The sequence below is a fragment of the Budorcas taxicolor genome, chromosome 17 (assembly GCF_023091745.1).
Source record: "Budorcas taxicolor isolate Tak-1 chromosome 17, Takin1.1, whole genome shotgun sequence".
Taxonomy (NCBI): domain Eukaryota; kingdom Metazoa; phylum Chordata; class Mammalia; order Artiodactyla; family Bovidae; genus Budorcas; species Budorcas taxicolor.
In genome coordinates this window covers 43,620,534-43,681,481 of record NC_068926.1, presented here as the reverse complement: position 1 = coordinate 43,681,481, position 60,948 = coordinate 43,620,534, and the positions used below count along the sequence as shown (strand labels likewise).

The 60,948-nt window shown below is 38.7% G+C and overlaps 1 protein-coding gene across 1 annotated transcript; it reads right to left on the bottom strand.

The window, feature by feature from the left end:
- Window positions 1–254: 254 nt before the first annotated feature.
- On the bottom strand, window positions 255–38,063 carry ASIC5 (acid sensing ion channel subunit family member 5). The gene is made up of 10 exons (XM_052655119.1): window positions 38,024–38,063; window positions 35,241–35,547; window positions 23,407–23,644; window positions 22,658–22,783; window positions 20,269–20,418; window positions 18,448–18,595; window positions 15,858–15,914; window positions 13,662–13,830; window positions 3,280–3,371; window positions 255–445 (listed from the first exon to the last, which is right to left on the bottom strand). Exons 1-10 carry the CDS (start codon window positions 38,061–38,063, stop codon window positions 255–257), a joined length of 1,518 nt encoding a protein of 505 aa, XP_052511079.1.
- Between the last annotated feature and the right edge of the window lie 22,885 nt (window positions 38,064–60,948).

The window sequence follows — 60,948 nt, the reverse complement described above, 5'->3', positions numbered from 1 at the left end:
CTCGACTGTTCTGGGTACTGGGAATTAATCAATTAATTCCATGGTGGAAAAAAACCCAAGACAGTGCTTGTTTCTTTTTTTAATATATAAATCAATATGTATGTGTAATTAAAGACACAGACAGAGATGAAGTATGTATAAAAAGATAGATATCTCCAGGACTATAGCATAAAGTAACAGAGCAGTGAATAAGCCGTGAGTAAATCTGAAGGTATCGTGAAGAGAAGAACAAATGCTTTTGTCCTAAGTGGACATCAGCATACCTCGATGCTGTCTTTATTCCCCAGGTGATTCTGAGGTGCAGGAGTGCCCTGGGCCATTTCAGGGATCTTCAGCAAGAACAAAATGCATATCCAGTAGAAATTGGTGAATATATACTCAATAATTTCTATAATTGTAATCACACTGGCCCCGCAAAATAGGCCCAGCTGACCACCAACATCTGCTGTAATAAAGCCAATAAAGAAAGTGAATAAATCATGCTTATTCCATAAAAAGCAAATTAAACATGACTAGATTTTAAATTATTTGAAGCTCAAAAGTTAATAATAGCTGATATATGAATATGAGCTAATGGTATTAAGTTTAGCATAAATAATGCAGTAGCAATAAATAATACCTTAGAGTAACATTCACATAATTATCTCAAAAAAGGGAGTGAAAGAAAACATAAATTCTATTTCCAAAAATACAACTCAAGGACTTTGGAGGGTATTAAATCTCGGCAAATTCATAAAACATCCTAGACAATCACACATTCATTTCTAAGTGGAGAACAGAATGGAGAACAGAAATTGGACACCAGGACAGCCTTACTGGTTAATGATACTTTCCAGAAACATTTCCAAGCAGTTTATGACCTCAAGTGTCCAAACAATTTCTTTGTAAGCATTTGCAGTATTTCATGAACTAAGACATATGAACACAGTACTGCCTTCTTTTTAACAAGTTTTTCAGCATCTATAAGTCTTTATTGTTTGTGCTTTTTTGTGGCAAAATGTATATAGAATAAAATTAGCCATGTTAGTCAGTTTTAAGTGTACAATTCTGTGGCATTAAGTATATTCCCATTGTCATAAAATCATCACCAGCATCTGTCTCCAGAACTTTCTCATCTTCCCCAGCAGAAACTCTGTCCTCATTAAATACTGACTCATCACTGCCCTCTTCCCCAGTCCCTTGCATCCACCACCCTATTTTTTGTCTCTGTGAATCTGACTCCTCAAGCACTGCCTTTGTAAATAGATTACATTACTAATCTTATCCTCTTTGCCCTGAGCCATTCTTAGGACAACGTTATTTTTGTAAGACCTGGCTTCGGATTGAGTATGAACGTGAAAGTTGCTCAGTCCTAGCTGACTCTATTGGAGAAGGCAATGGCACCCCACTCCAGTGTGTGACCCCATAGACTCTATACAGTCCATGGAATTCTCCAGGCCAGAACACTGGAGTAGGTAGCCATGTACTTCTCCAGGGGATCTTCCCAACCCAGGAATCAAACCCAGGTCTCCCACATTGTAGGTGGATTCTTTACCAGCTGAGCTACCAGGAAAGCCCATCCAAGAGCACTGAGGATTCTGCATTGTGTTGAGGAGATTGGCTCAGCCACCAGGGTTTGACCTTGGTCACTCAACCTGACTCTGATTCCTGTTCTGTCTGTTCCACAACCTCCTCTGAGAGACAGTGAGATCTGGAATTCAGTGGTTAAGTTTGCCAAGGACTGAATGATGGAGAAGCATGAACAGGTAGTGTTTGTAACTTAAATGCAGATTTTACTTTTTTAGGTTCTTTGCAGCCCAGTCTGGGTGGAATTTGTTGCAGAGGTCAGTGACGCTGATATTCGACCCAGACATGGGGTTAGTTACATCTGGGTGAAGGCAGATGCTGAGTGACCATGAGACCATGCACTGTACCCTGTACTGCGCACAGTCATGGCTGATTCTTTCAACCCCATGGACTGCAGCCCGTCAGGTTCCTCTGCTGTCCACAGAGTTTTCCAGGCAAGAATATTGGAATGGGTTGCCATTTCCTCCTCCAGGGGATCTTTCGAACCCAGGGATGGAACTCATGTCTCTTGAGTCTCCTACATTGGCAGGTGGTTCTTTACCACTGCGCCACCTGGGAAGTCCATGAGCCCTGCCTTATTTGTGAGCACCCTGCTGCATTTGCTGGAGTCATGTCCAGAGACTGGAAAGGTGTCAGATTTACATGACAAGTGAAAGACAAGCACCATGGATTATTTTTTTCCATTGATAAGCTAAACCTTAAATATGAAAGGAAAATAAACTGATAGAAATTTTTTTAAAATTGAGGAACAGACATTTCTACAAAGAAGACATGCAGATGGCTAACAAACACATGAGACGATGCTCAACATCACTCATTATCAGAGAAATGCAAATCAAAACCACAATGAGGTACCATCTCATGCTGCTTAGAATGGCTGCCATCAAAAAATCTACAAACAATAAATGCTGGAGAGGGTGTGGAAGAAAGGGAAACCATCTTACACTGTAGGTGGGAACGCAAACTAGTACAGCCACTATGGAGAACAGTGTGGAGATTCCTTAAAAAACTGGAAATAGAACTGCCTTATGATGCAGCAACCCCATTACTGGGCAAACACACCAAGGAAACCAGAATTGAAAGAGACACGTGTACCCCAATGTTCATCGGAGTGCTAGGACATGGAAGCAACCTAGATGTCCATCAGCAGATGAATGGATAAGAAAGCTGTGGTGCATATACACAATGGAATATTACTCAGCTATTATAAAGAATGCATTTGAGTCCATTTTAATGAGGTGGATGAAACTGGAGGCGATTATACAGAGTGAAGCCAGTCAGAAAGAAAAACACCAATACAGTATATTAATGCATATATCTGGAATTTAGAAAGATGGTAACGATGACCCTATATGCAAGACAACAAAAGAGGTACAGATATAAAGAACAGACTTTTGGACTCTGTGGGAGACGGTGAGGGTGGGATGATTTGAGAGAATAGCATTGAAACATGCATATTACCATATGTGACGTAGATGACCAGTGCAAGTTCGATGCATGAAGTAGGGCACTCAAAGCCGGTGCTTGGGACAACCCAGAGGGACGGGGAGGGGAGGGAAGGGGGTTGTGGGTTCAGGACGGGGCGACACATGCACACCCATGGCTGATTCAGGTCAATGTGTGTCAGAAACCACCACAAAATCTAAAGTAATTGGCCTTCAATTAAAATAGATAAATTAAAAAAAAATTGAGGAACAGCTAGATAATACTTACCAAGTAACTCAGAGACACTCACTGCTTTTTGCTGCTGGGTTATCTTATAGTTTAAGTCACTATAGTTTATTTCAATATTCACAAGATTCTCCCTGGGGATAAAAAAGAGTTCATTGAGCTCAAGATTGTCAGACCAATTTTATTTTTTCAGCTTTTGAATTACTTTCTCTTTTTTGGTTACTCATATAAACATTGCCCACACTTGAACATGTGGAATATAATTAAATTTATCTGTCTTTGATATTTGCCAACTTTCAATCATATGAAAAGAAATCTATGGTTCTGCTGATATTTCTGACTTTGTCATTTTGACCATGTACTTGAGGTAGGTGGGCAAGCATATTTTATCAAACAGTTAGGTATCTTATTTTGTACCTTTAAAATACTTAGACCTAAGCTATGTTGCCCTCTTTATAGCATCAAACCTTGCTTCTATCACCAGTGACATCTACAACTGGGTGTGGTTTTTGCTTTGGCTCTGTTTCCTCATTATTTCTGGAGTTATTTCTCCACTGATCTCCAGTAACATATTGGGCACCTACCAACCAGGGGAGTTCATCTTTCAGTGTCCCATCTTTTTGCCTTTTCATACTGTTCATGGGATTCTCAAAGCAAGAATCCTGAAGTTGTTTGCCATTTTCTTCTCCAGTGGACCACATTCGAAACAAGATTGATTGTATTCTTTGCACCCAAGGATGGAGAAGCTCTATACAGTCAGCAAAAATAAGACTGGGAGCTGACTGTGGCTCAGATCATGAACTCCTTATTGCCAAATTCAGACTTGCCAAACTGAAGAAAGTAGGGAAAACCACTAGACCATTCAGGTACGACCTATATCATATCCCTTATGATTATACAGTGGAAGTGAGAAGTGGATTTAAGGGACTAGATCTGATAGACAGAGTACCCGAGGAACTATGGATGGAGTTTCGTGACATTGTACAGGAGACAGGGATCAAGACCATCCCAAATAAAAAGAAATGCAAAAAAGCAAAATGGCTGTCTGAGGAGGCCTTACAAATAACTGTGAAAAGAAGAGAAGTGAAAAGCTAAGGAGAAAAGGAAAGATATTCCCATTTGAATGCAGAGTTCCAAAGAACAGCAAGGAGATATAAGAAAGCCTTCCTCAGTGATCAATGCAAAGAAATAGAGGAAAACAATAGAATGGGAAAGACTAGAGATCTCTTCGAGAAAATTAGAGATACCAAGGGACCATTTCATGCAAAGATGGGCTCAATAAAGGACAGAAATGGTATGGACCTAACAGAAGTAAAAGATATTAACAAGAGGTGGCAAGAATATACAGAAGAATTGTACAAAAAGATATTCATGACCCAGTTAATCATGATGGTGTGATCACTCACCTAGAGCCAGACATCTTGGAATGTGAAGTCAAGTTGGCCTTAGGAAGCATCACTACGAACAAAGCTAGTGGAGGTGATGGAATTCCACTTGAGTTATTTCAAATCCTGAAAGATGATGCTGTGAAAGTGCTGCACTCAATATGCCAGCCAATTTGGAAAACTTGGCAGTGGCCACAGGACTGGAAAAGGTCAGTTTCATTCCAATCCCAAAGAAAGGCAATGCCAAAGAATGCTCAAACTATCGCACAATCACACTCATCTCACACGGTAGTAATGTAATACTCAAAATTCTCCAAGCCAGGCTTCAGCAATACGTGGACCATGATCTTGCAGATGTTCAAGCTGGTTTTAGAAAAGACAGAGGAACCAGAGATCAAATTGCCAACATCTGCTGGATCATCGAAAAAGCAAGACAGTTCCAGAAAAACATCTATTTCTGCTTTATTGACTATGCCAAAGCTTTTGACTGTGTGGATCACAATAAACTGTGGACAATTCTGAAAGAGCTGGGAATACCAGACCGCCTGACTTGCCTCTTGAGAAACCTATATGCAGGTCAAGAAGCAACAGTTAGAATTGGACATGGAACAACAGACTGGTTCCGAATAGGAAAAGGAGTACGTCAAGGCTGTGTATTCATTCTCACCCTGCTTATTTAACTTCTATGCAGAGTACATCATGAGAAATGCTGGGCTCGAAGAAGCACAAGCTGGAATCAAGATTGCCAGGAGAAATATCAATAACCTCAGATATGCAGATGATACCACCTTTATGCCAGAAAGTGAAGAACTAAAGAGCCTCTTGAAGAAAGTGAAAGAGGAGAGTGAAAAAGTTGGCATAAAGATCAACATTCAGAAAACTAGTATCATGCCATCCGGTCCTATCATTTCATCGCAAATAGATGGGGAAGCAGTGGAAACAGTGGCTTTATTCTGGGGGGCTCCAAAATCACTGCAGCTGGTGACTGCAGCCATGAAATTAAAAGACGCTTACTCCTTGGAAGGAAAGTTATGACCAACCTAGACAGCATATTAAAAACCAGAGACATTACTTAGCCAGCAAAGGTCGGTCTCATCAAGGCTATAGCTTTTCCAGTAATCATGTATGGATGTGAGAGTTGGACTATAAAGAAAGCTGAGCACTGAAGAACTAATGCTTTTGAACTGTGGTGTTGAAGAAGACCTTTGAGAGTCCCTTGGACTGCAAGGAGTCCAACCAGTCCATCCTAAAGATGATCAGTCCTGAGTATTCATTAGAAGGACTGATGCTGGAGCTGAAACTCCAATACTTTGGCCAGTTAATGCGAAGAGTTGACTCATATGAAAAGACCTTGATGCTGGGAAAGATTGAAGGCAGGAGGAGAAGGTGATGACAGAGGATGAGATGGTTGGATGGCATCACCGAATCAATGGACATGAGCTTGGGTAAACTCTAGGAGCTGGTGATGGACAGGGAGGCCTGGCATGCTGTGGTTCATGGGGTCACAAAGAATTGGACACGACTGAGTGAATGAACTGAACTGAACTGTGTTGCCCTCTGTTGCCCTGGGCTACCCCCCCATTAGGAGAGGTTCTGACCACCTTTTGTGACAGTCTTAGCTGACTTATTCTATTCTCAGCCTTTATTCTAACACGGTAGCCCTCACAGGCACAGACAGAAGGTTTGGCAGATGGCCTTTTAATTCCCATTCGACAAAGGTAGTATTTATTTTTGTCTCAGAGGTTGTTTAGTATTGAATTAGACATGACATTGTGTTCAGTACTAATCACTATAGCTTCATTTTAAATGCATTCATGTCATGTTGGTATTTAGGGAAAATAATTTTTCTCCTGACCTAATAACTTTTCTGTGCTTCATTCCTGAGAAACTGGAAAAAGACATTGAAAGTAAATATCTACTGAGTATATGATTTACAAATGCTTGACTGTGTGTCTAACTTTAATTAAAATCTGGGTCCTGTTCTTTGTGACTTATGTGGTCCTGGAGAAACCACCTTCTTTTCCCGGGTCTTGGTTGCTTCTTCTGTAGTCAGGATTTCAGTTCTGTGGCAAGAAGCAGTTAAATAATATATGCAAAGAACTGACACAGAACCTGCATCTATTGTGCTTTTAATAAGTGGTAGTCATTTACCTTACATCATTAGTATTTTGGGCAGAGACAGTTTTCTCACTGTTTTCTGGAAATCTTTATATGCAGCCAGAGTGGCTAAATAACTTTTTTGAAATAACTCTTCTGTACACTTACCATCTTCAACCCAGACACTACCTTTAAATTCATTAATACATCAAATTGCCTCTTGGTATTCTACTTGATGTTCAACAGACATTTCAAATATTCCAAGTCAAACTTTATATATTTCTTCATTTTTAATGCAATAACACTTCACAGCTAATCCATCAGTAAGTATTTGCTTTACCTTCAAATATACCCAGAATCCAACCTCTCACCCATCCACTGAGACCACCTTTGCCTAAACCTCCATCATCTCTCACCTGGATTTTTCTAGTCGCTTTCTGGTTTCTCCTTCTACTTCTGACCTTAGTATACTCCATCTCAACAGATACCCTCTGCTCTTCACACAGGAACCAAGGCAATACTTTTGCAACTTGTAAATCATATCACTTTCCTGCTGAGAGCTCCCCAGAGACTCGCCCTCTGTGGCATTATGAGATTTCTGTCTACCACTGACGTGTTCATGGTGACTGATGCTTACCCATCCTTGGCTATCATCTACTCTGCCTCCTGCCACACCAATTTCCAGGCTATTCTACCCGTATATAAGATGCGCTTGTCAGCCTAGGACTTTTCTTGGCATGCGGTTTTCCTTCCTGAAGTGCCTTTTCCCCATTAATATTGAGACCAGCTCTGATATCAACTTAAAGCCTAACAATTTTCAAAGTGTGGTCATAGACCCCTATTGTGCATGCCTGCTTAGTCGCTCGGTATCAGATTCTTTGAAACCTCATAAACTGTAGCCTGCCAGGCTCCTCTGTCCATGGGAATCTCCAGGCCAGAATACTGGAGTAGGTTGCCATGCCATCCTCCAGGGGGTCTTCCTGAACCAGGGATGGAACCCACACCTCATGGATTGCAGGTGGATTCTTTACCACTTGAGCCATCAGGGAAGCCCACACAGACCGCTAGGGGTCCCTGTTATCTCTTCTGGAGTTCACAAAGTCAAAATTATTTTCATAAAATACTGACATGTTATCTAACATTTCCACTATGATTGTTATTTCAAGAAAGCTGCAGTAGCCGCTTTTGATGTGGAACATCATTTTCACTTGAAGGAATGGCTGACAAACTATAGTTCTTAAGAATGTGAAATTTGGCAGAGATTTTCAAAATAATAAACAAAATGAGTTTGTTGCATCAAGAATAACTGATAAGACTTGAGGTCAATAATAAATTTTAAGCTTTTAAAATTAAAGCTTAAAAATTAAGCTTTTAAAATTAAAGCTAAAGTTAAAATTCTGGAAAATTTATGTCTGCTATGATGAGCTTGATAACTCAACTTTAAAGACTTTTATGATAGGAAACAGAGAAGGCAATGGCAATCCACTCCAGTACTCTTGCCTGGAAAATCCCATGTATGGAGGAGCCTGGTAGGCTGCAGTCCACGGGGTTGCTGAGTTGGACACGACTGAGCGACTTCACTTTCACTTTTCACTTTCATGCATTGGAGAAGGAAATGGCAATCCACTCCAGTGTTCTTGCCTGGAGAATCCCAGGGACAGCGGAGCCTGGTGGGCGGCCGTCTATGGGGTTGCACAGAGTCGGACATGACTGAAGCAACTTAACAACAGCAGCATGATAGGAAAAGTAATGTTATTACATTGCAATGTGTATTATATAATAAAGTAGATTGATATTTGGAAAATGCTCATAGCTAAAAGAAATTTTCTAATGCCCAATAAACGATGTTCCAAACCATGCACAAATAAAAGACCCATTCAAAGTGCAAGTTTGTATAAAGCGCAAGTGAGTGTAAATAGAATTGCATATGAAAAATTCACTGATATGTTTTGACATTTCAGAGATGACAGCTTTCAAATGCCACCCCACCCCTTTCTTGTCCTCAAAGAGTTAAAGTGATGAGAAAGCCATGCTCTTCCCCCTTTGGCACCTGGGAAAGTTCAACCACACAGACCCTGGCCCTCATCTCAGATTGTTTGTCCAAGTCCTACCTCAAAACCATAAGGCCAGGCAGACCCAGCTGCCTTTTCTTGTTCTCTCACAAACCAGGAAAAGTTCTGCCTGGGAGCCTGCCCTTCTGTTCACAGAAAGTGTCATTATGTGAACAATAAGTACATTTTTTCATACCCTCCTGATGCATGTATGGCAGCATGAATCTCAACAGTGCCATCAAATGTTGAAACTGGAGCCTATTATACAGAGTGAAATAAGCCAGAAAGAAAAACACCAATACAATATACTAACGCATATATATGGAATTTAGAAAGATGGTAATGCTAACCCTGTATGCGAGACAGCAAAAGAGACACAGATGTATAGAACAGACTTTTGGACTCTGTGGGAGAGGGAGAGGGTGGGATGATTTGGGAGAATGGCATTGAAACATGTATAATATCATATATGAAACAAATCGCCAGACCAGGTTTGATGCATGATACTGGATGCTTGGGGCTGGTGCACTGGGACGACCCAGAGGGATGGTACAGGGAGGGAGGGGGTGAGGGGGGTTCAGGATGGGGAACACGTGTATACCTGTGGTGGATACATGTTGATGTATGGCAAAACCAATATAATATTGTGGAGTAATTAACCTCGAATTAAAATAAATAATTTTATATTAAAAAAAATAAGGAGTTGACCTCAGTCCCTCTGGGCAAATCACAAAACACCTACTGATGTTAACATGTAAGAAGCTAGTCTTGTTGATTTTTGATGTATCATCAAAGAAAAATATCACAATTATCTATAAAGGCTTTAAAAATAGGCCTCCCTTTTTGAACTATACATTTGTTTCATGCAAGGTTGTCTTCATGTTCTCCAACCAAACAACATAACCCAACAGATTAAATGCAAAAATGAGAATCCAGCTGTCTTCTGACACTGAAGACCCCTACCACATCCTAAAACAATACTACTCCTCTTCCTAAACATTTTTGAAAATAGTTAATCTTTATAAAAACTTTTACTTGCATTACTGTATAGCACATTCATTATTGTTGTTTTAAGTGAATCAATAAATTTAAGAAGTCACACCTTACTTTCCTAATATGGCAAATATTGATACTTAAAACTCACATGAAGGAGAACTCATTGGACTCCTCAGTGATTCTGAAGACTGTAAAGGGACTTTGACACTGACAAGTTTGAGAAGCACTGGGTCTTTGCTCAGCTATCACCCTGCCAGGACAGTCTTACTTGATCTCAGTCCTTCATGCTGAGACCAGCCCTCCCCGACTCTGACTCCTTCTTTTCTTTCCCTTCCCCTCCCAGGCACTCAGCACCATGGCTGGTTGCCCCATATATTTATTGTCCATCTTCACTCCACAGGGCATGCGTGCAGCATGGCAGGGGTTTATCTTTTATGCACAGAAGTATCTCTAGTTTTTAGAGCACTCTGGAATACTGACACACAATAGGCACTTATTTCCAATTTGTGAAATGGACAAATAAGGGAACAAATCAAAGAAGAAAACAACGAATGAATAAATTTATAAATATTTAACCTCTCTGTCTTTTAAACTGAGGTAAAAATCAACTACCTGATGGTTTTCATATGCAACAATAGTTTCATTAAGAAAGATCCTATTATGTAATGTAATATGTAAATGGGAAAAGATTTTGGAATAGATATATGTATATGTGTAACTGGATCAGCTGTACATCTGAAACTAACACAACATTATAAATCAGCTATCAGTTCAGTTCAGTTCAGTCGCTCAGTCGTGTCTGACTCTTTGCGACACCATGAATCGCAGCATGCCAGGCCTATAGTCCAATATAAAATAAAAAGTAAAAAAGAAAAAAGAATAGGTTCTATTAGCAATGATTCCTGGAATTATGTGGTATCTTTAATAGCTGGGAGGCATGGTTGTAAATCACTCTCCTGATTGTTTACCATTTAGAAATCAATATTCCCAAATAGAATTAATTCAAAATATATCATTAATATGTTTACTTAATTTCCATTGGTTTAACCCTGGGTAACAGGGGAATGTACTGCGTTTAAGTAGCTAAGCAAGGGGTATCATAATATTTGCAAATAATAAAACAGCAGCCAAAGTGAAGGAAATAATAAAGTTGTTTTGGAAGCTGAGAAATTTTAGCAATATTGCAATCTTTTTGTGATCCAAATTTGCGTGTAAACTGATAATACTGTTTAATTTCCCAAGCACAAAAGTTAGAGCCATTTTCCAAAATTATCTATTTGTGTTTTGGAGAGAAGATAAATTCAACCCCTATAAAAATATCACAAGGTTTACTCAGCTCCTCCAAAGTGAGTGACTTGCTAGTAATTTGGGTCTCTTTGAAACTACATTTCATGGTGATAGGAAAATTTTTCAGAATTTAGATCCAAGAATACTTGTTTATGTCAAGAGGTACAATTATAAAATAAAATCTGGATTTTAATGAGGGTAAGAAGATCAAAGAAAAAATAGAGTGTTTATCCCATTTATAAAACACTAAAAAATGCTTCCACATGCTTAAGTTTTAGTGATGGATTAATTGAGGGGAATAATTTTTTTTATAAACCAAATCATTTTATACAAAATTTACTTGAAAATTCATTCAATTAAACAAAAATTTATTTTGCTAATGAAATTGGCCTAAATTGAGCCACAATTCACTTCCATAGGGTCTGCTTCAATCAGGCTAATCTTCTCACCTCCTTCTTGATGGAATCAAGCAACTGCCACTTGGGGCTCCAGACTGGTCATAGTCTTGGGCTGGTTTGTGCCACCACCATCACACTTCATGGTTAAATTAAGAGTGCTTTAAACCCTACTGATGCTAAGCTTTTGTAACTGCTTTCCTAACAAACTGTATGCTCTTTCCTGGTGGCTCGGTGGTAAAGAATCCACCTGCCAATGCAGGAGATGCAAGTTCGATCCCTGGGTCAGGAAGATCCCCTGGAGAAGGAAATGGCAACTCACTCCAGTATTCTTGCCTGGAAAATCCCATAAACAAAGGAGCCTGGTGGGCTAGAGTTCATGGGGTGGTGAAAGAATCAGATACCACTTAGCAACTAAACAACAGCAACAAACTCTTCATGTTTTCTGATTAACCACTCTTCGATTTTTGATCTCTGTACACAAAGCAAATTTTTAATTATATATGTGATTTCTAACCCCTGGCTCTGTCTAGGATTTGGACAGCCCTGAGTCCAGCTGTGTTTGTTTAGCCACTCGTCTTAGCCCTCCCGGCACTGGCCTCTGCTAGTCACAAGCCTGCAAGGTCCCCATGCGTCACTTATAGGATGAGGTTAATGGGTAGCTACTTACAGTAATATAAATTTCAGGAGAAAAAAACAACAATATTCTCTAGAGTCATTTTGTATAACAATGAGTTTTTTTTTCTGACTTCACCAATATGTCTCTAAAATAAAGCCCACATCCTCTGCATGATAAACAGGGAGCCCAGGAGATTTTTTCCAGCCAAAAAATCACATGAAGTGCTCTTCTCAGGCACAGCTAAGTATAATAGGAATAATATTATAAATACATCAGTTTTCCATATTAAAATGAAATAGAGGCATCTATACTAGAGACAGAAGTGCTGACAAAGATATAGCTGCAAATTTTCTAGCTTTCTATCTTTCATCCAAGTGTTTAAAGTGATGCCCTATCAATCCCATCTTAATGAAAACACTTTTTCTTCCTGATTTGAAAGATCATTTTATTGTCTAGGAGTTTATACTGGGAGAATGCTTTTTTGTTTGTTTCATTAAAATACATACCAGCTTAAAACCTGAAATATGCTTTCAAAGTCAGATACTTGGCTGTACAAAAGTAAATCCACATTTAATTAATTAATATATTTTATTATAATAGACTTAAGTGCAAACACCAAATGTATTATATTGATATTTCAGGTCCTCGACTTAAAAAATATGAATAAAGTACAAAGATAAATATTATGATGCTGCCTGATTTTTAAAACATTTTTTATGAAGTTTGATTTATTTCTGATAGGAGAGTGATATAGCAGGAGATCTAATATAATCTTTAGTTCATCAAAATTGTTGTGATGTGTCCCTGTGGAAAATATACAGAGACCAGAGTTTAGGTTTGGGGCATAAATTCTCTGTGTGCCACTAAGGACCTTCACAGGACAGTTCACTTGAAATGCATTAACTTTACTCCTTTCCTCTGTAAAATGAGAATAATTTGTATTCCCTTTAATTAATACAGTTATTAGTATACCCAAACTTTATAAAATATGTGGTTGTGCTTAGCTGCTCAGTCATATCTGACTCTTTATGACTCTGTGGACTGTAGCCCGCCAGGCTCCTCTGTCCATGGGATTCTCCAAGCAAGAATACTGGAATGGGTAGCTGTTTCCTTCTCCAGGGAATCTTCCCAGCCCAGGGATTGAACCCAGGTCTGCTGCATTGCAGGTGGATTCTTTACCATCTGAGCTACAGGGAAGCCCAAGAATATTGGACTGGGTAGCCTATCGCTTCTCCAGGGGAACTTCCCTACCTAGGAATTGAACTGGGGTCTCCTGCATTGCAGGAGGATTCTTTACCAGCTAAGCTGTAAGGGATTTTCATGTTTTCAGTCATGTTAGCATTATTCCCCAGTTGGGCCAAAAATGTAAGATCATAAGCAAATTATTCAGTCCTTATTTCACTTTTCACTCAATTAAGTTAAGGGATTGAAAGACAAGCTCTTTTCTACCTTTAAAATTCTAGGCTTTCATTGATGATTCACTGCTGTCAGCCCTTGCTTCCTGTGATTGATTAGAATTTCATTCCTGGAGTCTTTGAAAGTAAAGAAAATATGTATGTTAATTAGAAATAATATACAAGGCTGAAACAAATACCTGATATATTGCTGGCTTTGATTCAACTTCTTGGAAAGATATTTCAAAGCTTTTTGGCTCGGAAAAGTAGAATAAGAAATGAACGCAGGGTATTCTGTTTCTTCACAAGGTACAGGGCAGCTGGAATTGTGTGTTCCCACCGTACACAATCCCTTAACTTCAATGTGGTCTGAGATGAAAATTAGGACAGGATATTTGGAGAAAAAGATTATTTCACAGTGGGGAGGACAGAGCTTTTCAAAATTTTATCATTTCACTTTCACTGTGCAAGAATACTGGGGTGGGTTGCCATTTCCTTCTCAAGGGGATCTTTCTGACCCAGGGAATGAACCCACATCTCCTGCTTGAACGTGGATTCTTTACAGTCAGAGCCTTTAGGGGGAAATCCCTATGTTTAAAACAGTGGTTAACAAGTTCAATCACTGCTTCCTTAACAAGTGGTATTTATATTCTGTTTACATTTTAGTACAAATAGAGCAAAGAAGACAATATAAATCATAGGGGTTAACCTTGAATTCATGGTGTCACTGGATTCATATCTTTGTTAGAAGTAAGAATTTCTTACCAGAAAGTCTCTGGGCTTGTTTTCATAAGATATTAGACATTTGGATAAAAGATGGAAAGTTTTTGTGACCTTACATCACCTTGAGAGGAACTTAGAAACATCATCTTGAAAGTGAGTGACACAGGTTTAAACCAAATGTACTCTTGGGCTTGTTTCAATAAAGATGGTATGCATCGTGCTATGGGGTGCTGAGGTCCTTGGGTCTGGGGATGCAGTGACTTTCTCACTTAGTTTCCTGTCCTCTGGCTTCTCCTCAGCAACCACAACCCCCATGTGAGTGTGTCTTGGGAAGGGAGTGGTGTTTGCCCACAGGCACTTTTGGACCAGTAACTGGGCCCATCTTGTTGCTCTTTGTTTTCAGTAAATGTTCCAGTTCTTGTTTTCCTTGTGGTTTTGTTACTGAAATTCCAGTGAATCCTTTGTTCACCAAGACCTTGAATAAGAACCAACTTTGGGCTTGTTTTCTAGATTCTCCTATTGATACTCCTCTGAGAATGACTTTTGTAGGCATCCCCTGGTTCTGAAAGATGACTGTCAATAATCTCCACGTTTTCCCTACACACACACACACGCACCCACATATACATGCACAGACACATACATGCACGTGCACGCACACATGCACTCTTCTGATCCCATTTCCCCATAAAACTCCCCCAAGAAGTAACTGCATGTATAATGTTTCCCCAAACTTCACATTCATCCTTTCTCAGGGAAAGGAAATGACAAGAAATTTAACAATGTAATTTTAACTCCTCACTTAGTAATGTGACTTCTGCATATTCAGCTTGTAAAGCTGTTTAAAAATATCAGATCATTTCTACCCGTGCCCATTCCATGAAATATTTTACAGCCATTAAAAGGAGTCTCTGAAATCTGGTCCTGCTTTCCTGGAGATATTTCTGCAACAGGTTAGATAAGCAAGTTACATAGAAGGGTATATATAGTATGATTCCATTTTAATAAAATAACCAATGACTTAAAATCATAAATAGAAAACTATATTTGTGGAGAAAATTATGGTAGAATGTATTGGAGTGTTAACATTGGTTGAGAGTTAAGGTAAGAGATATATAAGTGAAAGAAGCTGTCCCCAGTGTGAGTGTAATGTACATTGTGATTCCATTTATGTAAAAACTATCCATACACACTTATATATAAGTAACATGTAATGAAATGAATGAGGAAAAGAATGATCATCTAAATTGTGACAGTAATTTTCAAACTGATGCTATTTCTATTGATTTTCAAGTGATTCTTTCCTACTCTGTAGTGTTTGAACTAATCACAACAAGTGTGTTTTATGTATGTAATAAGAAAAACCAACAAAGCTACTTTCATTATAAAAATGTTTACAGTTTAAAAAAATTAGAGGTAAAAACCACAGCTCTCTTACTGTCACTTTGACAGTGCATATCTTTGATTCAGACGTATTTTGAAGTAAGAAAGGCTTTTCATTGTGTTTTACTGTGTAAGCTATTGTTATTAAATTTAAAAACATTGAAAAACTACCTCTTATAGTCTCTCTTGTTTCATTTCTGAACGATCTATAGTATGATTTAAAGTCTTGTATGATTCTGAGCAACTTTCATATAAATCTTGAAAGTAGAGAAATAAATTAAGCCACTTACCGAGTATAGGAGACACACAGTTGTAAAACTTTTGTAGGTCACACTCTATCCCATTTCCTTAAAAATAAAAAGGGTAAATATAGAGACTTTACATTTTATGAAATGAGTGAAATAATGACAAAAACACTCTTCATCTATCCTTTTGCAAAAACTAGTATGAAAACACGGTACCCGATGAAAATGCAGACTGGGAGGAAGAAAATAATGTTTTTGTTTTCTTCCATGTTTCTTTCCATTTATCCATTTCATTTAAAGTCTTAAGACCCTGATGCTAGAAAAGATTGAAGGCAGGAGGAGAAGGGGATGACAGAGGATGAGATGGTTGGATGGCATCACTGACTTGATGGACATGAGTTTGAGCAAGCTCCAGGAGTTGATGACGGGCAATGAAGCCTGGCATGCTGCAGTCCATGGGGTTACAAAGAGCTGGACGTGACTGAGAGACTGAACTGAACTGCAAGTAAGAATAATGATTTTCAACTGTTCATATCTTTGGAATTTAAACTCACTTTTATGTTTGTCGTCTCATTCTTTCCTACGGTGATTGTAAGACGTGCAAATCACCATTTTACAAACGAAGAAACCAAGTTTCAGAAAGTGGCTTGCCTAAGCAGTTAGGGGCCTTAGACTCATCTCTTCTCCTTCTATCCAGCTCCCTATATCCGTTGATTTAAATATGCATAGACCCACGCACCTGGTGGGGCTGCCTATCTAGTGGTAGGATGGGGCAGGGAAGTAGCACTCTCTGTGGAGCACCTGCTGTGAACCTTGGGACAGAATCAGAGCTGGGTTTCATCCCAGGCTGATTCTAAAACTTCAGTCTTTGCATGTTCATGCAGCAGTTGTCTCTTGCTATAACCCATGCATCTCTGGGGTGAGCTCAATGTTTATTCAATGGTCCTGAAAACAAACAACAGAGAGTGTCACTTACAGTCTGTGGAGAAGTTCAGCTGACAAGGGGGAAGTGCGCTTTGGGAAGAAGTGAAAATAAAAAAGGAAAACTCTACCTTGAACACTGAGTCTATGAGAAGTCTCTCTTACCACACTGTGGCTTACTTCTTGAATGATATTTCTCTCATTACCAAGAACAATGTGCTTCCCAAGTGGCTCAGTGGTAAAGAGCCTGCCTGCGATGCAGGAGACGCAGGTTCAATCCCTGGGTGGGGAAGATCCCCTGGAGGAAGGCACAGCAACCCACTCCAGTATTCTTGCCTGGAGAATCTCATGGACAGAGGAGCCTGTCATAGGCCAGGCCATGGGGTCGCAAAGAGTCAGACACGACTGAAGTGACTGGGCACATACACATCAAGAACGATGACATTTTGGAAATGATCCACATCTGAAAGGCTGATTTTTAGAACTACCTCTACCATTTGCTAGTGGGAGTTCTTCAGCTAGTTCCTTTAATGTGTATAAATCTCATTCCTCATCTGTTAGCCGACTTGGATAACTAAGTATCAAATCAAATAAGATATATTTCTGTAAGCACCCCAAAGTTTGTGCAAATGTCGTGCTTTGTGTTTTACATTTCATTTTGCCTAGTGTCCGGTTCTTATTAGTTATTTCATTTTTGTTTTTGTTTTTGTTTTTTTTAGAAATAATACATTTTAAAACTGTGACATTATTTTTCATATATCAATTTGGACCCTTTCCTATAACTTTGGAATTTTCAGAGCCAGAATTAGCAGTTTTATAGAATGCCAGTTTTGGAGGAGCCACAAGACCAAAAATAAAAATTTTAGAAAGAAGGAAGTGATGATTCTCAAAATATCTGAGAAGCTGTTTGCCAAGTTGCAACCCTTGTTGTAGGGGCAGCATTATCATGTTCATGTGTGAGTGTGTGTGGTGTGTGTGAGTGTTTGTGTGTGTGTGCATGTGCATGGGGTGTGTGATGGGCCATCACATGGGGAACTGGTAAACTTGTAGGACCAGACTGGTTTCACCCTTTAAATCACTCTACACTTCTTCATAAATACACTGGAGAATAGGGTGAAGGAAATCTGAATAGAAATATCCAGCTGTTACATGGAGTGAGTTCTGTGTCAAGCAGTTGTTTTGAGGCTACCTGCATACTCACTCCATCCCTGTTATGACTTGTCAGGCCATGTAGGTTGGATACATTATGCTGCTCCTCACTTTCCAGGAGCTGCAGAAGTTAAATGCAAGGCCAGCTCCATCCACCCTGCTCCAATGCCCTGTCCAGGGCTCAGCTCAGACATCCGTGGCTCTGAAAGCATTTCAGACTGGATGCAAAGGGGGACTACAGAGTCTTTCTGACAACAACAAAAAGGTCTCAACAAGGAAATATTCAGTATTGGTAAGAAGATCTACTGTTTCTTTCAAACAGAGAAAATCTTGATGAGCAGCTTAAGAGCACCCAATTGAAAATGTTGAAATCAGATTTGGGGACCGGCTCAGACAACACAAGGCTCTTTTCTTTTCCAGATATCTCTGCTAGGAGGTTTATTTGTCAGGTGGATGGTTTTCCAGCATAGAATTTCTTAAGAATGTGCAACAGCTCTCTGATACCTTTATTTCCATGTTTCAGATTAAGTAAAGAGTTATAGAATGGGACACAGCCTCTATTTACCAGGAAGAAGGAAAGGCAGACATCCACACTGCTTCCTGATGTGCCAAGCTTTGCATTCCTGCAAGCAGCCAGAGGTGCTATAGGTCCTGAAGTTCTGCAGTTTCAGGTGGGGATTGCATTCTCCCCAAGGGTATTCCTGATGGACTGTCTTAAGACAAAATAAACATCCAGGTCAGAAGATCTGTCTGACTCAATACACCCCTTTTCTTTTCTCTCAAGCCTTTGATATTCTTTAGTTGACTACATTTGTCCACTATGCCTACTCTATTAACCTGAAAACCCCTAAAGTTAAGTCTACTGTTTGCGCTTTAATATCCACCCTAAATGCTCTGTGTTGTTCAGTTGTTCAGTCACGTCTGACTCTTTGCGACCTCATGAACTGCAGCATGCCAAGCTCCCGTGTCCTTCACCATCTCCTGGAGTCTGCTCAAACTCATGTCAATTGAATCAGTGATGCCTGTACCTGTAGTGAATCAATAAAATCAGACAAAGTGCTCCAAAACTGAACTCCTACAAGGAAAAAAATCATTTATTGACATATTTTAGCTTATTTATCAACCCACTCACAAAACAGCAACCAAAATTATACACACAAAAAGATCCTTTAAAACAGAATCGAAACATGAGAACAGTTTATGGTTGCCAAGGTTGGGGGAAAATGGGCTGAGAGTTTGGGATTAGCATATATAGGACGGATAAACAACAAGGTTCCACTGTATAACACAGAGAACTATATTCAATATCCCATGAGATATCATAATGGAAAAGAATGTAAAAATGATGTATATATATAGATATATATGTATAACTGAATCACTTTACTGTACAGAAGAAATTAGCACAACATTGTAAATCAACTAAACTTCAATTAAGAAAAGATCCTTTGGTGGTGGTTTAGTCCCACCAAAGATCCTTTACTGAGTACCTAATATATGCCAGGCAATATGGTACTGTTTTCTTTATATTATTTCACTTAAACCTCAAAGTAACTGATTTGGCCACCTGATGCGAAGAGCCAACTCATTGGAAAAGACCCTGATGCTGGAAAAGATTGAGGGCAGAAGGAGAAGATGGTTGGATGGTGTTGGAGGCTGAGATGGTTGGATGGCATCACCAACTCAGTGGACATGAGTTTGAGCAAGCTCTGGGAGATGGTGAAGGACAGCTTGAAATGCTGCAGTCCGTGGGGTCACAAAGAGTTAGACACAACTGAGTGACTGAACAACCACAGAGTAACTGTGAAAGGACACATTAGCCCTTGGCCCTCAGTGTGCAGAGAGGAGATGGAAATTCAGGAAGTTAATCCCAAAAATTACAGAGCAAGGGGCTGCCAAGTGGAAACCTGTCAGACACTGGGATTCTAAGACCTGCTCTGCCCACTGACTTTTTCCTTCCTAGAAAGTCCTGTTGAGAAAAACCACAGTTCAGCCACATGGACTTCCTTCTTAATGTCCATTTTCAACTCAAAATTCAAAGTTGACTTGGGTTTGCTGGGCTTCCCAGCACTCACTTACACTGTATCCGTGAATTTGGTTTTGAGCCTCCCAGTAATGGAAACGTATCTGAACTGAAACTGTTGAATTTCTGGTGATGTTTGAAATGCAGGAGAGAAAAGAGTTTTAATGAAATGTGTTATTATGTATTTATGGGATCATTACCCCACTGAGGGACACAGCCTTTATTTATCAGGAAGAAGGAAAGGCAGACATCCGCACCGCTTCTTGATGTGCCAAGCTTTGCATTCCTTCGAGCAGCCGGAGGTCAGAGTTCCCTCAGACTCTGAATTTTGTGATTATATGTATGTCTTTATTTGATATTTACCTTCACCTGGCGGATGGTCACCCGTGTATGCATTCCCACTGGTGAGGACAAGCCCAAACCATCAAACTGCGGCACCTTCATGGGTGAATGGATAACAAAGGTGATCCCAGCGTCAACGAAGCCAAGGGTTGGGTCATCTGTAAATTCCTCCTGAAACAAACAAGTATTTCTTCTCAGATTACAAATTGATGTCAATTATGCACAAGATGAGTTTGTGCAGAATTTTGTGCAGAGTTACTCTCATGATAGTATTTGAATAACTTAAAAATCAAATACTTCATGTCAATATGAGATCTCCTTTTATATAAAAGCTGTGAAAATTAAACACCTAAAGACCTACTTTTCATGGTTAAGCTACACATCAAGGCCTCGGTCATTTTCTCCCCGTCACCTCTTGCCTGAGGCAATTTGAATAGAAATATGGAAGGTATGGTATCCTGACTGTCAGCCACCTGGTTCCCCTGGCCGTCTCCTCACCTGCCTCTTTAGTTTCTTTCTCCTTGGCTGTTCTCTTTACTTATTTGTCTCAGAAAATCCTTTGGCCCTCTGCTTCTCCTTGCAGTTAAAATATTTGGCCTGACTTAAAATTCAAATTTATTTTCTCCTAAAAGTAAAGACTTATACTACTTCTTTAGCACTAGTGCTTTTCTTCTGTAAATCGTATGTCAGATAAAGAATTTTTTACAAGAAAACAAATATGTATATGTAATTGTTCATTACATAAAAGCATACATTTCAGGAGCTCAAGCTTTGCTTTTTTATTGGTTAGGTTTCTTGGTTGGCTTTCATATATTATCATAAAACCAAATTTCTGGTTTATCGTTTCTCTTTTTTTTCCTAAGAAGCCAGTAATTCTTCATGATTAGGATCAGAAAGGGCTTTTGGAGGCATACTGTGTTTATTCCTGTGACTCTGAGGCAGGAAGAGCACACTCCCAGGGAGGGGTCAGAGTGAGCCTGTTTCACCAACCCACAGCAGCGAGCACAGCTGGAAGGAACCCCAGCAGTGCAGACATGAGCACCAGACGTGGTTCCACTTCCAAAAGGCAGGACTCAAAGCAGCCGGTTTGTCAGAGAGGCACAAGAAATTTAAGATCAAACTTCTGGTGACTTTATTAGTTATAATTTCAAGTTATAAGCAGAAGGGGTGGCCTTGATGAGGGGCTAGGATGATTTTTCTTGTGAACGGTTAACTGCACATACAACAATAAACTTGCTCAGTCTTGCGTTTGATACTCAGGACCCTGTTCTCCTAGCCCCCCTGTAACTCTCTAAGGAACACTTGACTGCTAGTCTGGGGAAATATCTCAGCTCTATTTACTTACTGAACTTTGCACTCAATTTGCAGATTTTAATTGCACTCTAAAAACACTGGGGGAAATTCTAGCTTATAGAAGTTATTATATAATATTTGAAGTGAACATGTGGCTTATATTTAAATAACTTGAAAATATCAATGAACTAGATATACAAATCTGGCTGTGTGTATCACAATGTGCAGTGCTGCGGACTCTTGAATGGAATACAGGGGAAACTATGAAGCGTGGCTTAGGAGAAATTCCTGGAAAGTAACCAATCGTCTTGTTCACTTGGATTGGGGAGTAGTTTGGTGAAATTCAGGGGTGCTACCTTTATTTTTCATCTCTTCCATTAATTGTGTGATTCTGAATACTTCATTCAATAGCATTTCAAATCTTCATTTACCAGATCATAACAACGGAGTAGAATACCTCTAAGTGTGTAACACTACAAATGATTGTGCAAGATGGAGGGTGAGGATCAGCCTTGGGTGAGAGTTACACCAGGTAGTCTTGAAGGAACACTTCTGAATTTCTTAGGAGCCTAGACAGCTGCCACCTAGGTCTAAACACTTAGAATCTACTTACGCCAATTACAAATTTACAAAACTGGCTTAGGCAAAGCCTACTGATACAATATTTTTGCAAAGCAATATTTTTCATCACCTTTTCAGACTATAGATTTCTATGGTTTGTCAAATATCTCTGTACGGCTTCTTTCTAAAACATATTGCCTATTTTCATGAAAATCTAAACATTTATCTGAACATTAAAAATTCATAGGTCTTCTTGAATTACTATATACACTGAGATTTAGAAATCTTTAGTTTCCTTGTTTTCTGACATGAACATTTCCAGCATCATAAAAATGACAGTAAGTAACATAGCTAAAAATGTCCAGGTTATTCCTCTAAACTGCACATTTTCAATCTCCAAGTCTGTAGTTTCATCCTGAGAGTCTTGACTAAATTAATAATTTAAAAAAAAAAAAAAAAAGACATGTGGGAACGATTCAACAGGGCACAGCGTCCTGAAACTCCTGTGCATTCTTGTTTGGCTTGAACCTTGGTGAAGTTTAAAGAAATTCAATACCTGATTGACATTGAAGAGCAAGTGTAAGCCTCTTCCAGAAACACTCACTTTTTCCTTCGCTTGGATATTTTCACCATGATTAAAGGTAAAACAGTTTCCGTATTCAGTGAAGACATGTGCAAAATCCTCCAATATGAAAATAAACAAAAGAAAACACAGTCAGGTGAGTATTTTTGTCCTTTCAAAGTTTAAATGCCTATAACTTTCTTTTCTTACTCATAGTGCTGAGTGAGAAGCAAAAACATCAGGAAGAATAGAAATCTGGCGATTTTAGTCTGTATTCCAAAAACAGCTTTCTTTTTTTTTGTAAAATGCACCTGTCAATTTGTATCTGCTTAGCTAGTTGAGACATTTTCATATGCAGTTGACCCTTGAACAACAGGGATTTGAACTGCATAGACTCATTGTTTTAAAATAAATACCCACCACAGTTCAGCTCAACCTATGGTTGGTGGAATCGTCAGCTGGGACTTGGAACCACAGATAGGGGTTTCCCTTTAAGGACAATCCTGCAAGAAATATCACCAAATATTTCTGTCTTCTATCTTTCCTTATCTAACTGTATGAAAAAGGAGGCATGTCCCATGTGTATTCATACCTCCTGATATCATAAGGCTGAGCTAAGGACATGTGCTCTTGGAGCAAATTTAAACTGATTCCCCATGGGAGTAAACTTTACCTCAATGCAAAATAATACAAAGAAGTAGCTTGTTATATTGATGAAATTTGAAGAAATAGTGCAACATTACCTCTGGGCCACATGGCTTTCCAAAAAATTCACATTCTAACAATGTGCTGCTGTTGAGATAAAAACCATTTTCCTTGACAAACTCTGTAATGCTGAAGTTTCGCTCACTTGCAAGGAAATCAATAGCCTCTTTAGAGCCAGTAGAATTGGTACTGATTTCCTGAAGATGAAGGACTTTGGATACGATATTCCATAAGAAAAAAATAATGCCAAATGTGGCTGCAGCTTCTGCTTGGAACCTATTTGTGGAAATAAAGGCATTGTTTAGAATAATAAACACTTGTTACCTCAAAGATGGTATCTGAACTCTATCCTTTTCTCCTCGTATCTCCTATATTTTCCCTCATTTGTAATACATTCAAGCAAAATTGGATTACTAAGAGGTCTTTGTCACCTGCTGCAATCTATCTTGAATTTCTACATATAATTTCATTTATCTAGAATACCTTCCAGACCTTGCTCTGGATACATCCAAATGGATCTTCACAACCCAACACTGAGAGAGGTGTTAGGAGCTGTTAACACTATAGGAACCAGATTTCCAGGGTTCACATCCAAGCCCCGTTGTGCTCTATGCTGAATCTGTGTGGCTGCCTCAACTGCATTGCTAGACTTCTCCCTCTTGTCTGCATCTGTTTACAACCTGCAGTTCATTGCAGAGTGGAGGTGTGGTTGTTCTGTACATTGTGAATGTGGATCTGCCACCCCAGCTTGTCTGCACTGGGCAGTTCCCCCAGCCCTGTCTAGTCTCCTCAGACAGCTTCTGCTCCTGGGTCAAGCAAGGGTGCAATCTGAAAAAAGATGCCAACTCCTCCTGCACCACCAGGATCGGAGATGAAACACACATTCCCAGCTCATGTTTGTTTCCTTCATTTCAAATCTATATTTTTTTCTGGCCAATATTTTTATTTTATTATTTTTTTTACTTTATTTTACTTTACAATACTGTATTGGTTTTGCCATACATCAACATGAATCCACCATGGGTGTACACGTGTTCCCAATCCTGAACCCCCCTCCCACCTCCCTCCCCATACCATCTCTCTGGGTCATCCCAGTGCACCAGCCCCAAGCATCCTGTATCCTGCATTGAACGTAGACTGGCGATTCATTTCTTATATGATATTATACATGTTTCAATGTCATTCTCCCAAATCATCCCACCCTCTCCCTCTCCCACAGAGTCCAAAAGCCTGTTCTATACATCTGTGTCTCTTTTGCTGTCTCGCAAACAGGGTTATCATTACCATCTTTCTAAATTCCATATGTATGTGTTAGTATACTGTATTGGTGTTTTTTTTTTTTTTTTTTTTCTGGCTTACTTCACTCTGTATAATAGGCTCCAGTTTCATCCACCTCATTAGCTCATGATTCAGCTGTATTCTTTTTAATGGCTGAGTAATACTCCATTGTGTATATGTACCACAGCTTTCTTATCTTCCTTTCTAAGCACAGATCCTGCTGACTTCAGATCCAGCACCAGAAACAGAGGCAACAGACCTGCAGAGACTGCTTACCCAGCCCCTATGGTTCAGTGGGCTGAATCCCTATAATAAACCCCTGGTTTTCTGCCATCCACAGAGGTTCTGCTTCTTGGATGGAGCCCTGACCGTTACAGCCTTAAGGCTATGACAGTGCATTTTCTCATCTCACTGTCACACAGCTTCCTCACTTATGAAACTGGTATTTGTTAATACACCAATGATGAAGGTTAATATATTGATTTATTTAAATAACATGTCAAACGATCATTTAGATGATTAAACTATTTTTCCTAACATATTTCAAAGAGTGTAAGGTAAATATTTATTAAATAAATGCCTCATTATTGTCAAAGCAACTTGCTGGCAATCAAAGCAGAAGTAATGTGTTTGCCCTAATAAGTGCCTTGTAATTCTTTTATTTTGCTGGACAGTTTCTGCTTTGCATTCTGTATGGTTCTTTATTTTCATACCTTAACTTCTTTCAATATGTGATTTTCATATTTTGGATGTTATATTATATTATTACACAATTTGAAATGGAACACACTTCCTCTCCTCAAATCGGATGCCAGACAGCATAGAATAAAATACATACCCAGCTGGTAAAGAATCTGCCTGCAGTGTGGGAGACCTGGGTTTGATCCCTGGGTTGGGAAGATCCCCTGGAGAAGCGAATGGCTACCCACTCCAGTATTCGGGCCTGGAGAATTCCATGAAATGTATAATCCATGGGGTCGCAAAGAGCCACTTTTCATTTCATTCTTGGTGAGCATACAGGACCATGCGGTGCATGGTTTGTATGTGACTTTGCTTCTATGTTACAAAATCTATATTTTATTTTCACTTTCCTTTTGTATTATCTGTAACGTAATTTTTCATTCTCAGGACAGTCACATTAAACCCTTTCTCAGTCAAGGCGGGACATACACAAAACCAAAAACAGGAAAAAAAACCAAAACAACCAAACCAACATCATATCCGTTTAGAGATGCAAAACAGCTTTTTTTGACCAGGTTTTAATAGAATACCTTATGTAACTAGCTCTAAGCCTCGCAAGACCTCTCTTAAAACCACTGCCCCAGGTCCCAGAACCCTATAAGTATTCTCTTTGAACTCTTTTCTTCAGAGACACTATTAAGCCTCCACCCTTGTGGTATTTTATCTAACTAGAATACATTTAACACTCTTGATTTTCTTGGGCAAACGTGTTTTTAGTGATCTTTTGGGAAGTTAAAAACCGACACTAGTAACAAATTTTGTGAAGAAGTGTTTGCTCTAAACGGAGGGATGAACCTTTTGCTGACTTCAGGTTTCTAACTCTTTGACTGACAGGGGACCAAGGGTCTGCTCCAAAGCCCTGTGACCTTGGAATCCTACACAGATTGAGCCCACACCACCTCACACAATGTTCACTGCATTCTTTTCATGATGATTATGCAGAGAAATGAAGAAATTGTTACAGGTGTGGGAGGTCTGAGCACAATATATTAAAAGGTTAAAGAGGAGAGCATTTTAGAACATTATTTTAGAACTATTTTTTATACTATTAATAGATCATGGAGTAATTTAGGGGGATGAATTAAACTTAGTGAATAAAGTCCAACAGTATTTGGAACAAAAGAAGTGATAAATTTTGTGAGACATTTTTGTTTAGCATAAAATCTAAGTGTTTTTCTCCAAGTTTATTTTCAACTTTAATTCAAGCTCCAAAACTCTTCCAAATATAATTTTTCAGAAACCTTGTTTAGTGATAGTTTGTCTTACTCTTTCATTTCCTATACTGATAAGTCTAGTCAAACAAAACAATAAAAATATGATATGTTTAAACAGTTTAAGAACTGATAACCAATTACCAAACCCATCTTTCTTAGGTGTGTTAGTACCTCTAAGTACATTTCCCCAAATTATATGGCCCAAATGAGTAAGCTTCTTTTCAAGTCCACGTTGATGCCTTACTCAGTCCTTTGTTGAGCTCCATCAAAATAGATCCAAGTGTATGTGTGTTAGAATCAATTTCCAGATCCTCTGCTCTAACTCAGCATTTAAAAAGAAACACCCAGTGAAGTGAGCCAGAAAGAAAAACACCAATACAATATACTAACGCATATATATGGAATTTAGAAAGATTGTGATAATAACCCTGTAGGCGAAACAGCAAAAGAGACGCAGATGTATAGAACAGTCTTTTGGACTCTGTGGGAGAGGGAGAGGGTGGGATGATTTGGGAGAATGGCACTGAAACATGTATAATGTCATATATGAAACGAGTTGCCTGCCCAGGTTCAATGCATGATACTGGATGCTTTGGGCTGGTGCACTGGGACGACCCAGAGGGATGGTACGGGGAGGGAAGAGGGCGGGGGGTTCAGGATGAGGAACACGTGTATACCTGTGGCGGATACATGTTGATGTATGGCAAAACCAATACAATATTGTAAAGTAAAAAAGAAAAAAGAAAGAAAATGAAAAAGAAAAAAGATTTTTAAATTACCTAATAAAATTACATATACTAATAAAAAAAGTAAAAATAAAAAGAAACACACACAAAGATTCTTCTCCAATTTATGAAAGAATTTTTACCTGTCAAGCATTACAAATCTTAGCATATAATGCACCTGGTGTATAGCAATCTCAAGGCCTGTAACAGGCAAACACTGGAGGAAGACTCCTCTAAGAATTAATCAAAGCTCCTTAAACTTTGTCTTGTCCTGTTATGCACATATTTCTGGTTAGGGTGAAGCTTGGCATTAAACATAGGGTATTTGAGCCTCTACTGGATCCTCTGAATTGAGAAAAGTTGAAGTAATATGATAAAACTTGTCATTTCATTTTTATTTTCTGAGTTACTAAAAAATAGGGTTTTAAAATTTTTATTGGAGTATAGTTGCTTTATAACATTTTGTTAATTTTTACTGTACACAAAAGCAAATTAGTACTCCTTCTTTTTTGGACTTCCTGCACATTATTTTAAATGAAACTGGGTTGCTGTGTGCAAATTCCAGATTATTGCAATATTAAAAAATGTGAAGTGTATTGAAGTGAAGACACTTAGTTGTGTCCAACTCTTTGTGAGCCCATGGACTGTAGCCTACCAGGATCCTCCATCCATGGGATTTTCCAGGCAAGAGTACTGGAGTGGGTTGCCATTTCCTTCTCCAATTAAAAAATGTACACAGGTTAAAATTTGCATGATTTTTATCAATGAAGTAATTAAATGTTATAAAATCATAAACATTTATTCTTAATAGTCAATCCTTATCATATTTTATCTCCTAATATTTATTTATCTCAAAATATTTATTTTTGATCTCCTAACATTTATTTTTCTCATTGTATTTATTTTCGACCTCCTAAAACTAAGACATTAAGTTATTTAAAGCTATGGTTAAAATTTTAGCTGCCAATTTAAAATTTGCAACTGAAATACATAGTTTTTCAAACTTCCTTTATATGGAACATGAGGGAAAATGTTTGAAGACCACTGGCTGTGAGAACAGGGGAGTGCACAACCTAAGTTCTTTTCTTGATCCATCAGTCATTTGCTAAAGAGTGTTGGTGAGATGCTGGTGAACTGACATTCAAAGTATCTATTTTTAAAATCAGACTTTAAGAGTTGAAGATGTCTCTAACCACCACAGTATTGATGATGTATTAGTTGTTACCTAAGAAAGAGTAATTTTCTTATAATTAATAATTTTCCTCTTCTGTAATTTTGGTTTCTACACTATTGAATCTCATTTTTCATCTGGATATTACCTATATCTAACTGCAGGGTATACTATCAGTTTTTTCTTAATGCCACCATCCAACACCAGAGTTTAAATCATTGATTTGAGATTTGAATTATGCAAAATAAACTTTTATACAAATAAAAATTTAATAAAAACATGATAGTACTTAAATTATAGGGTATTAAATATTTTCCTTGAGATCATTCTTCTTTTTTTAATCCATGCATTTCCTGATCAGCACTGCTTGAGTTGCAAATGTAAGTTTAGGTACCCTGTGTGTTTCTTCATTCATTTCAGAGGGTTGTCTAACACAATGTGATTTTTTTCTTTCATTGGTTATTTCGTGTGTGCTGTTTAATATCTCTATATTAGTTAATATCCCAAATTTCTTCCTATTATAGACTGCTTATTTCACTCTGTTGTATTTGATAAACATACTCTGAATGATTAAATATCTTCTAAATGTATGAAGCTTGTTTTATGGTCTTGATACAACTTGCCCTAGAAAGTGTTCCATGCGCACATGAGAAGAGTGTGTAATCTGCTGTTATGTAGAGTGATCTATAGGTATTATGGGCCTAAGTATTACACACTTGCATTTTAAAACAAGCAAGAGAAGAAAGAAGAATAAACACACATTTATAATGTCTTTTATTTTTTTTATTTTTTTATTTATTTTTTTTTTTTATAGTTTTTTATTTTTTTAATTTTGGTGCTTTTAGTTTTTCATATGGATTTGAAAATTCTCTGAGTTCACTTGCTTTAAGTCTGAAGAACTTTTTAGTATTTCTTGTATGATGGGTCTGCTAGAATGAATTCTCTCTGAATGTTTTTATTTTATCTTCATTTTAAAGATACATTTTTGTGCAAATTTGGGGAGTTTTGACACAATATATTAAAAAGAAATTTTTCTTCTGTATTTTCTCTCCTCTTCTGGTACTCCCATTTTACATATATTTTTATGTTTTTTAGTATCCCCCATTTCTCTGAGGCTCTTTTCATTTTCCTTCATTAGTTTTTCCTCTCTATTTCTCAGCTCACATACTTTGTTAATTTATCTTCAAGTTCATTGATTCTTTCTTCAGCCACTTCAAACCAATTGCTGAGTCCCTTACTGGATTTAGTGAATTTTTCATTTCAGTTATTATACTTTTCAAAACCAGAATGTCCCTTTGGTTCTTTGTATAATTTCTGTCCTTACTGATATTGTTTGCTTCATGAGACATTATATCTTCCTTTCTGTCTTCAATCACAGTTTCTTGAGTTATTTGTATTATAATAGCTGCTTTGATGTCTGCTAAGTCTGATACCCCATGCCCAAGGTAAGAGAAACCCAGGTAAAATGATAGGTGTTGCAAGAGGACATCAGAGGGCTGACACATGGAAACCATAATCACAGAAAACTAGCCAATCTGATCACACAGACCACAATCTTGTCTACTCAGTGAAACTAAGCCATGCCTTGTGGGGCCACCAAAGATGGGAGGGTCATGGTGGAGAGGTCTGACAGAATGTGGTCCACAGGAGAAGGGAATGGCAAGCCAGTACAGTATTCTTGCCTTGAGAACCCCATGAACAGTATGAAAATGCAAAATGATAGGATACAGAAAGGGGAACTCCCTGGGTCGGTAGGTGCCCAATATGCTACTGGAGATCAGTGGAGAAATAACTCCAGAAAGAATGAAGGGATGGAGCCAAAGCAAAAACAATACCCAGTGGTGGATGCGGCTGGGGATAGAAGCAAGGTCTGATGCTGTAAAGGGCAATATTGCATAGGAACCTGAAATGTCAGGTCCATGAATCAAGCTAAACTGGAAGTGGTCAAACAGGAGATGGCAAGAGTGAATGTCGATATTCTAGGAATCAGCAAACTAAAATGGACTGGAATGGGTAAATTTAACTCAGATAACCATTATATCTACTACTTCAGGCAGGAATCCCTTACAAGAAATGGAGTAGCCATTATAGTCAACAAAAGAGTCCGAAATGCAGTACTTGGATGCAATCTCAAAAACGACAGAATGATCTCTGTTTGTTTCCAAGGCAAACCATTCAATATCACAGTAATCCAAGCCTATGCCCCAACCAGTAATGCTGAAGAAGCTGAAGTTGAATGGTTCTATGAAGACCTACAAGACCTTTTAGAACCAACACCCAAAAAAGATGTCCTCTTCATTATAGAGGACTGGAATGCAAAAGTAGGAAGTCAAGAAACACCTGTGGTAACAGGCAAATTTGGCCTTGGAATGCAGAATGAAGCAGGGCAAAGGCTAAGAGAGTTTTGCCAAGAGAATGCACAGGTCATAACAAACACTCTCTTCCAACAACACAAGAGAAGACTCTACACATGGACATCACCAGATGGTCAACACCAAAATCAGATTGATTATATTCTTTGCAGCCAAAGATGGAGAAGCTCTAGACAGTCAGCAAAAACAAGACCAGGAGCTGACTGTGGCTCAGATCATGAACTCCTTACTGCCAAATTCAGACTTAAATTGAAAAAAGTGGGGAAAACTACTAGACCATTCAGGCATGACCTAAATCAAATCCCTTACGATTATACAGTGGAAGTGAGAAATAGATTTAAGGGACTAGATCTGATAGACAGAGTGCCTGATGAACTATGGATGGAGGTTTGTGACATTGTACAGGAGACAGGGATCAAGACCATCCCCATGGAAAAGAAATGCAAAAAAGCAAAATGGCTGTCTGGGGAGGCTTTACAAATAGCTGTGAAAAGAGAAGCCAAAAGCAAAGGAGAAAAGGAAAGATACAAATATCTGAATGCAGAGTTCCAAAGAATAGCAAGGAGAGGTAAGAAAGCCTTCCTCAGCAATCAATGCGAAGAAACAGAGGAAAACAACAGAATGGGAAAGACTAATTTTCTCTTTAAGAAAATTAGAGATACCAACGGGACATTTCATGCAAAGACAGGCTCAATAAAGGACAGAAATGGTATGGACCTAACAGGAGCAGAAGATATTAAAAACAGGTGGCAAAAATAAACAGAAGAATTGTACAAAAAGAGCTTCACAACCCAGATAATCACAATGGTGTGATCACTCACCTAGAGCCAGACATCCTGGAAGGTGAATCAAGTGGGCCTTAGAAAGCATCACTACAAACAGAGCTAGTGGAGGTGATGGAATTCCAGTGCAGCTAGTTCAAATCCTCAAAGATGATGCTGTGAAAGTGCTGCACTCAATATGCCAGCAAATTTGGAAAACTCAGCAGTGGCCACAGGACTGGAAAAGGTCAGTTTTCATTCCAATCCCAAAGAAAGGCAATGCCAAAGAATGCTCAAACTACCGCACAATTGCACTCATCTCACATGCTAGTAAATCAGTGCTCAAAATTCTCTAAGCCAGGCTTCAGCAGTACGTGAACTGTGAACTTCCTGATGTTCAAGCTGGTTTTAGAAAAGGCAGAGGAACCAGAGATCAAATTGCCAACATCTGCTGGATCATCGAAAAAGCAAGAGAGTTCCAGAAAAACATCTATTTCTGCTTTAGTGACTATGCCAAAGCCTTTGACTGTGTGGATCACAATAAACTGTGGACAATTCTGAAAGAGACGGGAATACCAGACCACCTGACCTGCCTCTTGAGAAACCTATGTGCAGGTCAGGAAGCAACAGTTAGAACTGGACATGGAACGACAGACTGGTTCCAATTAAGAAAAGGAGTACATCAAGGCTGTATATTGTCACCCTGCTTATTTAACTTCTATGCAGAGTACATCATGAGAAACAATGGGCTGGAAGAAGCACAAGCTGGAATATAGATTGCCGGGAGAAATATCAATCACCTCAGATATGCAGATGACACCACACTTATGGCAGAAAGTAAAGAGAAACTAAAAAGCCTCTTGAAGAAAGTTTAAGAGGAGAGTGAAAAAGTTGGCTTAAAGCTCAACATTCAGAAAACTAATATCATGGTATCTGGTCCCATCACTTCATGGCAAATAGATGGGGAAACAGTGGAAACAGTGTCAAATTATTTTTCTGGGCTCTAAAATCAATGCAGATGGTGATTGCAGCCATGAAATTAAAAGACGCTTACTCCTTGGAAGGAAAGTTATGACCAACCTAGATAGAATATTGAAAAGCAGAGATACTACTTTGCCAACAAAGGTCCATGTAGTCAAGGCTGTGGTTTTTCCAGTCATCATGTACGGATGTGAGTGTTGGACTGTGAAGAAAGCTGAGCATCGAAGAATTGATGCTTTTGAACTGTGGTACTGGAGAAGACTCTTGAGAGTCCCTTGGACTGCAAGGAGATCCAACCAGTCCATCCTAACAGAGATCAGTCCTGGATGTTCATTGGAAGGACTGATGCTGAAGGTGAAACTCCAATACTTTGGCCACCTCATGCGAAGAGTTGACTCATTGGAAAAGACTCTGATGCTGGGAGGTATTGGGGGCAAGAGGAGGAGAAGGGGACGACAGAGGATGAAATGGCTGGATGGCATCACCGACTCAATGGACATGAGTTTGATGGAACTCCAGGAGTTGGTGATGGACAGGGAGGCCTGGCGTGCTGCCGTTCATGGGGTTTCAACGAGTCGGACACGGCTGAGGGACTGAACTGAACTGAACTGCAGTCTGATATGTAAGTTGGGCAATTTCTGTTGACTGTTATTTAAGATCCTCCAACTATTTATGGCTTCATAGCTCATTTTTTTTTTTACCACTAATAATATTTCATTGAGTTGTAGGAGTTGCTTCTATATTTTGGTGGTTAGCTTCTAAATGGCTGGTTTTTTTTGAGTAAAATGTACCAGTTATGGTTGTTTCTCTAGGGAAAATTTCTGTTAAGGTCCTCACACTGGCATACTCAAAATGATATGTGAAATTTCTTTTTGATATTGGCTATCTTCAACTAGCCTTTGCTTTTGTTAGAACATATACCTTCTGGACATCCCTCGTGGTCGATTGGTTAAAAAACTGCCTGCCAATGTAGAAGACGTGAATTCAATTCTTGCTCTGGGATCCCCTGTGAGGCAGGACAACTAAGCCCATGCATCACAACTACTGAGCTCACGCTCCAGAACCCACAAGATGCAACTACTGGGCACATCCACCCTAGAGCCTGTGCTTCACAACAAGAGAAGCCACAACAATGAGAAGTCTGTGTTCCACAACTAGAGAGTAGCCTCCCACTGGCTGCAAGTAGGGAAAACCCACACACAGCAATGAAGACCTGGTGCTGCCAAAAATAAGTGGATAAATTAAAAATGTTTTAAATAAGTAAAATTTTAAAAAAGAACACATGCCATTTAAAATACAGTATGGTGCAACTGTATTGAATATCTTTATGGGGCCTTTGATTTAGTTTTACTCTTTGGCACCTTGACACATATCTTGAAGTAAATCTAACTATTACCCATGCTGTAATATCAACTATATATTGAACCCCTGTGCTTCCCTTGTGGCTCAGATGGTAAAGAATCTGCCTGCAATGTGGGAGACCCAGGTTCGATCCCTGGGTTGGGAAGATCCCCTGGAGAAGGCAATGGCAACCCGCTGCAGTATTTGTGCCTAGAGAATTCCATGGACAGAGGAGTCTGGCAGGCTACAGTCCATGGAGTCGCGAAGAGTCAGACACAGCTGAGTGACTAACACACACACATTGAACACCTGTCCAAAGAACCACCCCAAGCATGAGACAAAATGGTGTATATACTACTTGAACTAATGTAACAGAAAATACATCAAGCAGATATTACATCATTTTGTACACAGAGGAGTTGAAACTTTAAAAGGTGAAGTGATTTGTCCATGGCCAAATAGCCAATTAGCGGTGAATCTGAAGGAAACCACCTCCCCCACCCGCTAGGTGAAAATCCCATGTACAGGATTTCAGGTTTGACCACAGGCAGTAACAAGGGTTTTCATGAATGGCCTCATGGGAAAGTTCCCTCCCTACTCACCACAAGAGACCTGGTACACAACCAGGGACTTGCAGATCTCTGGAGGGAGTTGTGGTCAAGAATGCAATAGCAATAGAGTGCTAAACCAAGTGTGTGCACAGGTCACATGCGTATGGAGCTGGACACATTCCTATCACCATAAACACCTCATCCTGAACACATGGGAACATTTCACATCTCCAACTTTAGCACAGTGCTTTCCTGTATCTTCAAGTTATTCCTCATCTCCTCCTACAAACTGCCTGGCCACCTTTTGACACTCACACTCTGTGACACTTAGACAGGGATGTCACTGTCTGTCCTCTGTGCTCACAGAGTCCTTGCACATACCCTTCATGTAATCTATAGTCACCATATATATTGCATTGTTGTTGCTGATGTTTCTCTCTTTTTGGCTAATTGAAACAAGCTTTTTAAATGCAAGGATAAAGACTTGCACATCTATTTAACCACAGGGTTTGGTGCTTAGCCTAGCATATAATTGTGGAGGGAAAAAAGAAAGAAAAAAAGGAAAATAGAGAAGAAATCAATAAGCTTCTTAGCCCCCAACATTTCTGTTATTAAGACAGTTTAAGACCAGAAGTGGTTTTGTGTATATTAAATAGCACACAATAAACTATTTCAGCCATCCAAGAAAGATTACACCTAGCAAAGTTACAGAGACTTATTAAAAGTGTAGCTTTTACCTGTTTAAATTGCAGAAGGTCACAGCTGGGAACTCTATCCTTTCCACATACTGTACCTCCATAGATGTCGTGGTGGGCCACCTGAAGTAGTTGACGAGACGGCTGTAGACCTGCCAGACAAGGAGACTGATGGAACCCAGGACCACCAGCAACCAGACCACCTTGCGAATCCTACTCGGATTCCGGACAATGTTGTGGACTCCGTGGAAGGAAGTGGAGATGGCAAAGTCATGGTCAAACTTCCTACGGTCAGTGTGAGGTGGCAAAATTTTCTTTGAAAGGTAGAGCTTGATCTTTTCCAAGAGTCCTTACATTCAACCAAAGACAAAACAAGCAATAAGTTAGGAAAACCTAATGCTGTATGTGAAAAACACAACTCACATGACCTTCCACATGCTCCCTGACTCAAAATTCATCTTGAGTTGCACAGATTCTTCAGGAGTCAAGAAGTGTCTACTACAGAGATCTAATAAGTATGTGATGCCTCTCATGAGAGAATGCCTCTAGTTAATGCAAACCTACTTTAGCCCATTTCTTATTCTAATAGTGTGTTTCTCTTTAGTCAAATGGGAAAAACATTCTCTGCCTAATGAGTTGGTTGTATTAGATAAAATAGCACCTGAGGATAGCTTGGCACCTCACCCAGACCATGATAAGTACTCAATTCATACTAGCAACTTGTGTTTTTCTATGAATTTGGTAGTGATGTGGTAGATGGAAGAGTTTCATGTCTAAAATTCTCATTTAAGAAATGAGTTCTTGGGTCTTCCTTGGTGGCTCAGTGGTAAAGAATCTGCCTGTCAATGCAGGACACATGGGTACAATCCCTGATCTGGGAAGAGGCTACATGCTGTGGCGCAACCAAGCCCTGTGTCACAACTACTGAGCCTGTGCTCTGGAGTCCAGGAGATGTGACTACTGAACTCAGCATGCTGCTGAAGCTCGTGCACACTAGAGCCCATGCTCCACAACAAGAGAAGCTGCTGCAATGAGAGGCCCACGTACTGCAACTAGAGAAAAGCCCAGACAGCAACAAAGACCCAGGGCAGCCAAAAATAAACAAATAAATAAAGAGAGATGGGTTCTGTCTCGCAAATGCTCATGATTAACTGAATTAACTTTTATATCCTTTGTTTCAGTTCAGGAAGTATTCTTCAACTAATCAGCATTAATTTAATTCCAAAAGGTTTCATTAAATCATTAGTTAATATTCCCCAGGTCTCTAATCAATTAACTAAGTTTAAGTTATGGGATATACAATGATACATAAAGACACCTATGAACATTTTCTAAGGGACTCTATTTCATCTGCAAAGCATTAAAGCACAATTACAAATTATTTTATGATTTTTTACACAGATTCTACACTGAGCAGGAAATTATGTATTAGTCTGATTAGCTTGACTTTGTACTAAGATTTTATAATATCTCCACAAACGGTTTTTTAAAATTGTTTGAATTTTAAACAGGTTATATATACACATATATAATATATATATCCTGTCATGTGGTTATATATTAATACATACTATTATATATATATGGGGGTTCCCAGGTGGCTCAGTGGGTAAAGAACCTGCCTGCAGTGCAGGAGGCGCTGGAGATATGGGTTCAATTATTGGGTCAGGAAGATCCCCTGGAGGAGGGCACAGCAATGCTCTCCAGTATTCTTGCCTGCAGAATCCCATGGACAGAGGAGCCTGGCACCCTTCAGTCCACAGGTCGTAAAGAGTTGGACATGACCGAAGCTAATGAGCATAGCACATTTTCTTTATATATATATATATTCCTGCATGCGGAATCTCAGCTTCCTGACAAAGGATCAAACTCATGCCACATGCAGTGGAACAGCAGAATTTTAACTTACTAGACTGCCAAGGAAGTCCCTAAATATGTGTATTTAGAATAACTGCACAGCTCCAGAGCAAAATCAGAAATGTATGAAAAGCTTTTTGTTATTATTATTCATGAGCAAAATAAACTTAATAATGCTTGTTTACATACTATTTATCCATTAGCTATAATACATGTGGGGAACTGACTCTGACAGGACAATTCAGTCTCAGGGAACCTGATGCCCTTCCATCCACAAGGGAAGAGTGATTTAGCAATCAGTATTTGGTCAACTGCAGTGTTTCTGGTTGTAAACATTACTCTGAAAAGTGTAAGTTTTAAGTAGCTCTGTCAAAACTCAGCTCATTTATTATAAATCTACTTCTTGACAACTGCTCTGACTTTCCTGGGGTGTTCTCCATCATTTGCTAGGGCTTAGAAAGAATTCTTAAAAATATTTTTGGATGGATAGTGAAGCAACAAGGTCATGTATTACAGTGAGGAAGATTAGAATTTGTTTAATAAGGAGTCTACCAGTCTACAAAGCAAGAAACTTCTTACTTTCCCACTGAAATGGATACTTTGTAATTATTACAAGTGGCCCTTGCATTGAGTATTGATCTTTACAGAAGCATTCTAAAGAACATCAAACAAGTTTTGCTGTATTTTAATATAAAATTTATAGGCACATGATAAATAGAAGCCAAATCAAATATAACTGCAAGAACAGATTCTGGTATACAAGGATATTTTAAAACCACATATATTTGACTCCTGCATACAAAATAACACTTTTCCTAAGTAACAGAAACTGTATTACTTATAGTATATCTAAGTAATATTGGAAATCAAATTTCCCCAATGAAAATATAACCTCCCTTTCCTTTGTTAATTTCTGGCTTTTACAGATAAAAATTCTTCCTGTTCTGAGGATTTTACTCCTTACCCACCTTTCTTAGCCTGGGTGTTTGATTTCTCAAACTGCTCCATCTCCAATTTCAATAAGCAGGAGTCCTTGAGGTCTAACCAATTTCCATCAATAACCATACTCATTTTGTGGCCTTTATATAAAATACAGCAGTTGAGGCTATAAAACGTGGGAGCAATTTAAATGTTTGTGTTGCTATGTTTTGCCTCATAAAGTGCATAACCTGCAAACTGAACACACTGGCAGAACCAGCTATGGGCCTCCATGGACTCATGAGAAGCTATCATAGTGAAACCAAAACACATAATTAAGGAAACAATTTTCTCAGAACTAAAGGGACAATCCCTACAAATATTTGTGGTTTTAGAATCCCCCTGAACAGGCTAAGTGACTCTGAAGACTCACCTGGGAGAAAGTCTTCATGGTCTTTATTTCCACCTTTCTTTACATCACTTTGAATCAAAATGCAGTTGGAGTGAAATTTGTGGGGATAAAGATGTCTTTTCCTCATTGAATTTTCTTTCTAAATAGTGGATGAAGGTTTTGAACAGAAATAATAATCACATGAAAATGACAAGATAAAACCCCAGAAAAATATCTCCTTGAGAGGAAATGGTTGTTGAAAGCATTCAAACTCAATGGAGCACAAAGGCTGGTTATTTGTTCATAGGAACAATTCTGAGAAATTAAAAGAATTTATAATATTAAATAATAAACTGGAGACTATGCATTGTTGTGTTTAAACGGCACCATCTCTTGACAGAACTGCGGAACTGCCTGTATCACTACTTAAAGCCTTTTAGAGTCACCATGGTAACATTTCATATGATCACTAACCTTTAACATGGTAAGATATGTGTTACATGTATTTTCTTGGAAGCTTAGGACTCTAAGTTGAAACTATTCTTATATGGAAGCAAACTAAGAAATTTCAAGAGATGTAAATGAAACTCCTGGGATGACTTCCCTAACTATGAAATTAAAGATTTCAGGAAGAGGGTCAATCGTAACGTATGAATTTCTCCCTTAGAGGGCTCTCCTTTGGGGTTAATGACAGCCTCAGTTACAGTCTGTTAAAATCCAGGTGCTCCTCACTTACGTGATCACTCTTCCTTCCCCTGCACGCCCTCCTTCTTTTCTTCTTCTGAGCAACTTTCTGCAGCATTTCTGGAGGTTACATGTTCATGTCCTGTCAGTTACTCACTGTCTGAACTTCTAGGGGCAGACTCACTGGGTGATTGAAACTGAAGTTTGGGAACAGTCTGGTAGGTGATGGGGCCAACATGGAAAGGGCAGGCCAGGTGGGGGACAGTAATAAAAATGGGAGTGGGTGCCCTGGGGGGAAAATGCTGGAAGGGAAATCGAGAGAGAGAAAGATAGCCTCCAAAGCCACATTTTATCTGCATCATAGTTTAACGAAGGCTCAGGCATAACCAGGGCTTCCCTGGTGGCTCATCAGTAAAGAATCTGCCTGCCAGTGCAGGAGGCACAGGGGCCGTGCATCCAACCCCTGGGTCAGGAAGATCCCCTGAAGGAGGGCATGGCAACCCACTCCAGTATTCTTGTCTGGAGAATCCCATGGACCAAGAAGCCTGGGGGGCTACAGTCCATGGGGCAGCAAAGAGTCAGACGAAACTGGAGTGACTGAGCATGCAAGCAGGCAGGCATAACTAGAAATATTTCTTTTTTTGATTTCTAAAATTTTTTGATGTGGAACATTTTTTTTCAAGTCTTTATAGAGTTTTTTAATAATATTGCTTCTGTCTTATGTTTTGTTTTGTTTTGTTTTGATCCTGAGGCATGTGAGACCTTACCTCCCTGATCAGGGATCGAACCTTTACCTCCCGCATTGGAAGGCACAGTCTTAACCACTGGACCACCAGGGAAATCCCTACTAGAACATTCCTAAAGTCCCTTTCATGTATTCACTTCCTCTCCCTCTTGCTCACAAATTCTGGTTACTTCCACATAAGACCTCAGTGCAAACAGAAAAGAAGAGTGAAACAGAAGGTTGGCAAGACCTCTCCTGTTTTGCCTACCCTTTACTTGATAGAGAATAGCATTTTAAAAGCCTCTTATTTTTATGTGTATTCCTCACATGTGACACAATTAAAGACTGTGGTTGCTCTGGTCTGCCTGCCCTGACACCTCCCCCTCTGGCTTCTACTTTAGGATGGCCTTTCCAACATTGCTTCCTTTTCTCCTCTGCTCAGTTTTAAAAATATTTCACTGTCACTTTCCTCTATCAGCAGCTGGTAGTAAATTTGAACTCAATCTTTGTCTGGTGAGGAAATACCCCCATTTACTTCATCATGTCCTTCTGTGAAATCTAAGCCCACCATCCATCTCACAAGTGCCTCTGGTTTCTTCTTTGTTAATTAATGTACCTCTTTAAGCAGCTCAGTGAAAACACAGAACCTCCCACTCCCTTCCTTCTGCTTGCCCAGCTCACTGCCCTTGATTTGCACAGCAAGGGCCTTTGGCAAAAGATCCATCTCCAGATTCCTCCCATCACCACCCCTTAACATGCTCACAAACAGACAAAATCAAATTCAGGGGGAGTCCAGAGGTTTCTAAATTATTATCTACCACTCTTGCACCAATAGTATCAGCCGCAGAAAACCACTTATTACTACTGATAAATACAAAAGGTGAAATAAAGAGAGTGGATGGGGCAGGGGGAGCATTTTCTCTGCCCTTGCATTTGAATTCAGAGCATAAGCAACATTAAGAATTTTATGCAGTGTCTAGAGAAGTATATTCTGGCACCACATTCATTATGCAGACACATTTTTATTCTATTTTTCAAAAAAAACTTATGTGGTTTTTTTTTTTAATGTTGTTGTTGTTGCTTGTTTTTTGCCACACAGCATGTGGGGTCTTAGTTTCCTGGCCAGGGATTGAACCTGCACCCCCTGCATGGGAAGCGTGGAGTCTTAACCGGTGGACCACCAGAGAAGCCCCAAATCTTATGTGTTTTTAATAACATTTTTGATCCCATTGAATCGACTTACATCTAAAGGTATCAAAAAGATCATCTTTAGCTACTACTTTTAAATTTACCTTTGAATTAAAACTTTTACTTTCTCTTTAGGAAAACGCATAACCATTAACAGTAATGCACAACTTTTTTAGATTTAGACAGATCTGATAATGACTATATGATCTGCAAAGGAAGACAATGTAAAAAATACCTTTTCTTGTATTATTTTGAGACACTCTTCTTAATAATCTTGGAAAGGACAAAATAAAGCAAACTCACAGCTTAGCATATCTTAACAAATACTTTCTGTCATTTATCTGTTGTTGTGGGTAAGAATCCCTTAGAAATGGAATAGCCCTCTTAGTTAAAAAAAAAAGAGTCCAAAATGCAGTACTTGGGCGTAGTCTCAAAAAAGAATTATCGTTTTTGTTTTCAAGGCAAACCGTTCAGCATCACAGTAAGTCTATGCCCAAGTCTATGCCCCAGCCACTAATGCCAAAGAAGTTGAAGTTGAATGGTTCTATGAAGATCTACCAGACCTTCTAAAATTAAGACCAAAGAAGGATGTCCTTTTCATCATAGGGAATTGGAATGTGAAAGTAAGAATTCAAGAGATACCTGGAGTAAAAGGCAAGTTTGGCCTTGGAGTACAAAATGAAGCAGGGCAAATGTTAACAGAGTTTTGCCAAGAGAACACACTGGTCATAGCAGACACCTTCTTTCAACAACACAAGAGATGACTCTACATATTGACATCACCAAATGGTTGATACCGAAATCAGATTGATTATATTCTTTGCAGCTGAAGATGAAGAAGCTCTATACAGTCAGCAAAAATAAGACCTGGAGCTGACTGTGGCTCAGATCATCATCTCCTTGTTGCAAAATTTGGGCTTAAATTGAAGAAAGTAGGGAAAACATCATTCAGGTATGACCTAAATAAAACCCTTTATGATTATACATATGGAGGTGAGAATAGATTCAAGAGATTAGATCTGGTAGACAGACAGTCAGAAGAACTATGGACAGAGTTTTGTAACATTCCACAGTAGGCAGTGACCAAAACCTTCTCAAAGAAAAAAAAATGCAAGAAGGCAAAGTGGTTGTCTGAGGAGACCTTACAAACAGCTGAGCAAAGAAGAGAAGTGAAAGGCAAAGGACAAAGGAAAAGATATACTCACCTGAATGTGGAGTTCTAGAGAATAGCAAGGAGAGATAAGAAAGCTTTCTTTTTTTTTTTTCTTATTGTTTCTTTTAAATTGTTATTTATTAAAAACCATTTCTTCCTTAACCTTAGTATGGTCATTCCTGCTTTATTTGGCTATTCATTGCGTGAAAAAGTCTCTTTTCCTCTTCTCATTCGACATATTTTTGTCTTTGTGTTTCAAAAAGTGAGTTTTGAATTGACAAAATGCAGTCATTTTAAATTGAGAGTGATTGACATGACATTAATTTCAGGTGTACAACATAATGATTCAGTATAAGGGCATATTGCAAATTGATTACCACAATAAATATAGTTAACATCCATTACAACACGTAGTTTCAACATTTTTCTTGTCATGGAACTCTTAAGATTTACTTTCCTAGCAACTTTTGAATATATAATTCAATATTATTTATAGTCATCATGTGGTATAGTCTATCTGCAGCACATTTATTTTATAACTGGAAGTTTATACATTTTGATCCCCTTCATTCTTTTTGACCACCCCTCATCTCTGGCAGGCACTGATACCCAATACCAAATGTGTATTTATGAGATCAGATTTTAAAGTATTTCACATGCAAGATTGATCATACAGTATTTGTCTTTCTGTGTCTGATATAGTTCACTTAGCACAATAACTTTAAGGCCCATCCATGTTGTCACAAGTGTCAGGATTTCCTTCTTTTTTAATGGCTATATTATATTCTATGTATGTATGGATTGTGTGTTATAGACATGTAATGGAATATTTATGTACATAATTTAAAAATGTATTCTTTTGAGAGTTCCTTGGTAGGCTGATGGTTAGCTTCCTGGTTTTTACTGCTGTGGCCTAGGTTCAGTGCCTGAGATCCTACAAGTGGAGTGGCCAAAATATAAATATACATATATTCTTATAATATATGTTTAAAATTGTGAGTCCCAATCAATTAAAGTGATTATTAATACTAAAGGACTTATTCCTGCTGTTAGTTTTTGTTCTCACATATGTTTTTTGTTTCTCAGTTCTTCCAGTATAGCCTTATTTTTTGTATGAACATTTTTTTTCTAGTGTGCGTTTCTTCCCCTTTCAAATTTTTGTATATTTTTCAGCTAATCTTTTTTTTTAATTTTTACTTTTACTTTATTTTACTTTACAATACTGTATTGGTTTTGCCATACATTGACATGTATCCACCACGGGTGTACATGCGTAAGTGAACACTGCAAATAGAGGAGAACAATAGAATGGGAAAGACTAAAGATCTCTTCAAGAAAACTGGAGGTAACAAGTGAGCATTTCATGCAAAGATGGGCACAAAAAAGAACAGAAATGGCAAGGACCTAACAGAAGCAGAAGATATTAAGAAGAGGTGGCAAGAATACACAGAACTATACAAGAAAGTCTTAATGACCCAGATAAGCACGATGATATAGTCACTCATCTAGAGCCAGACAATCTGGAGTGTGAAGTCAAGTGGGCCTTAGGAAGCATACAGTTCCGTTCAGTTCAGTCGCTCAGTTGTGTCCTACTCTTTGCGACCCCATGAATCACAGCACGCCAGGCCTCCCTGTCCACCACCAACTCTCGGAGTTCACTCAAACTCATGTCCATCAAGTCGGTGATGCCATCCAGCCGTCTCATCCTCTGTCGTCCCCTTCTCCTCCTGCCCCCAATCCCTCCCAGCATCAGAGTCTTTTCCAATGAGTCAACTCTTCGCATGAGGTGGCCAAAGTACTGGAATTTCAGCTTTAGCATCATTCCTTCCAATGAATACCCAGGACTGATATCCTTTAGAATGGACTGGTTGGATCTCTTTGCAGTCCAAAGGACTCTCAGGAGTCTTCTCCAACACCACAGTTCAAAAGCATCAATTCTTTGGCTCTCAGCTTTCTTCACAGTCCAACTCTCACATCCATACATGATCACTGGAAAAACCATAGCTTTGACTGGATGGACCTTTGTTGGCAAAGTAATGTCTCTGCTTTTCAATATGCTGTCTAGGTTGGTCATAACTTTTCTTCCAAGGAGTAAGCGTCTTTTAATTTCATGGCTGCAATCACCATCTGCAGTGATTTTGGAGCCCCCCCAAAATAAAGTCTGATACTGTTTCCACTGTTTCCCCATCTATTTCCCATGAAGTGATGGGACCAGATGCCATGATCTTCGTTTTCTGAATGTTGAGCTTTAAGTCAACTTTTTCACTCTCCTCTTTCACTTTCATCAAGAGGAAGCATTACTATAAAACAAGTTAGTGGAGCAGATGGAATTCCAGCTGAGCTTTTTAAAATCCCAGAAGGTGATGCTGTTAAAATGCTGCATTCAATATGACAGCAAATTTGGAAAACTCAGCAGTGGCCACAGGACTAGAAAAGGTCAGTTTTCATTCCAATCCTAAAGAAGGACAATGCCAAAGAATGTTCAAACTACCACATAATTGCACTGATTTCACATGCCAGCAAGGTAATGCTCAAAATCCTTCAAAGTAGGCTTTTGTAGTATGTAAAGAGAGAACTTCCAGATGTACAAGCTAGATTTACAAAAGGCAGAGGAACCAGAGATGGAATTGCCAACATTCTTTAGGTCACAGAAAAAGCAAAGGAATTCCAGAAAAACATCTGCTTCTGTTTCACTGACTACACTAAAGACTTTGACTGTGTGGATCACAACAAACTGTGGAAAATTCTTCAAGAGATGGGAGTACCAGACCAGTTTACTTGCCTCCTGACAAACCTGTATATAGGTCAAGAAGCAACAGTTCGAATCAGACATGAAACAACTGGCTGGTTCCAAATTGGGAAAGGAGTATGTCAAGGCTGTATATTATCACCCTGCTTATTTACCTTAAATGCAGAGTACATTATGCAGAATGACAGGCTGGATGAAGCACAAGCTGGAATCAAGATTGCTGGAAGAAATATCAACAACCTCAGATATGCAGGTAATACCACTCTAATGGTAGAAAGTGCAGAGTAACTAAAGAGCCTCTTGATGAGGGTGAAAGAGGAGAGTGAAAAAGCTGGCTTAAAACTCAATGTTCAAAAAACTAAAATTATGACATCCGATCCCATCACATCATGGCAAATACATGGGGAAAAATTGGAAATGGGTTTCATTTTCTTTGGCTCCAAAATCACTGCAGATGGTTAATGCAGCTATGACATTAAGATGCTTGCTCCTTGGAAGAAAAGCTATGAGAATCCTTATAGCATATTAAAAAGCAGAGACATCACTTTGCCAGGAAAGTTTCAAGTAGTCAAAACTATGGTTTTTCCAGTAGTCATGTATAGAGGTAAGAGCTGGACCATAAAGAAGGCTGAACACTGAAGAACTGATGCTTTCAAACTATGGTGTTTGAAGACTCTTGAGAGTCCCTTGGACTGCAAGATCATACCAGTCAATCCTAAAGAAAAGGAACCCTGTATATTAATTGGAAGGACTGATGCTGAAGCTGAAGCTCCAGTACTTTGGCCAACTGATGCAAAGAACCGATTCATTGGGTAAGACCCTCGTGCTGGGAAAGATTGAGGGGAGGAGGAGAAGGAGGCCACAGAGGATGAGATGGTTGGATGACTGACTCAATGGACATAAGTTTGAGCAAACTTGGGGAGATGCTGAAGTACAGGGAAACCTGGCATGCAGCAGTCCATGAGGTCACAAAGAATCAGACTCGACTGACTGGACAACAACAATAAATAATTCTATTTTGCTTTGGGTTTGTATTAACACAAAAACAGAGCTGCTATTTTGTGCTGTGCCCTGTGTGTAAGCATTGTGGGTTAGTGTTTTTGTATTTGTTACAGTATATTGGTTTTTTTATAAAACACTAAATGAAAGAAACTAGCTACTGTATCATATCTATTCAAAGCAAATAAATTCACATATTTAAAATGATAGCATTTGTCACAGAAAGGAAACTTATGTTACCACCAAGTCCAAGCCTCATTGCTACCTCCACCCTCACCCAGACAAGAGGAGAAGGAAAATAAATTCCATGATAGCAGGGTTCTTTTTTTTTTATTTTTGCTGTTGTTGTTTACCCAACAGGGTAGAAAAATAAGTGGTAAGTAAGAGGTAGTCAACAAATATGTCGAATGAATACAAAGTCTGTCCTAGCCTTGTACTTTTCTCATTATGCACATGCTATCATGATACAAGAAAATTATAGTCATTAATTTTGTACTTTTATTTTGAAAAGTACAAACTTAAAACTGCATAAATTGTGCAATGAATACCTATATGCTGCTGCTGCTAAGTTGCTTCAGTCATGTCCGACTCTGTGCGACCTCCTAGACGGCAGCCCACTAGGCACCTCCGTCTATGGAATGGGTTGCCATTTCCTTCTCCAATGCATGAAAGTGAAAAGTGAAAGTGAAGTCGCTCAGTCGTGCCCGACTCTTAGCGACCCCATGGACTGCAGCCTACCAGCCTCCTCCGTCCATAGGATTTTCCAGGCAAGAGTACTGGAGTGGGTTGTCATTGCCTTCTCCGAATACCTATATACTCTACCATAATCCATTCATTTTTAACATTTTCTCACATTTGCTTTATCTTCCTTGTTAAATAAAGGACTAAAATCCATCCTCTTATTGCTTAAGAAAAAAGACATCTTCCTGTGTAAATATAATGTAAAAATCACACTCAGGAAACTTAATTTTGATGCAGCAGTACAATTTAATACTCATTCTATACCGAACATTTCCAAATTTTTCCCCAGTCGAATTTTATAATATTTTATTTGCTAATCCAAAATCCCTTCAAGGATCATGGGTTTAATTTCCTTATCATTTGTATTCATTCACTTTTAATCCAGAACAGTTCCCTAGCCATTAGTTTATTTTTTTTGTCTTCTCATCATATTGCTGTTTTGAGGAATTCATTCCAGATGTTTTGCAGAATGTCTCTCAAATCAGGGCTGTACAGTTTCTTCTTCATTAATTAGGCTCAGGTCAGGTACTTAAGGTCCCTGGAGAACCACTCGGGGATTGGTGTTCCTCACAAAGCATCAGATCAAGGAGCATGTGACCTCAGTCTCTTGTATCATTGATGGCAGGAAGCTTGATTGCCTGGTTAAGGGAGGCCAGTCATATTCCTTCTTTGTAAATGCACCTTTTCCCTTTGTAATTAATAAGTAACCAGAAGGAAGTTAGACTTGTTCCCAACTGTTCACCCACTGATTTTAGCATAAATCAATGAGTCTCATCTGAATTAATTATAGCTATGGTGTTTATAGAATGATATTCTCTTTCTTTATTCTTGCTATATTTTTTGTCACTATTCTTCTAAAAGAAGAGCTTTATCTTCTGATTTCCCTTATTTTTTTAAAATTAGTTTTGAATTGTTGTATACATTAAAACTTATTTCTGTGGTTACTACTTTTTAAAAAATTATTTAAGTTGACAACTTTTCTGGAAGGACTAATTGAAATATGTTTGCTGTATTTACTCCTGTCTCATCTTCCATAAGAATCTATTAAAAATTAGAAATTAAAAATACACTTTAGACAAAAATGTGTTAATCTGAGAATAAAAACTTGTGATTTTTTCTACTCAGATCAATTAATTTAAAGCACCAAAATACTTAGCTTTAGGAAAGAGATAGGATTCATAATTATTTTAGCACTCAGTTATTTGGGTGGCTGTCAAGAGTGGTAAGGTAACATGTAGACATGCTAACTTTTGGGGGTTCCTTTTAAGTAACTCAGTTTCCTTTTCTGTCTTTATTTTACATCAAATAAAGATAAATAAATTTATTTATCTTTGTGTTTAGATATATTAGAAACAAAGCCTCTTGGCTCAACACAAAATTGAATCACAGACTCTGTTTCTTTATCTCTTGACACTTAATAAGATGTTGACCTTGTTATCCAAACAATTCTGAATTTCATTTTAGTGCTCTGATTCAATAAAATGCCCATCCTTCAGTTTTTAAATATAGGAAGCTACTGTTTTCTACACATAGCAGTAAGATAGACAAGAAAATGTCACATAGCTGTAATATCATCATTAATAAACATGTATTAAATGTACCTCGATGATATCCTAATTATTTGTATGTGGAAAAAGCCCACCCCCAGCTGGTACGTTCAACCTTCTGAAAATGGAAAGCTCTGGGGACTCCAGCTCTGCCACAGCCTGCCATTGGTCCATTCTGTGGGAGGTTTGTTTGTCACTCAGTGCCTGCCACGCCACAAGGGAAACGGTCTCTGTTGAAACACCTCTGGGTTTTCCTCACAGCACTGAACATGTTTCTGTTATTGGCCTAAGTAGGGGAAGGACTCTACTAATGCTTAACCTGCAGGCTCAGGAGGTTGTGAAACTATGTGTTCATATAGTTCATGATGCTGGGGTCAAGGTTAGTTGGATAGGGTCAACTTATCCAAACATTCTACTGGGGATTTTATGTTCCTGTTTCTTTTCTCAACTCTGATCTCTTATTTCTTTGTGCAATGGCATATTTGGAAAAAATTTACCTGCATTCCAATTACTTAGAGGAAAAATAGTGATTCCTCACAATTTTCATACGTTTGGAAACTATTCTAAAGAAGACTATAAGTTGTGTGCTTAGCGTATCTTCAAGAAAGAAGGCAAAGCAAACTCAAAGATGGTGAATTTTTAAAATTGAACATTCAACAGGCATAGATTGTCAGGAATAATAAGAATGATCTAATTTTTCTCATGATCTAATTTTTCTCATGATCTAATTTTTCTCATGTGAATTTCACACACTAGAGGGGGGTAAATTAAAAAAAATTCATGCCCACTGGAAACTTCAATATGACCTTATTTAGAAATAGAGTCTTCATGGATGTGCTCCGTTAAGGATCTCAAGGTGAAATCATCAGGATTTTGGACACACAGAGGAAGCCATGGGAGGTGGAGGCAGTGATTGGAGGGACACTGTGCCTTAGCTGAGAATCTTTGGGAGCTCCCAGTGGCTGGAGGAGGCAGACATTGTATTTGCGGTAAATTATTTTAGCAGTCCTAAAAATCTCTTGGGCTTCCCTGGCAGCTCAGTGGTAAAGATCTGCCTGCCTATGGGAGAGATGTAGGGTATCCCTGGGTCAGGAAGATCCCCTGAAGAAAGAGATGGCAACCCACTCCAGTATTCTTGCCTGGAAAATCCTGTGGACAGAGGAGCCTGGCAGGCTACAGTCCATGGAATCACAAGAGTTGGACACGACTTAGCCACTAAACAGCAACAACAACAACAAACTTGTACACACAATGAAGAGATATCTGGTGGATTTTTAACTGGATTTGTAAAAAAGTTGTGAGATTCCTTGGCAACTAAGCCTCATGATAAATCCTAGTTTTCCGAAATAAACAGTAAGTTTCTATGTGAGACGAAACTCTTTGCAACTCTATAGCAAACAAATGTGACAATCCAGATGAATGCCAGGAAAGATATTGACGATATTGAGAAATGCTTCATGAAAACTATGTCACAGCAAAAGCCCAAAATCTCTGTAAGGCTTTCAATAAGTCAAGAACAATGAGAAATACTTTTACATCATACTTGGGTTTAGCATTAAATCTGTGGGGATAGTTGTCTTCATTCAACAGAGTCTGGACACCCTGCTGTGGTTCAGATGCTGCTCCCAGCTCTGTAAGAGGCATCTGTGGGCAAAACAGAGATGCCTGATTTTGTGGAGGTGCTAGTTTAGCAGGAGATGACAGTAAACCTAATCAGTAAGTAAATTACATAATGAGTTAGAGAAGGAACTGTGCTAGAGAAGAAAAAGAGGTAAAACATGTAGGAGAGATCAAGGGTCCTCAGTTGGAGGAGATGGTGTAGATGATGCTGGGGCAGTCAGTGTGTAACAGGAAGGAATAAACCTGACTCCATATTGAATCTGTTCCTTCTATGTTAACTCTGTTCTAGGGCTGGGGAAGACAGAAGATGAAAATAATGTGAAGAACCAAGCTGAGGTTCTTGTGGATGATTTTAAAGTGAATTCAGTAGAATGACACAAGAATAAAACACATGTATAGCTTTTAAAATTTTCTTATAGACTTTAAAAAAGGAGAAACAGGTGAAATTGGTTTTAATCATATATCTCATGCAACAAAATAACTAGTATATTATTTGGACTTGTTATCAACATGATTATTAAAGAGACATGTTTCCACTCTTCTTTTAGCGCTTGATCTTCAAAATCTGGTGTATATTTTACACTCACATCTCTGTTTGGACCAAGAACACTTCAAGTGGTCAATAGCCACATGTATCTGATGGCTACTGTGTGGGTGGTGCAAGAGCAGGTGGTGGCTCCGGGGGTGACTGGCTGAGAGAAAAGGAACTTCAAGATTCTTACAGGAGACAGAGAAATCAGAGGACAGATTGGACAGGCTGTGCATAGGGCAGTCTACATGCACTGAAAGTTTCACGAATAAATAAAGGACAACCTCTGAAAGGAAAGCCAACCTGCAGGTAGGTAGAATCCTTGGGAAACATGAAAGGACTGTGCAGGACTCTGTCCTTCATATCAACAGTGACGAGTGATATAGTTTTCAGAAAGAAACAAAGAATAGTCTGAAAACAAGAATAAGAAGTGAGTGGACCACTGTAAAAAAGAATTGAAATAATACCATTTGCAGCAACATGGATGGACCTACTGAGTGAAGTAAGTCAGAAAGAGAAAGAAAAAGAAAATACAATATGATTTCACTTATATATGGAATCTAAAAAGATGATACAAATGAACATATTTACAAGACAGAAATAGACACACAGACATAGAAAACAAACATGTGGTTAACAAAGGGGAAAGGTGTGTGTGAGGGGGTAATTTAGGAGGTTGGGATTAACATGTACACACTTCGTTGTTGTTGCTGTTCAGTCACTGAGTCATTTCCAACTCTTTGAGACCCCATGAACTGCAGCACATCAGGCTCCTCTGTCCTCCACCATCTCCTGGGATTTGCTCAAATTTCATTGAATTGGTGATTTTATCTAGCCAGCTCATCCTCTGCTGCCCTTGTCTTCTTTTGCCTTCAATCTTTTCCAGCATCATGGTCTTTTCCAATGAGTCAGCTCTTTTCATCATGTGGTCAAAGTATTGGAGCTTCAGCTTCAGCATTAGTCTTTCCAATGAATATTCAAGGTTGGTTTTCCTTAGAATTGACTGGTTTGATCTTCTTGCAGTCTTGTCAAGAGTCTTGTCCAGCACCACAGTTTGAAAGCATAAATTCTTCAGTGCTCAGCCTTATTTATGGTCCAACTCTCTCAACCGTACATGACTACTGGAAAACCATAGTTTTGACTATATGGACATTAATATATATAAGAAATAGATAAAGAACAAGGACCTATTCATAGAACAGGGAACTTTACTCAGCATTCTGTAATAACCTATATTACAGGTTATAGGCTGTCAAAGACTCTGAAAAAGAATATGTGTATGTGTGTATATATATATATCCTTTCAAGGAGGTGCCCTTGGAAATTTCCTCCTTTCTGGCTTTGCCCTCACTCTTCTTTCATAAGATTCCATTCTTCTTGAGTCCTTGACTTTTTATAAGGAGTGAACTGGAAGATCTCAAAGAAGATGGCAGAATGGAAGGACATGTGCTCATCTTCTCCTGTGAGAATTCCAAAATTGCAACTAACCACTGAACAACCATCAACAGGAGAAAGTTGGATTCTACCAAAAACAGAGACCCCATATGAAAAGGCAAAGGAGAAGCCCCAAGATGGTAGGAGGGGTGAAATCACATTTAGAATCAAACCCCATACCCACCAGAGACATTAGGAGGGGTAAAACAAATCTTGTGCTTACCAAGCCCCAGAGTTAAATAAGCAGGGTGCCAATATACAGCCTTGACATACTCCTTTTCCTATTTGGAACCAGTCTGTTGTTCCATGTCCAGTTCTAACTGTTGCTTCCTGACCTGCATATAGGTTTCTCAAGAGGCAGGTCAGGTGGTCTGGTATTCCCATCTCTTTCAAAATTGTCCACAGTTTATTGTGATCCACACAAAGGCTTTGGCATAGTCAATAAAGCAGAAATAGATGTTTTTCTGGAACTCTCTTGCTTTTTCCATGATCCAGCGGATGTTGGCAATTTGATCTCTGGTTCCTCTGCCTTTTCTAAAACCAGGTTGAACATCTGGAAGATCACGATTCATGTATTGCTGAAGCCTGGCTTGGAGAATTTTGAGCATTACTTTACTAGCATGTGAGATGAGTGCAATTGTGTGGTAGTTTGAGCCTTTCTTTGGGATTGGAATGAAAACTGACCTTTTCCAGTCCTATGGCCACTGCTGAGTTTTCCAAATTGGCTGGCATATTGAGTGCAGCACTTTCACAGCATCATCTTTCAGGATTTGAAATAGCTCCATTGGAATTCCATCACCTCCACTAGCTTTGTTCATAGTGATGCTTTCTAAGGCCCACTTGACTTCACATTCCAGGATGTCTGGCTGTAGTTGAGTGATCACACCATAGTGATTATCTGGATCGTGAAGATCATTTTTGTACAGTTCTTCTGTGTATTCTTGCCACCTCTTCTTAATATCTTCTGCTCCTGTTAGGTCCATACCATTTCTGTCCTTTATTGAGCCTGTCTTTGCATCAAATATTCCCTTGGTAACTCTAATATTCTTGAAGAGATCTCTAGTCTTTCCCATTCTGTTGTTTTCCTCTATTTCTTCGCATTGATTGCTGAAGAAGGCTTTCTTATCTCTCCTTGCTATTCTTTGGAACTCTGCATTCAGATGCTTGTATCTTTCCTTTTCTCCTTTGCTTTCCACTTTTCTTTTCACAGCTATTTGTAAGGCCTCCCCAGACAGCCATTTTGCTTTTTTGCATTTCTTTTCCATGGGGATGGTCTTGATTCCTGTCTCCTGTACAATGTCACAAACCTCCATCCATAGTTCATCAGGCACTCTGTCTATCAGATCTAACCCCTTAAATCTATTTCTCACTTCCACTGTATAATCATAAAGGATTTGATTTAGGTCATACCTGAATGGTCTAGTGGATTTCCCTACTTTCTTCAATTTAAGTCTGAATTTGGCATTACAGAGTTCATGATCTGAGCCACAGTCAGCTCCTGGTCTTGTTTTTGCTGACTGTATACAGCTTCTACATCTTTGGCTGCAAAGAATATATATATATATATAAAACTGACTCAATTTGCTATACACCTGAAGCTAACAAAACATTGTAACTCAAGTACACCACAATATAAGATAAACAGTAAATTTAAAAAAGTGAGTAGTATTTCTATCCCTGGCTGCTGGGGGCCAGTGTGAGGAACTCCACCCATGGCAAAGGTCATGAGGAAGGAGGCTTGGCATAGGCAAGGAAACCCCCTGTTCCCAAGCATCTAACCCCAAAACCAGAGTCTGTTTTATGCTCTCCCCCATAGCCGTTTCTCTTGGAGAAGGAGTAAATGTGCAGCTCCAAGGCAATAAAAATTCTTGGGCGTGACAAGAGTGTTTCAGCTTACGGACTCCTCTGAAGGTTATCTAGCCCACCTGTATAGGTTCATCTGTTCACATGTGATTGTTTACATCCTCCCAACCTGAGAGGCATGAGATGTTTTAGACTTACTAAAGGCAAATTCTTTTGGGGAGTTGGAAATTATCAGTATAGTGGGTTGGTTAGGAATTATATTGGTGAAGGGTTTTTCATTTGTTGTGTCAATAATTGCTGCTAATTCCCTGCTCTGGGTGGGACAAGGATGTCTCAGGTCAAACCTCTCTGCTGACAGACTAGCTTGTGTGACAGGATTATCCATACTCCTGCCACTATGCACATGATTGTTTACTACCTCTTAACCATAAACAGCACAGAGAGTTTTGCAGTATTTTGAGAGTCTTAATTAGCATAGGGCTTTTTCTTCTTGTTGAGTCAATGATTGCCGCCAGGCCTCCATATCCTTAGGCATCTGGGAATATATTAATCAATGTATTTGGAATATAGAAAAGGAAATATAGTAGTTTTTGATGTTAGCAATACTAGACTTTTTGAGTTAGTGGATTTTCTCTTTTGTAATAGATCATTGTACTTTGTTATAAATCACTGTGTCCTTGCTATGTAAAAATGTAACTTTATCACTATCTTAAGACTAAATAGATCTTAAGGGGAACATTGGTGAAAGAATTTTCATTTGTTGGCTTGATGTTTGCTGCTAAATCTCCATATTCCCTGCTCTTATAATGAATATAACTAGCATATAGGAGAAATAAGTATTAACCTTTAAGCATATAGGAGAATTAAGTATTAACCTTTAAGATTAATCATGTTAACCTTGGGTTAAATAAATTCCTTTCTTGATTGTAACTCACTACACCCTCATCCTATAGGAATGTAACTTTATTTGGAGGGTGGTGCCTGGTTTAAGAAAAAACACCCTTGGAAGAAATAAGTTTTTTGGTTATCAGAAAGAAAGGATCATAAAATGTCAGCAGGTCTCACTCATGGCCAGAAGATGATGTAATATCCCTAAGACCTTTTTTTAATACATTTATGTGAAGCACCTGATTTTGATAAAGGTCAGGACTGCTGACCCCCATGTGACTCTCTATTCATCCCTATATGTAACAAAAGGTATATAAGCAAACCCCCCAAAAAAGAAATTGGATCAGTTTCCGGAAAGACTGATTCCCCCATGTCATTTCTTTCTTGCTCCCTGTTTTTCTGGCTGAATTCCCATCTGGAGCATGGATGCTATTCCACGTAGACCAAGTTATTCAGCCTGTTTTTCTCCACTAATCTTCCTACTACACTATCCGTTTCTAATCTCTCTATATATCTGTAATTAAATATGTATTTTTCCAAGGACGCTGATGCCGTCCCCACCTTCGAATTCCCTGGATCCACTGGGGCTGGACCCCGGCACCTGGCCATGGTGGAAGAGATGCAGAGAGAAGAAGCAGGCATATTAGAGAGGGCTTCTTTGGGGATAAGTAACTTTGGGGAGATTTTCAGGACAGTGAAATGAACCAGTTAATCAAGAGACACTGGTTTGCTTACAGCTCTTAAGAAATGAGCTCTTTTTTGCTGGGGTTGAAAAATTTCATAATAAAACTAGTCAAATACACACATCTTTGTCAGTTTGATTTTTCAACATAGGTAAACAGACTTGACTAAATTTATAATATTAAAAATAACTATTTTTCTAGATATGGGGATATTTGACTCAAGTTAAAGATTGGTTCTTTCTGGGAAGTGGAGCCCTGGTAATCATTTTTGAGTTGCTGCTGTTTGTATTGATATTGTTTCACAATGTGTACATTTTTGTAGGAATAAAGAAAAATTCAAAGACCTATTTTTCCTGGAGTTCTTTTAATTTTATATAATCTCTCTCCTGAAGAAAACATGGGGTTTAAAAAAAATAATTGAATAACACTGTTCTCTCTGTGTGTGTGTGTGTATAATACCATGTTAGGTAATACACACAAAGGAGAGCCACAGTTACCAAATATTTAATAAAGAAGGAAACCCCAGGCTGTGTCATCCCCAAATATACTTCTTTGACATGAAAATTATGTCGAGTTGAAGGCAATTCAGAAGCAGTAAATGCAGGAAAAGCTCCCCACTTTCTGCCTAAAGCAGGAATTTTCCCTTTTTGCTGGAGTCAGACTCTTTATTAGCCCAAATAAAGTCAGCTGAAGACTCTACAAACAAGCCTTTTTCCCTTAGCCCTTATATCCTGAGTTACTTCTCCACTCTTTACTACACCAGACCCCTTTGTCTTGTTAATTCTTCACAGATTTATTGTTTCTCGGTCCAAGAAATATAAATGACTCCTTCCAGGTCTTCACTCCCTTATGAAGGCTCCTGTGTACATGTATAAATTCTGTAACATTTGTGTAATTTTCTTCTTTTAATCTGTATTTGTCAGTTTGATTTTCAGAAACAGCCAGGTACCCTCAAAGTGTCAAGGAACATGCTTTTCTAGCCTTCTGCAACAATCCTGAGCATTCTTTGTACATGAGCTAAATCAGACTTCACCAGGACAGACAAAACACCAAAGTAGGTGGCTAACCACAGCTATCCTCTGTTGGTATCAGTGTTTTCTCAGGACTGCTGAGGAATCTCTATTCATGTGCTAAATTAATCTCACAATTGAGGAGACAGCCATGGTTATTTTCCTTCTGTGACCTGAGATCTACCCTTGGCTGGGGGCAGCAGCCATGGTTTGCAGGGCCCATGGCATTTTACAATAGCCTTTTAAGCTTGAGGTGACTGAAAGCTTTAAAATGAACCACTATACACTTAAGTCTGTATGATAATTTGAATTTAGCAAAAAGTTTAAAGCTGCCATTATTTTTTCAACGTAAATAATGTAGTTTTTCTTTTTCATTATGGTTCATCACAGGATACTGAACACAGTTCCCTGTGCTATAGAGTAACGTCTTGTTGTTTAGGCCTCCTATATATAATATATATACTAGCTTACATCCACTAATCCCAAACTTCCAATTCATCCCCCTCCAACCCTCCTCACCATTGCAACAACACATCTGTGTGTGAATCTATTTCTGTTTTGTAGATAAGTTCATTTGTGTCATATTTTAGGTTCCGTATATGAGATATCATATTTATCTCTATATGACTTACTTCACTTAGTATACTATGTTGCTGCATATGACATTATTTCATCCCTTCTTATCGCTAAGTAATGTTCCACTGTACATATATTTATACGACATCTTCTTTATCCATTCATCTGCTGATGGATATTTAAGTTGTTTCCATATTTTGGCTATTGTGAATAGTGCTGCTATGAACATAAGGGTACATGTATCTTTAAAAAAAATTAAATTATTTTAAAATGTAACAAAGATGAATATTTTTAATGATGAAAGGTACAATTAACAAAGAATATAGACCTCATAAACCATTAGACAGCTAACAGAAAAGAAACAAAGGTATATAAAGCAAAAATCAGAGGAAATATAAGGAAAAAATATAATCATAGTGAGACATACTAACATTTCCCTGAGAATATTTTATCAAGTGCAGAAAAATAATAATAGGAGTATCTTGAAGGATGTTATTAATAATTTAAATATAATAGTTTATATTTATATTACTCATATCCTACATAAATATATTTAAAATTTTATATCTATAGGTTATTAAATTTCCATAGGAAATTTACAAAAACTGGAAAAAGATAAACATTACTAAATTTCAAAAAGTAAAATTCTTTTTTGTGTGATCCAGTTATACATATACCTATATCATTTTTGAAATTATTTTCCATTATAGTTATTACAAGGTATGACTATAGTTCAATAGTCAATCACAAGACATTGACTATAGTTCCCTGTGCTGTGCAGTAAAGCTTTGTTGCTTGTTGCATATCTATTGTTTTAAATTAGAAACCTAGCATTCTACTCATACTAACTCAAAGTGGAATCAAAATGTCATAAATTTTTTAGTTAGCCGAAATTCGTATGTTTTCTCAAATATATATATTATACATATTATTTATATATATGTATGCAAAAACCTTTCTATTATGTTTCATAAAGGCCTGAGAAAGAACGTAAAAAAAAGAGATGGAGAAATTGGAAAAAATAAACTAAATGAAATAGAAGCACTGAATATGAAATAGAAAAAGTGAAAAAACTAGATAAAAGTAAAAGATTTTAAAATATTTCAGTTGTTTTTAAACATGGCTGTTCATTAGAAAAATATCTGGAGCTTTGGAGGAAAAAAAGCAATACCTGAGCATTTACATTTTTCAAAAAATTTCAAGATAATTCTGATATGCATCTGGATTTTAAAAGTGATTGCAGGTTTTTCTGTTAAATGGTAGTTTTGGTGATATAAAATTCTATTGTTTTTCTGTTGACCAATCATGATACAATGGTATTAAGTGAGTAATAGTTACATAATCACAATAGTAAAAGATGTTTATCAGTTTTCACAGTCAATAGAAAGTGAAGTGGCTCAGTCATGTCTGACTCTTTGCGACCCCATGGACTGTAGCCTGCCAGGCTCTTCCATCCATGGGATTTTCCAGGCAAGAACACTCGAATGGGCTGCCATTTCCTTCTCCAGCCTATCTTCCTGACCCAGGGATTGTTTCCAGGTCTCCTACATTGCAGGCAGACTCTTTACCATCTGAGCCACCAGGGAATCCTCACAGTCAATAGCCAGACAAAAAATAAAAGATAATTACAATTGCAAGCCATATTGGGAATGTGATTACTCTAACAATGTAAAATAATTACATTGTTTTTTGGGGTTCAAGCAGAGTGATGTGCTAAGTGCAAGTGCATACATGCACGTGTTTGCATCTGCTCAGCCAATCTATTTCTCTTAGTTGGTGCATTAATCCATTTATATTTAAGGTAACTATTGACATGTATCATCCTTTTACATTGTCTTAATTGTTTTGGGTTTATTTTCTATAGGTAGGGCTTTTCCTTCTCTTGTTTCCTGCCTAGAGAAGTTCCTTTACCATTTGTTGTAAAGCTGCTTTGGTGGTGCTGAATTATCTTAACTTTTGCTTGTTTGGAAAGCTTTTGATTTCTCCATCAAATCTGAATAAAAGTCTTGCTGGGTAGGGTAGTCTTGGTTGCACGTTCTTTCCTTTCATCACTTTAAATATATCATGCCATTCCCTTCTGGCTTGTAGAGTTTCTGATGAGAAATCATCTGATAGCCTGATGGGGGTTCCCTTGTATGTTATTTATCTTTTTTCCCTCATTGCTTTTAATATTTTGTCTCTGTCTTTAATTTTTGTCAGTTTGATTACTATGTGTCTCAGTGTGTTTCTCTTTGGGTTTATCCTGCCTGGGACTCTTTGTGCTTCCTGGACTTGGTTGACTATTTCTTTTCCCATGTTAGGGAAATTTTCAGGTATTATCTCTTCAAATATTTTCTCAGGTCCTTTCTCTCTTTTCCTTCTGGGACCCCTATAATGTGAATATTGGTGTATTTATTGTTGTCCCAGAGGTCTCTTAGGCTGTCTTTGTTTCTTTTCATTCTTTTTTCTATATTCTGTTCTGTGGCAGTGATTGCCACCATTCTGTCCTTCAGATCACTTATCCATTATTCTACCTCAGTTATTCTACTATCAGTTCCTTCTAGTGTATTATTTATCTCTCTTTGTTTGTTCTTTAGTTCTTGTACGTCTTTGGTAAACATTTCTTGCATCTTCTCAATCTTTGCCTCCATTCTTTTTCTGAGATCCTGAATCATCTTCACTATCATTATTCTGAATTCTTTTCTGGAAGATTGCCTATCTCCACTTCATTTAGCTGTGTTTCTGGGGTTTTACCTTGTCCCTTCATCTGGGATATAACTTTCTGCTTTTTCATGCTGATTAACTTTCTGTAATGTAGTTTTTGTTTTAGTTGTTATAGGAATGTGGTTCTTGCTTCTTCTGTCTGCCCTCTGATGAAGGAGGCCAAGAAGCTTGTGTAAAGTTCCTAATGGAAAGGCCTGGTAGTGGGAAAAACTGGGTCTTGCTCTGGTGGGTAGGGCCTTTTTTAGTAGGCTTTAATTCATTTATCTGCCGACAGGTGGGTTGCACTCCCTCCCTGGTACATTTTTGGCCTGAGGTGACTCAGACCTTGAGTCTATGGGCTCTATGATCAGGTTAATGGTGATCTCAAAGAGGGTTTATACCAAGGGGACCTTCCCAAAATTGTTGCCAATGCCCTCATTCATGTGGTGAGCCCCTGCTGAGCCATACCTCCACAGGAGACCTCCAACATTAGCAGGTAATTTTGGTTCAGTCTCCTGTTGGGTAACTGCTCCTTTCTTCTGAGTCTTGGTGTGCAAGGTTTTACTTGTGCTCTCCAAGACTGGAGTCTCTGTTTTTCCCAGTCCTGTTGAAGTCTTTTAATCAAATCCTGCTGGCCTTCAAGGTCAGATTCCCTGGGGATTCCCAGTCCCTTTGTCAGATCCCCAGGCTGGGAGGCCTGACATGGGGTTCAGAACCTTCACAACAGTGGGAGAACTTCTTTGGTGTTGTTTTTCTACAGTTTGTGTGTCACCCACCTGGTGGGAATGGGGTTTGATTTTATCATGATTGTGCCCATCCCTTCTTTGTCTCTGGACATGGTATATCTTTTCCCACTAGCTGCTGCTGCTGCTGCTTCTAAGTCGCTTCAGTCGTGTCTGACTCTGTGCGACCCCATAGATGGCAGCCCATCAGGCTCCCCTCTCCCTGGGATTCTCCAGGCAAGAACACTGGAGTGGGTTGCGATTTCCTTCTTCAGTGTGTGAAAGTGAAGTCACTCAGTCGAGTCCGACTTAGCAATCCCATGGACTGCAGCCTACCAGGCTCCTCCATCCATGGGGTTTTCCAGGCAAAAGTACTGGAGTGGGGTGCCATTGCTTTCTCCTTCCCACTAGCTATATATTAAATATTTCACACATGGTAGTGCAGTTATGTCAAACACAATCTCCCAGTTCATCCCACCTTTCCCTTCACACCGTGTGTCCAGACTGAAAAAAAAAAAAAAGAAGCCTTGCAGAATCTAAGCCTGCATGCATACAGCCAGCATTTGATGACTGAAACCTTTATTTTGATGACTGTCGTGAAATCAATGAGGGTAATTCTGTCTCAGAGTCCCACTAAAGTGATGTGTTGAAACTGCAAGGTATTAATACAGCTTCATATGCTGTTCAGGGACTCATAACCCTCAATGAAACATCTCCTGACAGAGATGAGTCCTGGCTTAGCCCCTCCCCCAGCAGCTTCCTACCTACACCAGGGAACCTCTGTTTACTAGAACAAAGGGCATTTCTCTGTTTTATTACCAGGACTGTTTGTGGATTTCCCAAGTAACCGAC

What these genes read in the sequence shown, in the direction of transcription:
- ASIC5 (XM_052655119.1), bottom strand. Translation starts at nt 38,063, where the DNA reads ATGGAGCAGTTTGAGAAATCAAACACCCAGGCTAAGAAAG. An exon ending in ACCTTCTGCAATTTAAACAG is followed by an intron (nt 23,645 to 35,240) that starts GTAAAAGCTACA and finishes TTCCACAAATAG; the next exon opens with GTTCCAAGCAGAAGCTGCAG. An exon ending in GAGTGTCTCTGAGTTACTTG is followed by an intron (nt 446 to 3,279) that starts GTAAGTATTATC and finishes GCTTTATTACAG; the next exon opens with CAGATGTTGGTGGTCAGCTG.